This window comes from Muscardinus avellanarius, assembly GCF_963383645.1.
Source record: "Muscardinus avellanarius genome assembly, chromosome: 4".
In the NCBI taxonomy this organism is placed as follows: domain Eukaryota; kingdom Metazoa; phylum Chordata; class Mammalia; order Rodentia; family Gliridae; genus Muscardinus; species Muscardinus avellanarius.
The window spans coordinates 132,172,013-132,234,696 of NC_137789.1; the positions used below are offsets into that span (position 1 = coordinate 132,172,013).

General features: G+C 41.8%; 1 protein-coding gene across 1 annotated transcript; it reads left to right on the plus strand.

Moving 5' to 3' along the window:
• Positions 1-21,752: 21,752 nt before the first annotated feature.
• Positions 21,753-60,726, plus strand: ENTPD7 (ectonucleoside triphosphate diphosphohydrolase 7; the record flags this gene model as incomplete). Its single annotated transcript, XM_080694849.1, has 12 exons — positions 21,753-21,760; positions 24,222-24,404; positions 37,357-37,562; positions 37,823-37,973; positions 45,961-46,064; positions 48,303-48,359; positions 52,796-52,929; positions 53,056-53,222; positions 54,191-54,515; positions 56,571-56,656; positions 57,849-58,010; positions 60,495-60,726. 12 exons carry the CDS (start codon positions 21,753-21,755, stop codon positions 60,724-60,726), a joined length of 1,815 nt encoding a protein of 604 aa, XP_080550975.1.
• Between the last annotated feature and the right edge of the window lie 1,958 nt (positions 60,727-62,684).

The window sequence follows — 62,684 nt, forward strand, 5'->3', positions numbered from 1 at the left end:
ATGTGTATAAAAGTCTGTTCCGTGCTTTGTATTTCGGTGAATTTGTTCGAAACCCCCCCCCACGCCACTCTTGAATGGCATGGGGCTATAACTGTCTTCTGTATTTCTATAATTTTAATAAACTTTAAATCTTCAGCAAGAGTCCGGGCTAATGTGTATTTATCCTTAGCTCAGGACAAGAACCAACACTCTTTTTATCTTTTTCTGTTTTTGTGATTTTATTGGGAAATTATTCCCAGGGGTCTAACAAAGATCCCTGGGGGACAATCACCCCCAAACGGTAACCCTTACCCCCAAACCATAACTTAAATTGGTGCCCAACATTTTGGGGCAATGTGGGCCACGTGGCTTAGTCATTTTCACGGGACTTTTTGGCTAGTGGGTCAGTGGGCAGCAGCAGCTGCTGTTGAGCTTTAAAACAACTATAGAGCAGCCTTTGCATCACTGCATCTCTGAAAGTGAATTTCAGGGCATCTCGCCGGTGGTCCTGGTACCACTGCACCCCAAAATGTATATATCTTCCTGGAGTGATAAGGAGTTCCCCACAATGACCGTTGATTTTCCGGCATCTGGGAGGCAATTCTGGTTCGTGGAGACACCCCAGCCAAGGAACTAGCCCATGGTTGAATCTCCTCCAGGAAGTAAACCCTTTAAATAGCGTAGGCTTGATAGGCCCAATGAGTGCCCATCCATTCTGCCCACATTGAAGATGGGATACTCTTTTATAAGCCCTATACAAAGTTAAATCTAAAAAGAAAGGCCCATGGCCTACCTTCAGAAAGCTCCCCAAACAGGAGATGCCAGCCAGCACCCATTTCTAAAATGGTAGTGAGTTTGGGGTTTTGCTTGGTAGTTGGAAACAGGTTCTAGGGAGATAAGCTAGCTTGCTTTTAGCGGCAGTGTCTAGGAAGTGTTGCCATTAGCAACCGTGGCCACATGCACCCTCTGGGTCTGTAAAATATGGCAGTTCATAGGCCTCAGCAGTCCTGAACTCCCAGCAGCAATAGCCTGAATGGGTAAGCTTCTCCAAGAGCTCAAGAAAAAAACTTAGTCAAAAGTTTCAGCCCCATAACTGCCAGGCAGGCCTGTTAGGTGAATGGCTACACTCGGGAGGCATTGTCCGGCATTCAGCAGGGAGTTACAGCTCCATTTGCATAAGAAAGCCCTCAGAAGTAAACTCAGGAGGGAGCCATGCCTGACCATGTGGCAGCTCAGAATTCTTAGGCCCATCAAAATTGGAGAATATTTTCAGGGAAGCAAATTAATAAGATTTTTTAAAAAGCAATATTTTCAGCTAGAAAACCTCATTGAGAGAAAGGGACAGGAGAAGGGTCAGATGCAGGGCAGAAGGGAGGGTAGCTAAAACTTCAAGCCTGCACTGCCCTTCTGGTGGACTGTGAGACCACTCTCACTGCTCCATGCACACAGGCATCCCAACTGGACTACCCCGGCTGGGCCACTAGCTTTAGGGGATGCAGGGAACCTCATCTGGACAGAGAAGGGCCACGCAGCTCAATTGGCCAGTGGAACATGGAGCAAGGGGAAAGGGTGGCAAAGCCCCTTCCCATTTAATACCCTCCCGGTGGGGAGCAAACTGGTGGAAAATGAGGCTACCCTTAAGGTCCACACACAGGGTGCAGGGACAGGTGGACAACCCTCTGAGCACAAAATACCTCTCTCTGTCTTAGATGGTATTCCAGCAATATCCTAAATGCTAGGGTAATTGGTTTTAGATTGGAAAGCTCTGGGAAGGAGGAGGTGACCTTGCCCAGACAGGCCACTAAAACCCCACCCTTTCTCTCTCAGATGGGATCCCAGCAATCCAAAGTGGAAGCCAGATCTCCACTCGCATGTGTTCCCCAAAACTGGGAAAAGTTTGATCCCAAAACACTAAAGAAAGCTCTCATTTTTTTTTTCTGCACCCAATATGGCCACAGTATGAGCTGGGGGACAAAGACAGGTGGCCCCGTCAGGGAGGTTTAAATTATAACACTATTTGGCAATTAGATTTATTTTGTAAAAAAAGGAGAAAAGATAGATGGAAGTCGCTTATCTTCAGCTGTTCTTTAACCTCCAAGACCACCAAGATTAGCCTCCAATGGGGAGAAGGGAGTTTAAAGTTGGATTTATCCATAAGCAGTTTTTATGGGCTGAGTTTAAAGCTATATCACCAACTCAAACAATAGATGCTGGCATTCTTAGTTAATTCTTTACCTGGTAGAAAGGGAGGCCATCCTCAGACAAAGTCTACTACTGCAGTCTGCCAATTCTGTTTAACAGGGACTTGAAAAGGGAGAGACAGAAGGGCAAAAGCCATGAAAGAATTCTGGCTGAGCACAAAAGCCTAGGCTCAAGTCTGTTTTAGGGATGGAGAGCAAGGGCATCTCTGGTGTAAATGCCCTCAACCATGAGGCCAAAAAGAGCTTTCCAAGGCCTGGCTCATAGGACAAGGGGGACCATTAAATGGCTGAGCACCCCAGTTCCAGAGGGAACTGGGGTCCCCAGGCCTAGGTTCCCAGTGACCCTCCCAACTCCCACCACCTTAGATAAAGACACCTTAGATAAAGAGCCTTAGGCGGTCACAGTGAGATCTTGGAGACCAGATTTAAGGCATTACCCTTCTTTCCCAGCCAAGATCCAAAAGTTTAGTTAGGGTGAGGGGCATATCAGACCAGCCCTAAACCATCTCTCTACTCAAGATTCAGCCTGCTGCATCCAGCGTGACCTTCCATTCTCCCATTCATAGCCATACCAGAGGTTTCAGCTCCTCTGCTAACAAGGAAATATAATGTCAGGAAACCAAATGGTTTTTTTTTCCTTTTTTTGGCTGCATTAAAGTTATTGCTCAAATATTTTTTTTTATCTCAATCAGTCTTAGCTAAAATGGTAACTTCAGAAAAGCTGTCCAATTAGCTTGTGAGATCTGATTAAATAAAATTATTTTCTTCTTTGACAGAATTAATGTTTTAAGACACTCATGATGCTTATGTGATGTTGTGGATTTCTGTGATAATCTAACAAAATTAAGGCTTTAAGGTGCTAGTGATATTCACCTAATGTCTTAAAATTCAATTATTAAATTGGGGAAATGTAAAATGCAGTGCCTTAGAATGCTCTTTACTTTATAAGGTTTAAAGTAACACTTAAGTCTTTTAAATGAGTTTTCAAATTGCTGGTATCTAAACAACATTATAAAATGCTATGGTTTTTTTGGTTTGCTTGTATGTAACAACAATAGACAGATATAAAGAGTGTGCCAGTGTACAGTTTTCTTTTGTAACCAAAAGGAAAGTTTGTGAGATTAAGAAAGCATATTATAAGGTTTATTCTAAGATTGTCCCAAATGGAAAAAAAAACCAGGATAGAAAAATCAGAGGGTTAAAACAAGTTATAAAGCATTTGTGGAGTGTTTGTTTGCATATGTGATAAAGATGGGTTACTAGTTAAAAGGAAGTAGGTTTCTAATAAGCCTACCTCTTGTATATTCCCAAGAGGAAAGTGTTAAGTTCAGCAGCAGGGGTGTACTATGGATAAAAGAGGCTAAAGGATTACTTCTGACAATGAAATCAGGAGAACCCAAAGTCTATAATAATTCTTTAAAACTGGCTTCAAGACTGTTTACCCGAAAAAAAGTTATAGGAGACTGAATCGTATCATACAGGGATTTAAAATTTGCTTTAGAAATTAATTCCAAAAATAGCTTGTTAAGTCCACCAGGCAAGCAATCTAGGGCACATGTCCAGGTGAAGATTGGCAGCTTGGTTTTACTCATATGCCAGGGGAAACTTTTAGGTCTTTTCTGACTGGAACATAGTCCTAGATAACAATGTTACTCTACTGTCAGCATACCAGCAAATTTTAAGTAAACTCCAAACAGTTCCAGAGCAGAAGGGGGAACTTTTGTTTTGTCCAGGTGACATGGTACTAATCAAATCATCTGAAGTCTTTATTCAAATTACCCCAAAGCCTATTTCAAGTCTCCACAGTACTAATTTCTGGATTCACATGGTGCAAAATAAACTAAATACATCCCACTTTTGTGTGTTTCAGCCTAAGTCAGCAAAACAGGCTTTAACTTCATTTAAGTGCTATTTTTAGGTTTTCAGGGTTAACTTGTATTGTGAGTGTCGTCTCATTCATAGGCTTGAAGCTTTCAGACGTCAGATGGTGGTATGTGCACCCAAGAGGAACATCTATTGAAGCCCTTTGGTCACAGAGGCACACGGCACAGACCCATCTGATTCCCCCATGCCAACTACATGAATGAATGTTACCTTAAAGCTGGGGCCCCAACTTCATCCTTGTTTAGCTAGAAGCAGTTTATGACCAACTCAACGTCCTTATTCCTTTCCTAATGGGTACGTTCATGTGGTAAAAATAGGAAAAAAAATAGTGGAAATTGAGCTCATGTTAACTGTTAATAAGAACTGTAAAAGTCAAGATGTATTTTCTGCCAGGTGTGGTGGTGCATGCTTATAATCCCCGTGCTTGGGAGGCAGAGACAGGAGGATCACTCAGGTTCGAAGCCAGCCGCGTGCGCTGGCTTAAGAGACCCTATTTCCAAATTTTAAAAAGTATAAAAATAGGTCTGGGGGTGTAGCCCAGAGGTAGAAGGGTTTTCAGGATCCCCGGCACCACCAAAAAAAAAAAAAAAAAAATGTATTTTCTGTATTTACCTTTGGCCTGACAGGTGTCAGGAAGTTACGACAGAGGGGGGAATGTACCAGTATTGGGAATGGCCTAGGAAGACTTGAGAAAGCTCTAATTATTATATTTCAAAAATTGGTGAAAGGACTTGGTTTCTGCCAAAAAAGCAGGCAACTATTCCAATGTAAATTAACCTAGCTAAAGTCTATAGGGCGAGGGGAACTAGGACTTCCTTATTCTTATTCTAAAAACAGGTTTACATAATAATTGGATACTCTAGCTAGGATGTGAGGAGGGGGTCGACCTTCGACCATGACCTTCATGAAAAGAGACCTAGGTGGGAAACTACACCTTGGCCAGAAAGTAAGGGGAGGGTAAGGGGAGGTACCTTACAGGGACTTTTAGTATGTCAGAATTACGTGAACAAGATGGAAGTCATGTGTATAAAAGTCTGTTCCATGCTTTGTATTTCAGTGAATTAGTTCAACCCCCCCCCATGCCACTCTTGAATGGCATGGGGCTGTAATTGTCTTCTGTATGTCTATCTTTTTAATAAACTTCTTTAAATGTTCAGCAAGAGTCCAGGCTAATGTGTATTTATTCTTAGCTCAGGACAAGAACCTGTGCTCTTTTTATCTTTTTCTGTTTTTATCTTTTTGTGGTTTGAGGGAAATTGTGTCCAGGACCCTAACAGGGGTCCCCGGGACATTTTCCAAACCCTAACAGTTCCCCAAACTGTAACATAATTGACAAGCAAAAGCCAGTCAGAACAGACCTGATGAAGAGCATTCCAGCAAAGGAATAAAAAGAAAACTGAAGTGGCTTATTTAAGCAGTTGAAGTTGCTGTTAATCTGAATTTTTTTTTTTTTTTTTTTGAGGGAGCAGGTCTGGGGATGGAACCCAGGGACATTCGACCTCTGAGCTACAGCCCCTGCCCTTTTTTTTATTCTTTATTTTGAAACCAGGTCTCACTGAGTTGCAGAGGGCCTCACTAAGTAGCTGAGGCTGTCCGCGAACTGCGATCCTCCGGTCTCAGCCTCCCATGCACTGGGATTACAAGCATGCGCCACCATGCCCGGATATTCTTTAATTTTTGAAACACTAAGTTGCCAAGGGCCTCAGTAAGTAGCTGAGGCTGTCTGCGAACTGTGATCCTCCTGTCTCAGCCTCCTAAATGCCGGGATTACAAATGTGTGCCACCATGCCCAGCTATTCTGAGTCTTTTTTATAGCAGCTGACTTTATATCCTAATAGACACATACTGTTCCCTAGAATTCATTTTCCCCTTTTATTTTAAATCAAACTTTTCTTTCCTTTTCTTTCTTTCTTTTTTTTTTTTTTTTTTTTTTTTGGTGTATATGGTACTGTGGATTGAACCCAGGGACATTCTACCACTGAGCTACACTCCCAGGCCCCCCTTTTTTACTATTTTTCTTTCTTTATTTTTGCAGTACTAGGAATAGAACCCAGGGGCATTCTACCTCTGAGCTAAACCCCCATCCCTATTTTTATTCTTTATTTTGAAACAGAGTCTCACTAAGTTGCAGAGGGCCTCACTAAGTAGCTGGGACTGCCTGTGAACCAGCAATCCTCCTGTCTCAGCCTCCCAAGTGCTGGAATTACAAGTGTGTGCCACCACACCCAGCTCCCCTTTTTACATTTTGAAGCAGGTTCTCACCAAGTTACTGCATGCAGGCCTTGAGCCTCAAATTCTCTTTCTTTTTCTATTTTCTTTTCTTTCTTTTTTTTTTTTTTTTGTACTAAGGATTGAAACTGGGAGCATTCTACCTTTGAACTAAATCCCCAGCCCTATTTTATTTATTTTGAAACAGAGTCTGGCTAAGTTGCTGAAGGTCTCACTAAGTTGCTGAAGTCTGGCCTCAAACCTGTGATCATCCTGTCTCAGCCTCTTAAGTACTGAGATTACAGGCATGCCACCATGCCCATCTCTAAATTTCTTATTCTTAAAGGTCTAGAACTTACTGTCTCAGTCACTTAGAAGAAGGAGTATTTATTTGCTCACGGGTTTTTTTTTAATTCCAGAGTTCAGTCTATGTCAGGCCGGGTCTGCAGAGCTCAGGGCGTGGTGGCAGGAAGCAGAAAGAGGGAGAGGGCAAGGGCTCTGCTCTCACATCACGGGGGCCAGAAGCAAGAGAACAAGCAAGGGAGTCAAAGACAAGCTCAGTCCCTAATGCCACCCCCCACCCCCTAAGTTACCACCCAGTAGATCTGTGGATTGGTCCACTGATGAGCTTACAACCCTCATGACTTTCTGCATCAACCCTGAACATTATTAACACATGAGCTCTTCAGGGGATATTTTACATCTGACCATAACACATTACCCTCTTTCCCTGAACTACCATTGCACCTGGCAATAGTATAAAGTGAGACTGATTCCAGCAGCCACACATGGAAATTTCTTTAGTCTCTTCAAGAGAAAGCGATTCCTAAATGATGAAGACTAGACCATGGGCGCTATAGCTAATCGGGGATGGGCAGTCCCTGAGGAATGAGCTGTCATATGTTTCAGCAGTTCTCAGACTGGAGAATGTGTACAAGAAGGCTTTCCAAAGGTTATTATTGTATGTATCAGTGTATACTCTGTTCCCTTTTATGGGAAACTAAAAGTTTTGAGGGAATTGATTTGCTGTGTCTCATTTGCAAGTATGCGTTCCCAAAACTCATCTTCCTGAAAGAACAGCTGAGGCAGTTCTTGCCTTCTTCCTATTTTTCAATCTGTCATCCCTCCTTACAAAAGGAATAGGTGACCTCACTCATCCTTCATCTTACTAGGATTTGATCCCATATGCACAAAGACCTCCAGATTGTCAATACTTCCAGTGCTGGTAAGGCCTCTGCTGATCAAGGTACAACAGTAGGCTTCATGCCTTTCCTAACTTATGTATACTTCTGTTAAGGGCAAACCATGGCTTTCAGAGCAGACATTTTGGTCCTTTCGGGATATTCTGTGTACACATGTGTTATACAGAGGATCAACGGATTTTTGTTTTTGTGGTGCTGGGGATGGAACTCAGGGGTATTCTACCATTCTACACCTAGAGCCCTATTTTTTATTTTGAAACAGGATCTTTCTAGTTTGCTAAGAGTCTCGCTTAAATTGCTTAGGCTGGCCTCAAATCTGACCCTCCTGTTTCAGCTTCCCAAATGCATACCTGGAATTACAGGTGTGCACTACCAAGCCAGGCAAGCAATAAGTTTTTTAATTTATAACACTTATTCCAACTATTGACTATTATCAAAGAATACATTGCACTGGACACAGTAGCTTATCCCTGTATCCCCATCACATGGGAGGCTGAAACAAGAGGATCACAGGCTTAAGACTAACCTCAGCAACTTAGTGAGGCCCTCAACAACATGACCCTGTTTCAAAATAAAAACCTGGGCATGTAGTTCACAGGTAGAATTCCCCTAGGTTCAATTCCCTAGTTTTTGTTTTTGTTTTGTTTTGTTTGGTGGTACTAGGGATGGAACCCAGAGTATTCTACCTCCAGGTGACACCCCCAGCCCTTTTTTAAAATTATTTATTTTGAAACAAGGTCTTACTGAGTTGCAAAGGTCCTCACTAAGTAGCTGAGGCTGGCCTCAAACCACCATCCTCCTGTCTCAGCCTCTCAAATGCTGGGATTACAAGTGTACACTACCACACTCGGCTCTTGATATATTTTCTTAAAGGCATGTTGTTCTCTGAAAGCATATAAACATGTACTCTCAAAATAAAAAGGCACGCTTGTAACCCCATTACTTGGGAGGCTGAGACAGGAGGACTGCAGATTCAAAGCCAGTCTCAGTAATTTAGCAATATCGTGTTTGTAAATACAAATAAAAGTGGGCAGCCGGGCATGGTGGTGCAGGCTTGTAATCCCCACACTTGGGAGGCGGAGACAGGAGGATCACACAGGTTCAAAGCCAGCCTTGCTGGCTTAAGAGACCCTGTTTCCAAATAAAATATAAACTAGGTCTGGGAGTGTAGCCCAGAGGTAGAAGGGTTCCATCCCCAGTACCACCAAAAAAAAAAAAAAAAAAAAAAGTTGGCAGAGAGTGTTGCTCGGAGGTACAATGCCTCTGGGTTCAGTCTCTAGCAACACACACACACACACACACACACACACACACACACACACGTGACTCAGTGATAGAGGGTCCCTGAGTTCAATCCCCACTTGTTTTACTTTTAATAGAAACAGTCTAAATGTCCATCAACAGAAAAATGGGTAAATACATTGAGTTTATATTGTAATAAATATAATTTAGCCATAAAAGGTAAAATACTACACACTCATACATACTACGATGTGTTATCAACCTTAAAAACCTTAAGTGAAGGAAGCCAGAAGCAAAAGGTCACCCGTAATTCCCCTTTTGTGAACTATCCAGAATAGGCAGCTCCTAGATTGCAAGTTGCTGGTGCAGAGGCAGCAAGGAGAAGAGAATGAGAACTGCTTCATGGGCATGAGGTTCCTGCTGGAGCAATGACATGTGTTGAAACTAGGTAGAAGTAGCAGTTGCACCACACTGCTGATGTACTAACTGCTAATGGATTGTCTACTTTAAGATGGTTACTTTCATGCTATGTGAATTTTAACTCAATTAGAAAAACAAAAGACAGGCTAGCACGCAACATGTGAGCTGAACAAGCTGGTATCTTATTATCCTCTCAAGTGTTGATGCCTCTGTAACTCCAAAGAACAGCTCTAAACCAGTCATTATACAACTCCCAGGTTGCCTCACATCAACTTGAAGATCTGGCTTGCACAAAAGTGAAAGATCTGGGAAGAGATTGCTAATGGTTTTTTTTTTTTTGAGGGGGGGGCGTGCTACTGGGGTTCCTGGAAGCCCTTCTACCTCCGGGATACACTCCCAGACCTATTTTTATATTTTTATTTGGAAACAGGGTCTCTTAAGCCAGAGAGGCTGGCTTCAAGCCTGCACGATCCTCCTGTCTCTGCCTCCCAAGCGCGGGGATTACAAGCGTGCGCCACCACACCCGGCTTTTATTCTTTATTTTGAAACAGGGTCTCACTGAGTTGCAGAGGGCCTCACTAAGTAGCTGAGGCTGCCCGCAAACCGCGATCCTCTGATCACAGCCTCCCAAATGCTGGGATTACAAGCATGCACCACCATGTCTGGCTCTATGAATATATTTAAAACCATTGAATTTGGTGAATTTTATAGTGTCTGAATTTTATCTCAATAAAGCTTTTTTATTGAAGCAAAAGTCTCTTTGGGATACGTTGAAAGTATCTTCTCTTCAAACATTTGTTTCATCATCCTTTAAGCAATAAACTTTCCTTCTGCATATCTTTTTCCTTTTTGGAGGGGGTAGTTTCTGCAATCATATCACCCTCCCCCTACTCTTTTATTTTTTATTTTTTTGTAGTACTAGGGATGGAACTCCAGAGGCATTCTACCTCTGAGCTACACCCCCAGCCCTATTTTTTTTTTTTATTCTTTATTTTGAAACAGGGCCTCATTAAGTTCTGGAGGGCCTCACTTAGTAGCTGAAACCTGCGATCCTTCTGTTTCAGCCTCCTAAGTACTAGGATTACAAGTGTACACCACCATGCCCAGCCACCCTCCCGTTTTTGAAGTGTCTCCCAATTGATCTTATTTCAAAAGGAAAAAAGACCAACACGGAAATTATCAGTTTTGATAAACAAACCCGATGTTCTACGAAAAGCCAGTTGTGGTGGCACAAACTTGTAATCCCAGTACTTGGGAGACTGAGACAGGAAGGATCACAGTCTTGGCTACTTAGTGAGGACTTCCACAACTTAGAAAGACCCTGTTTCAAAATAATAAAAAATAGGGGTGGGTGTGTAGCTTGGAGGTAGAATGCCCCTGGATTCAATTCCCAGTACCACACACACACACACACACACAAATCTAGAAAAAAATTAATTACATTGATTGTTTAGTAAGAAGCTTTAGTTTATTCGTCAAGTTGAAACTGAGTTGGGGGGGATGATATAGTAAATTCGTATTTTTTTTAATAAATATCACTGCTGTTCAGTTTTGTTTGTTTATATTGAATCCTTATTTCCTTGACACAACTATATTATAAATTCTAGAAATGATAATCCCAATTATTTTATACATTTTTGTAAGTTCTACATCTATTAACCATATAATACTTTCTATTTTTTTCTGTTTATTTCCATAATGAAGACAAATTTGCTGTCTTAAAAGCATCTACTTAGCCAGGCGTGGTGGTGCTCACTTGTAACCCCAACATTTGGGAAGCTGAAACAGGAGGATCGCGGTTCACGGACAGCCTCAGCTACTTAATAAGGTCCTTTTCTTTTCTTTTTTTCCTTCCTTTCTTTCTTTCTTTCTTTCTTTCTTTCTTTCTTTCTTTCTTTCTTTCTTTCTTTCTTTCTTTCTTTCTTTCTTTTGGTGGACCTGGGGTTCCTGGAAACCCTTCTACCTCCGGGCTACACTCCCAGACACCTAATTTTTATATTTCTATTTGGAAACAGGGTCTCCTAAACCAGCGCGGCTGGCTTCGAACCTACGTAATCCTCCTGTCTCTGCCTCCCAAGCACAGGGATTACAAGCCTGTGTCACCATGCACGACTTAATGAGGTCCTTTTCAAAATAAAGAATAAAAAAATAGGGCTGGGGGTGTAGCTCCAAAGTAGAATGGCCCTGGGTTCCATCCCCAGTACAGAAAAAAAAAAAAAAAAAAAAAGCATTTACTTATTAAGACAAAGTGTTCCCAATACAATCCAGGATATAATGCCCTGAACTTTAGGAAACCATACTTTAAACTTATTATTTAATCTTGAAATTATAAACCTACATGTATTTTATCATACTAGTTTCTACTGTATCTGGGGTGTGTGGGTGTGGGTGTGTGTGTGTGTGTGTGTGTGTGTTTTACTGGGGATTGGAACTGCACTTGATAAATTTGGTTTTTTTTGTTTGTTTGTTTTTGGTTTTTTGGGGGGGTTTGGTGGTATTGGGGGTGGAATCCAGAGGCTTTCTACCTCTAGGCTATACTCCCAGACCTATTTTATACTTTATTTGGAAACAGGGTCTCACTAAGTTGCTGAGAACCTCACTAAGTAACTGAGGCTGGCTTCAAACCTGTGTGATCCTCCTGTCTCAGCCTCCCAAGATAAGTTTGTTTTATTTTTGTTTTGTTTGTGATGTTGGGGGAATCGAACCCAGGGGTATTCTACCTCCAAGTTATACTTCCTGCCCTATTTTTATTTTTTATTTGGAAACAGGGTCTCAGTAAGTGCTGAGGCTGACTTCGAACCCATGATCCTACTGTCCCAGCTTCTCAAGTACTATGATACAGGTGTGCACCATCATGCCCACCTTGGTAAGTTTTAATAGAGAAAGTAGCTGGCCGGGCGTGGCGGCGCACGCTTGTAATCCCTGCACTTGGGAGGCAGAGACAGGAGGATTGCGCAGCTTCGAAGCCAGCCGCGCGTGCTTGCTTAGGAGACCCTGTTTCCAAATAAAAATATAAAAATAGGTCTGGGAGTGTAGCCCGGAGATAGAAGGGCTTCCAGGAACCCCAGTACCACCAAAAAAAAAATAGAGAGAAAGTAGTTACTCTGACAAGTAACATATATTCTTTTGCATTGCGATGGTTTATAATCCTTCAAGAAAATATAAGGAGATGGAAAAACTGAGTGATAGATTTGACAAAGTGTATTTGTTCACTTATTGTATAAAAAGGCTCCTTGGCACTTGCATCCATAATAACAAAAAATAAGAACAATTGGTGATGAATTCTATCTAACATTAGCAAAATATGTCATCTACTAATCATGATATAATTTAAAATGTTGTAAAAGCTCCATCCATCTTTTATGAGTGTAGTCCATTATAATTTTACTTTTCATGTAATTATCAAAATCTGACATATCTTCATATCCTAATTTAATCACTATTTCCCTGATATTCCTGACTTGATCACTTCCTCTATCATGTGCCTCAAGTTTTCACTATAGAGCTTAGTTATAATTTTGCAAATGTTTAAGAATTGTTTTTATTAATGCCTATATCACCAGCAGGTGGTGACTTCCCCACTAGGGCAGGGAGCATGGCTTTCACTTTCTTTGTTCCTTCTCTACCACTACATCTTTAGAAAAACATAGTACCTGAAGCATTTTAAGTAAAATTTATCTGAATCAACAAATAATGAATGAGACACTCTCTAATCTTGGGCATTTCAAATTTGACATAAGTAGGCTGTGTCAGATGGAGGGGTGGCGGAAGGGGTAACACAAGAACTTTCTGGACAAAGAGAACACCACGTGGCTCAATGACTTGTGTAACGACTTTGAGTTTCTTTCCCCTCTCCCCCGAACCCAAAGCCTAATCCTCCTAAACATTCTACGGTTGTAGCCAGAAACACCACCCAGCAGAGATCTGGGAACAGTCCTAATATTTGCCTTAATTCTAGGAAGTTTTGGAAGCAACAGACCCAATAGTGAATGTAGGAGCTAGGACTGGAAACAGAACCCCTGCTACTACCTTGTAAGAGTTTACTGAGAGAGAGTAAGACTGCAGATAAGTTTCTTCCTTTCCTTTCTTTCCTTTCTTACCAGTGGTTCTCAAGTTACGCAGAGGAGCTTGTTATACATGTAAACATTTGGACCCTGTCCTAGACCTAACAAATCATATCTCTGGGCGTGAGGCATGGTAATCTACATTTATGAGCAGGTTATTTTGACATAGATGGTCCACAGACCATACTTTAAAAAATACTGCTTCATTATCCTCACATGGTGCTTGCTTCATGGGCAAAAAGCCGTGACTTGCAGGGGCAGCAAAGCTCAATTGTGCTAGCCGGTTCACTTATTCTTCGAACAGTATGTGCCAGGCTCTAAACTGGGTGCTGGGATACAAAAGTGAGAAATCATAGCCATAGTCTCTTTCCTGGTGGAGCTTAGGTCCCGCTGGGGTGCAATGAAGGCAGGACACGGGGGACATCGTTAGGCTATGTCAGATAGAGGGTTCGTGGAAGGGGAAAAGGAGGCAGAACTTTCTGGACAAAGAAGACAGCATGTGGCGAAAGTCCTGTGATGAGAGGATAGGCAAATATTTAGGGGCCAGGAGGAATTCAGTTTAAGATGATGGGAGGTCAGTAGGGGCCATACCAAGAAAATCTTCAAAAGTCATGTAACGAGGGGTCAGTTTATATCTTAGGAACAACGGGCTCCCACTACAGAATTTTACCTTGGAGTTGGGTAACTTGGTCACTTTTGCATTTTGAGAAGGTCACTTTGGTGACTGTGGAAGAAGATTGATGGCAGCAACCCTAGAAGATGGGCCATCATTTTTATTGGATAGATAAGGAATGAACTTTAAGATGCATAACTTCCTCAAGGTCAAACAGCTAATAGGTGGTAGAGCCAGGTCTCACACACTGGTCTGCCTGACTCCAGAGCGTGAACTCTTAAATACATAGTTCACTGCCTCTCTAGATCAAGTTTGTAATAAACTGCCAAAATAGCCGAAATGATAAGAATAAACAAAGCAAACCCAGAAAGCCTTATCTAACTCATTCCATCCTAGCTTGAGTCATGATTCTATCAGAAAATGAGACCATGGAGAACGGTGCAGGGTGGCTGAGATTCCCTCCTTTGACCGGACCTTCAGCCTCTTCACCTGGGGAAAATAGTAGTTACTTCACCAAATTATTTTAGGATTAAATCAGAAAAATAATATTAAGTGTTTGATATGCTATCAGGCATATAGTTAGAACTCAACAAATGTTGATCAGGATTAGTATTATTATTATTACTGCTTATTTTCTCTTTACAAATGTCTATCCACCATAGCAGAAGTCAGTGACCTCATATTACCTCACTCCCAAGCAAGAACTCAAAGTGACCATGACTAGTTACTGTCCTTTATTTACACAAGTATCTTGTTGCTAGACTTCAGCACCAAATTTGGAATAGCTTAGAAAGAAGTGGCTTTTTCTCCTAACAATAATATTCATGAACTTCAGGCCCATACCATGTGCAACCTTAAATGTTGTATGAACTTTATATGATAAAGAGTAGATGATATCCTTGAGTAAAGTGGCTAAAATTAAAAAGTTTTCCTAGCATGTTATCAAATAATTAAATGTTTTATTGTCCTTGACATAAAAAGAAGATAAGCTATCAGATGATGAAATGTGAGTTGGTTGTATTATTATTATTATTATACTGGGATTGAACACAGGATCCTTCTACCTATGAACTACACTCCACACCTTTTTAAAATTTTTCTACTTTGAAACAAGGTTTTACTAAATTGCTGGCTTTGGACCTGCTATCTTCCCCTTTCAGCCTCCCAAGTACTGGGATTATAAGTGTGCACCACCTCAACGCCCAGCTCTTATTCCTGTTTTATTTTTGCAGTGTCCGGGGCCACAGGCATGCTACACGAGAGCTGCACCACTGAGCCACACTCCCTATTTTTTGTTAATTTCAATTGCAAGCACACCCCTGTGCCCTTACTTGGCCTTCCATCTTATCTAATGCTCACTTCTTTATTGCCTCCTTTTAACCTGTGAACTCTTTCCTCATCACCCTTTAATCTTCCTTATCTTAATAGATTACTTATTACAAACTTGCAAATGAAAGTCCAGACATTTAAGTCAACTACATCAAAAGAGATTAATAAATACCTGAAGAAGTAAGAAGTTATCCTCACAGTGACAAGGTGACACAAAAAATCACCTTTGGATTTAATTCACCTAATTCAAGAGTTATCTATTGGGCTTCAGTTTCTATTAAAAATCTTGAAATCACAGGTGAAAAAAGGCAAGCATGTATTACACAACAATGGTAACTAACAGCTAATTATTATGAAGGGTTTCTATGTCCCAGCCAACATGTATACTACTTTGTTATCCTGTGTGGTTGTATATTAGGTATCTGTTGTTCCCTAACAAGTCACCCCAGAACCTAGTGACTTAGCAATGAACATTAACTTTTATTATCATTAACAGTGATAAACATTTATTATCATTTCTGTGGGTGAGGAATCTGAGGCAGTTGATTGGGGCTGTGAGTAGCTGAAGGTTTGATTGGGGCTGGGAGAAATACTTCCCGACTGAGTCCCATGATTGGCAGTTGATGCTGGCTGTTGGCAGGGGGCCTCAACTCCCCGCAAGTCTCTCCAGAGCACTCCTCACACGTCCTCACAACATGGTAGTGCACGGTCTGATATTCTTGGCAGTTATTGCCTTTTTGATGATAGCCATCCTACAGAATATGTAGTAATATTTCATTGTAGTTTTAATTTGCATTTTCTAATTACTAATGATGTTGAACATTTCATGTGCTTACTTGCCATTTGAGTATCTTTTTTGGGCAAAGTGTTCACATTTTTTGTTTATTGATATATGGGTTGTTTTCTTCTTTAGTTTTGAGAATTCTCTTCATATTCTGAATAAAAGTCCTTCATTAGACATGTGATTTGCAAATATTTTCTCCCAAAGTGTGTGGCTTATCTTTTCATTCTCCTAGTAGTGTACTGTTGTTGTTGTTGTTGATTTTGTACTGGGGATTGAACCCAGGGGCATTCTAACTCTGAACTACACTCTCAGCCCTTTTTACGTTTTATTTTGAAATAGGGTCTCTCTAAATTGCTGAGGCTGGCCTTCAACCTGCAGTCAAATGTTTCAGCCTCCTACATACTGGGATCACAGGTAGTGCTACCACGCCCAGCTTCCTACTAATATATTTTGAAGAATAGATATTTTAATCATTAAAATTACTTTTTTTTGGTGGTACTGGGGATAGAAGCCTGTACCTCCTGGCTACACTCCCAGACCTATTTTATATTTTTTTATTTGGAAACAGGATCTCTTAAGCTAGTGAGGCTGGCCTTGAGCCTGTGTGATCCTCCTGTCTCTGCCTCCCCAGTGCTGGGATTACAAGCGTGCACCACCACGCCCGGCTAAAATTACTTCTTAAATGTGTGTATGTGTGTGTGTAGGAGAGATAATTTTGCTTTTCCTGTTAAATCTAGGAAATCTTTGCAAAACCCAAGTCTACTAAAATTTTCTCCTATTTTTCTTTTTCCTTTAGAAGTTTTATCAAGGACTATAATCAATTTCAAATTCATTTTTATATGTAATGTTAGGCTTTTTTTTTTTTTCAAATTAGCTGTTAGTTTTTATTTAACAACAGTGTTCATCCTCCTTCTTCTTTTGTGGGTCTGGGGATTGAATCCAGAACATTCTACTTCCAAGCTACACCCTTGCCCTTTTTTGTTGTTTGTTTTTTTGAAACAGGATCTTGCTAGGTTGCTGAGTCTTGCTAAGTTTGCTGAGGCTGCCCTTGAACCTGCAATCCCTCCTGTATCAGCTTCCCAAGTACTGAGATTATAGGTGTGAGCCACTATTTCTGGTTAGCAATATTTCTTTGAGATCTTCTCATATGAGATCTTTTTTTTTTTTTTTTTTTTTTTTTTTGTGGTACTAGGGGTGGAACCCAGAGGCTTTCTACCTCTGGGCTATACTCCCAGACCTATTTTTATATTTTATTAGAAACAGGGTCTCACTGAGTTGCTGAGAGCCTCACTAAGTAGCTGAGGCTGGCTTCGAACCTGCGCGATCCTCCTGTCTCAGCCTCCCAAGCGCGGGGATTACAAGCATGCACCATCACACCCGGCCTATTGAAGGATTTTAAGTCAGAAAGTAGCATGATTAGATTTCACAATAATATCAGAATGGAGGGGCACTCAGGGGACATGAGTTGGAAGGCATTATCAGAAGATACTGGAAAGCTGGGTGTAGTGGCACTTGCTTGTAATCCCAGCATTCAGGAGGCGAGACCGGAGGATCACCGCCTCCTGAAAGCCTCAGCTGCTTATGCCCTTCGCAACTCAGTGGACTCTGAGACAGGAGGATGGCACAGGTTTAAAGCCAGCCTCAGCTACTTAGTGAGGCTCTCAGCAACTTAGTGAGACCTTTTTTCCAAATAAATTATAAAATAGGGCTGGGGGTGTAGCTTGGAGATAGAAAAGCCACTGGATTCCACACCCTAGTACCACAAAAACAAACAAAACAAAACAAAGCAATAGGACTGGGAGTGTAGCTCAGAGGTAGAATGCCCCTGGGTTCTATCCCCAGTACCACAAAAGAAGAAGGAGGAGAAGGAGGAGGAGGAGGAGGAGGAGGAGGAGGAGGAGGAGGAGGAGGAGGAGGAGGAGGAACTAGAGAGAATTGTTAGCACCTGAATTAAAATGACTAGTAATGAGCTGGGCGTGGTGGCTTATGCTTCCAGCGCTTGGGAAGCTGAGACAGGAGGGTTGCACAGGTTCAAAGCCAGCCTCAGCTACTGAGTGAGGCTCTCAGCAAATTAGTGAGACCCTGTTTTCAAATAAAGTCTAAAATAGGTCTGGAAGTGTAGCCTGGAGATAGAAAAGTCCTGGGTTCCTGTTTGGGTGAATCACGGGGTATTCCATTAAAGATGGGAATATGGATGGAAGAGATTTGAGTGGAAGGATAGTAAGTTTGGTTTTTAATAATTAAATGCCTTAAAGAAACAGGAAAAAAGATAAACTTGGAATAGTGAAGACCACATTATTTAAACTCCCTTAGACATGAAAGCAGGATAAAGTGTGAAAGGAAGGAAATTAAGGAATGCAGGCTACTGACAACTAGTATGAGTTGGCTGATTTTACTCAGGGTTGGGCGTCAAGGGCACCTTGAGAAAATTTTTAATTTAACTGTAGACAAGATTGAAAAAGCAATTAAAATATGTTTTGAAATATCAATTTCTATAATTTGTTTTAACATGTTGAGTTTTAGCAAATGAATAAAAAGAAATGGTCTCAATCCTTTTTTATTTGACCTGCTAATTGGAAACCACAAAACTCAGCTCTGTGTGCTATTAATCAGATAAGCATTGCAGGATTTTGTAAGGAATCATGCTTGACAAATGCCTGAGGGCATATGGGTTGATTAAAGGAAGCATTGTCCCAACCTAACTGTCAAAGTTTTGCAAAGAAAGTATAATGAGAAAGTCTTAGGATTAAAATCTAGTCTTATTTTCTGTTTTATTGACAGCAGTTTTTTGCATCCTCTAATTTTAGAGGATGTTTTAATGCACCTTGTAAGTTAATATAATTTATAAAGACCATGAGTTGAGTGTTGTTTAAATATCCATAGAAATTTTACTTACACTCAAAAATCAATTTTTATGGAAGACTGGAGTTTGAAACAAAGATTAGACTTAAAACTCTCAGAAGGCAACTTAAATTTTTTTGAAAAACTATTCCAAAACACTTGAGTTATTTTTATTTCTCCCTTCTTTTAAGCACAGAACTAGGCTCTAAAATAATAAAAGCACCTGCTATTTGTGGTTAATCTCAACTTTATGCAATTATTTTACTCAACGTGGTTTCTGGGGCCCAGAAAAACTAGAACACTTGAAGTAGTGTGGAGATTGTGAGAAAAGAAAACCGTGAAATGAGAACTGAAGGAAAAGGGACAAGTTAGGAAGGACAAGTCACCACGCTGAGTAGTAGAGGGAAAGAACAAGAGTCACGAGAGACTGAATATCTAAACCTGACAGTTGCCAGACTATGTATAATAATTAGAATGCTGATCCAATCAGAGAAACCTGGCACCAGTCAGCCCAGAACGGTCAGAACCCGGTCAATGACTGTCAGCTCCCCTCTTCTGTCCATCTCCCCTTCAGCTCAGGACCCGTTAGATAGAGCCAAATATACTACTCCAAACCAATTGCAAAGATGCCTTTCTTCTAGTTAGTCGGCCTCTAGCTTCCCCATGCTAACATCTTACTGTTAAACTTCCCCACTCCCCTGACAGCTGTTGGGTTTCTGCTAAATGCAAGTGACCATGAATGATCCCCTGGTTAAGCCCCTTTATTATCATTTTAGTGGTCTTAATTTTTCCTTCATGTCTTTCATTTATTTATTTACTATACATTACTTTGGGAATAGGTGGAAACAGAGAGTCCTGTCCTCAAGAATATTTTGACTAGTGGGGCAGACACATAAATAGAATTCCAATTCAAAATGGCAAGTGAAGCTGGGAGTTGTGGCACACACACTTGTAATCCCAGTCCTTGGGAGGCTGAGACAGGAGGATCACAGGTTCGTGGCCAATCTCAGCTAATTAGTGAGGCCCCCTGCAACTTAGTGAAACCCTATTTCAAAGTAAAGAATAAAAAAATAGGGCTGGGGGCCAGGCATGGTGACACATGCTTGTAATCCCAGTACTTAGAAGGCTGAGACAGGAGGATCACAGGTTTGTGGCCAGCCCCAGCTACTTAGTGAGGCCCCCTGCAACTTAGTGAGACCTTGACTCAAAATAAAGAATAAAAAATAGGGCAGGGGGTGTAACTCAGAGATAGAACGCCTGAGTTTCATCCTCAATACTGCAAAAGGGGGGGGGAGGCAAGTAAAGCAGTAGACATGTATTTAGGAGAAGTAGGTCAGGTAAGATTTTTGGAGGAAGATAACCCCTAGGTCAAATGGTAAGAGATGAGCCAGGAATTATGGCACATGTCTCTAATCCTAGGCTGAGACAGGAGGATCACAGTTTCAAGGCCAGCCTCAGCAAGTTAGTGAGACCCTATTTCAAAATTAAAAAAAAAAAATAGGGCTGGAGGTGTAGCTCAGAACTAAACCACCCCTGGGTTCAATCCCTAGTACCAAATAGAAAAAGAAAAAAAAGGTAAGGGATGAGGAGTTGATCTGGCTATGAGCGCAGGTTAGGGGTGGGGCTATTCAAGAAAGGTGCAGAGGCAGAATGAGCAAAGCCTAAGAGGCCGAGAGCCACAAGGCTGGGTTGCTGGAGCCTAGTAAGGGAGGTGAGTTGTGCAGAAGATGCAGCAGGGGCAGGTGGTAGATATGACACGATGACACGATGTTTTTATGCTATCCAAGCGGCTTCCTCCTAGAAATGAGAGGGGGGGGGCTGGTGTAAGCAAAGAATAAAAACATTCAGACTGTTGTCTTTGTCTGCATTACTGTAAGGTCTCGCAGGGCAGCGACACAGAAGTTCATAATGTCATAATGTTTGGCACATCGTAGACAATGTATGTTGTTGAATGAATGGCCATAAGCACTTTGAGATAAACATCGTTGTCTCCAATTTATGATTTTCTCGTGGGAGAAGAGAGTGGAGCCAGTTTGGGAGGCGATGGGGAAGGTTTGAGGTAGGAGAACTGCCATTCTAGCGGGGAAGGCTGGTGGGCATGACGTTTCCAATAGGTTGTGGGAAAGGATGCACCTTGGTCGCGAACACCCCCAGACCCTCCCACCAGAGCCTCTGGGTTTTAGAAACCGCTGCCCAAAAGGCGATCAGCGGAGAACTCGCGCCACCGCGAGGGTAGCGGGGGCAGCGCCCATCCGCACCTCTCACCTGTGCGCGCCCCGCCAGCCCTTCCAGGCGGAGCTTCAGCACAGCGCCTTTCCTATTGGGCGCCGTGGAAATCCTGGGGCGGGCATTGGAGACCGAGCGCTCTGAGGATTGGTTGCCCTGGCGGACGGACAAGCGGTCGGCGCACCGGGTTCGCGCGCGGCTCAGGCTGCGCGGGGGGCGGGCCGCTCTCGCGGGTCCCCTGTCAGTCATTGGCTCCGTGCGGTTTCCTTGGGGACGTGGCGCCGCCGCTGGCCCCGGCCCTCCTTCCGGCTGGGCTGGAGGCCGTGCGAGCAGCTGTGGACAGAGCCGAGAGGTGCAGAGGGATCCGTGGGCCGCTGGATCCCGTAAGTGGGAGTGCGGAACAGCTGCGGGACTGGGGAAGGAAGGGAGCAGGAAGCGGGGGCCCCGCCATTTGGGGATTGCACGTTCCTCCGAGACGTGGCTGGCCCACGAGAACGTCCAGCTCCCTGGACGCCCGGGTAGGGTCCGTTGGGCCTGAGGAACGAGGGCGGACGGACCCCGGGCGGGAATCTGGGGAGTGGATGGGAGATGTGGAATTCTCTTGGAGGTCTAGCCTCGTGGGCACTACTGGAGGTAAGCCTGAAACCCAGCCAACTCTTTCCAGGCTGCAGATTTAGGAGATGCCTGGGACAAGGAGGCCACCTTCTCATGGCAAAAGGAAAAGGAGGTGACAGATTTTGAAACCACTGAAGGGAACCCATGGCTAGGTAAGGCTGCGCACGTCCTTGACTGGGGGCTCAGTGGGAGATGGCAGGTAGAACGGGGGCTGTTGGGCAGGAGATGAGAGACTGTTTATTGCATGTGAGGTTTGCCCTGAGGCTGTACCTGGACTTTGCATCCTGGTCAGCTGTATGCAGAAATGGTCAAAGTTGTATTATTTTTTTTTGGGGGGGGGAGAGGGTAGTACTGAGGATTGAACTCCAAGCTACACCCCAGCACTTTTAAAATTTTTTGTTTTAAAATAGTCTCGCCAGGTTGCTGAGAGTATCCTTCAGTTGCTGAGGCTGATCTCAAACCTTTGATCCTCCTGTCTCAGCCTCCCAAGTACTGGTATTACAGTGTGCCCGCATGCCTGGCTAAATTGTATTCTTTGGAAGGCAGGTGCAGTAATATTTTCCAGTCCATAACCCCGGGGTCGTGGAGGGAGTCTGTTCACTCAGTTTTGCAAAGTGCTAAGTTGTAATGTTCTTTAAAATTTCCATCTAAGAGAAGCTAGATGCCTGTTGAGGAGGTTAAACAAAGAGAGATTTTTTTTCCCTCCGTAAAAGAAGATAGACTGAGGTACTTTTTCCCCTCCTCCTCCTCTTCCTCCATCCTAGGGGTGCTACCACTGAGCAACATCCCCAGCTCTTTTTATATTTTATTTTAAGACAGTCTGGCAAGTTGCCAATCCTCCTGCCTCAGCCTCCCTAGTCGCTGGGATTACAGGTGCACATCACGGGCCCTTTTTTGATTAAAAACATAAAAAGTCAACTTCGCCAGGTGTGGTGCTCACCTGTAATTAAGCATTTGGGAAGCTGAGACTGGAGTATCTCGATTAGGCGACAGCCTTAGCTACTTAGTCCCTTTGCAACTCAGACCCTGTTTCAAAATAAAGAATAAAAAATAGGGCTGAGGTGTCACTCAGAGGTAGAATGCCCCTGGGTTCCATCCTTGTATGGCAAAAAAAAAAAAAAAAAAAAAACAAAAAACACACACACACACAAAAAACAAAAAAAACCTTTACAATTGGATACACTTGTCTTCACATTATAATACTCTGAAGATTTTTAAAAAGATCATTGTGGATCCTTATGTCCCAACATGGGACAGTAGCAAAACAAGAGAGAAATAGTTGCAGAACAGTAGAAATGGTGTGCTACCATTTGTGTAAAAATAAGGGAATGGGGCCGGGCGTGGTGGCGCACGCTTGTAATCCCCACGCTTGGGAGGCAGAGACAGGAGGATCACACAGGTTCGAAGCCAGCCGCGCGCGCTGGCTTAGGAGACCCTGTTTCCAAATAAAAATGTAAAAATAGGTCTGGGAGTGTAGCCCGGAAGTAGAAGGGACTCCCAGGAACCCCAGTACCACCAAAAAAAAAAAAAAAAAAAAAAAAAAAAAAAGGAATGAAGCCAGGCGTGGTGGCGCACTTTATAATCCCCTCGCTTGGGAGGCTGAGACAGGAGGATTACGCAGGTTCAAAGCCAGCCACAGCTACTTAGTGAGGCTCTCAGCAACTTAGTGAGACCCTGTTTCCAAATAAAGTATAAAATAGGTCTGGGAGTATAGCTGGGAGGAAGAAAAGCCCCTGGGCTCCACCCATAGTACCACACACACACACACACACACACACACAATAATAATAATAATAATAATAATAATAATAATAATAGAAATACACACACAAAAAACACATTACTATATATATTGTTATGTATTTATACCTGTGTATAGATTGGAAATATAAATAGAAACTGAGTAGCAGTGGTAACTACTGAGAGAGAAGGGGTGGGGTCAGGGCAAAAAAATTTTTTTAACCAGGGGCACATATAGTCAATTAAAATATTTTAAAAGGCTGGGCATGGTGGTGCACGCTTGTAATCCCCATGCTTGGGAGGCGGAGACAGGAGGATCGCGCAGGTTCGAAGCCAGCCGTGCTGGCTTAAGAGACCCTGTTTCCAAGTAAAAAGCATAAAATAGGTCTGGGACTATAGCCTGGAGGTAGAAGGGTTTCCAGGACCCCCAGTACCACCAAAATAATAATAATAATAATAATAATAATAATAATAATAATAATTTAAAAAAATCAGTTGAATAACTTTTCTGACTATCCAGTTTCTTGACAGCACTCTTGATAGGAATGTTGTAGTTGCTCTGATTCATGGTGTTAAGAAATTTCTCCAGGAAATTGGTAATCTTTTCATTAACATGAGATTAATTCTTTGACTTGCGCTCAAAAGTGCAGAGTTTGAAAAAAAGAGGAGATAAGACTTTTCTGACTTGCGTAGTAGAAGTACCACTAACAATATAGGTACTTTATTAAAATTTGAAACTAAAAGAACCATTCAGGCTTTTCTTGGTGTGAATTTTTGCCTTTGTTAGAAGGGCTTTTATCCAACTGAAAAACCATTTTTCAACTCTCAATTATGGAGGCTTTTCAGACTTAACTACTATTTGTCTCGTTTCAGGATCAGTTTTTCCTACATCTGCCCAGCCTCCTGGTACTTCACTGTGCCCACAGTGAGCCCATTCCTCCGCCAGCGGGTGGCATTCCTGGGGCTCTTCTTCATATCCTGTGTCCTTTTACTTATGTTAATCATGGACTTTCGACATTGGGGTGCTTCATTACCAAGAGACAGGCAGTATGAAAGGTGAGTCAGCTTTAGCTCCCTGATCAGCTTTGTCACTGAAGTCATAAATGTTTTGATTAACTGTGTAACATACTATACCTTTGGCCCTTTGGGGGAGTACTGTACATGTATTAGTAGAAATGCGTGCTGTTATTACATTACGAAGACCTAAAGACCCATTCTGGCCATGTTCAGTTTTTGTTCAGGAATGCTGATATTTGCTCTTTAACCATGAAAAGCATCTTTCTATTTTCTTGTTTTGGTGGGCTGAGACTTTCCGGGTGCATAAATGTGTAGGATTATTATATACTTTTGATGAATTGATCCCTTTATCATTATTAAATGTTTCTCTTTGTCTTTGTGGTTTTTTCCCCCCTCAGTAATCTATTAGTCTGGTATTAATGTAGCTATTCCAACTTTCTTTGGCTTAATATTCTCATGATAGAGCTTTATTCTATACTTTTAGTTTTGGCCTGTTGTTGTCTTATATTTAAAGCAGGCTTTTTTGTAGGCAGTGTTTAGTTCAGCCTTACTTTTTATCCAGTCTGATAATCTCTGCCTCTTAATTGGGGTGTTCGTGCCATGCACACTGATTATTGATTATGCTTACGTTTTGTCTACAGTCTTGATATCTGTTTTTGGTTTGTCACATTTGTTCTTGTTCATTTTTCTTATTTTATTTTCTTTTTCTTATTATTTTTTATTTTTATTTTTTTGTGGTACTCAGGATGGAACCAAGGAACATTCTACTTCCGAACTACACTCCAAACCCTATTTTTTTATTCTTTATTTTGAAACAGGGTCTCACTAAGTTGTAAAGGGCCTGAGTTGTAAAGGGCTGTCTGCGAACAGTGATCCTCCTGTCTCAGCCTCCCACATGCTGGGATTACAAGCGTGCGCTTCCATGCCTGACTCATTTTTCTTCTTTTAAAATGAGTATATTTTTATGAATCAATTTTATCTTTCATTAGATATAACTTTTAATTTCTTTTTTATGGTTGCTTTAGGGTTTATAGTATACATTTTTAGATATCACAGTTTACCTTCAAATTATAAGAACCTACTAACAATGTACTTTCCTCCTGTCCCCCTGGGTCTTTGTGCTGTTATTGTCATACATTTTATTTCTTACATATGTTATAAACACCACAATGCATTGTTATTATTTTTGCTTTAAATAGGGATCTTTAAAATAAGAAAAAAGACTTCTATATTTACCCCTCTATTTACCACTTTTGGGTTCTTCATTCTTCTATGTAGATGTATACTTCCACTTGGTATGATTTTCATTTCACTTTTCCAGTAGAGTAAGTCTTCAGGTGATGGATTTTTTTCAACTTTTATGTTGCTGAAAAAGTGTTTATTTTGCTTTCCTTTTATAGAACTCTAGGTTGATCTTTTTTTTTTCTTTCATTATTAAAGATGATACTCAGCCGGGTATGGTGGTACACTTATAATCCCAGTACTTGGGAGGCAGACACAGGAGAATTGCAGATTGGAGGCCAACCCCAGCAACTTAGTGAGGCCCTGCTTCAAACTTAAACAAACAAAAAACAAAAAACAAAGCCAAAAACCCTGGGGATTCTAGATCAGAGGTAGAATGCTACTGGGTTCAATCCCCAGTACTAAAAAAAGAAAAAAAGATACTCCACTATCTTTTGGCCTGCATGCTTTCTGAAAAGCCTGCTGTCATTTTTAACTTTGTTTTCTCTGTGCATAATGTGTATTTTTCCTCTGCCTGCTTTTAAGATTTTCTCTTGCTGAGAGAGGTGTCATCCCAGATATTCAGAAGGCTGAGGCAGGAGAATTGCAAATTTGAGACTAGCCTGGACAGCTTATTGAGAACCTGTCTCAAAATAAAAAGGGCTGAGGATGTTGCCCAGTGATAAGGCTCCTGGGTTTAATCCCCAGAACTGTAACAACAACCAAAATTCTCTTTATTACTGGTTTTAAGCAATTCAACTGTAATGTGCTTTGTTGTAGTTTTCTATATAATTTGTTATTCTTGTTTGAGAGCAAACATTTGCTGAGAGCTTGCTGTGTGCATGATATTATGACAGGCGCTGGGGTACAAAGATGAATAAGATATGGTCCTTGGATTCTTGGGTCTATGCATTTGTAGCTTTTAATCAAATTTGGAAAAATTTTGATCTTTTTTTTTCATATATTTCTGTCCTCTTCCACATCTCCTTTGGGGGCCAATTACATATATATGGAGCCATGTGACATTTTCCCACAGCTCACTGATCCTCCGTTTGTTTTTTACCCAGTTCTCCCCACCCCGTGTTTTCAAGTTCATTAGTGTTTTCTTCTGTAGTATCTAATCTATTATTCTATAAGTGAAAGCTACATACCTTTCTTTTTTTTTTTTACAGAAAATGCATTTAAGTTACCTGACATACTTTCAATGTCATACCAATTGCATAGGAAATCTATATTTTGTAGTAGTGATTCATCTTGCTATTTTCTTTCTTTTTTTTTTTTGGTGGTACTGGGGTTCCTGGAAACCCTTCTACCTCCAGGCTACACTCCCAGACACCTATTTTTTATATTTTTATTTGGAAACATGGTCTCTTAAGCCAGCAAGGCTGGCTTCGAACCTATGCGATCCTCCTGTCTCTGCCTCCCAAGCGCGGGGATTACAAGCGTACACCACTACGCCCAGCTCATCTTGCTATTTTCTAGATTAATTTCTTCTGAGGTTACAAATTAAAAGATAACATGTTATGTTTATCATCTTCAACATAATTTTCTAATTTTCAATTCTGTATTGCTTCTCAGATGTAGATATATCTGAGAAGCTATGTAGATAGATAGATAGATAGATAGATGATAGATAGATATTGTTTAGAAGACTTCAGGCTGCAAGTAACAGCATAAACTGACTTTAATAAAAAAAAAAAGTAGCTGGGCGTAGTGGTGCACACTTGTAATCCCAGCATTCGGGAGGCTGAGACAGGAGGATTGCGGTTCGCGGACAGCCTCAGCTACTTAGTGAGGCCCTTCACAACTTAGTGAGACCTGGTTTCAAAATAAAGAATAAAAAATAGGGCAGGGGATGTAGCTCAGAGGTCGAATGCCCCTGGGTTCCATCCCTAGACCCGCAAAATAATAATAATAATAATAATAATAATAATAATAAAGTTTATTGGCTTTATTTATTTAGAAATCCAGGGATTCCACAAGTTGAACGTTGGCTCTCAGGATGAGACTGTTTGTGTCTCCTCTCTGTTGTTCACAGTGCTCACTTACTTAATGGTTGCACAGTAGCTGCCAGTAGCAACCAGAGCAACATGCATCCTCATGCATGTCCTGCAGGAGAGAGGAACAGGTGCTCCGTGGCCTCTTCTAAGAATGTGTAACCTTTCTAGCAGCCTTCTTGGTCAGAACCAGGACACATGCCTATTCTTTTTTTATTTTGGGGTGGTTCTCTCTCCAGAATTCTTTTTTTCCTATTCATTTTTGTCATTAATTAAAAGTTTATTGAGCAGCCGGTATGTGCAGGCTAGAGTAGGCATGAGAACAGGAGGACTAGGACCATTTCTCGAGAAGCTTGTTTTCAACCTTTCCTTCTATAGCAGCCCTGTTCACTTGTATTTTTGGATTTTCCTTTCCAGTAGAAGAAACACTATTGTGTGACTACATTAGACCACAGCTGGCCTTAAGAAACTTGTTAATTTTGAAGACCTGAATCCATAAATTGACTTTCTGTGATGCTTATTGGAATTTTCCTGACAGACTTGACCACAGTTTCCCCCTGGAAACTGGATAATTATGGCAGTCTAATTATGGAATTTCATGTAGATGAGTTATTAATGTCTAGAGTAGACACTGAGGGATGAGATGGGAGCTGTATGGCTGAGAGCTAGATCAGGCTGGGCCTGGTAAGCCACCTCAGGGGGTTGGATATCATCCTAAGGGCAGAGGGGAGGCTTTGAAGGTTTTGAAGAGTGATATGAGTTGACTTGCCTTTGGAAGAAAGCTTGCTTTGGAAGTATTGTGGAGAATGAAAATTACTGGAGGGGAGTAAGAAAAGAAAGCAGGGTCACTAATTGGAATATTTCAGTTGAGATGATAGTGGCTTGAACTTGGGTGGTAGCAACACGGATGGAGAGAAGTAAAAGCATTTGAGTAATAAGTGGGAGGCGGAGTGATTGGTTAGGTATTTTTGTTGTTGTTATTGTTGTTGGTTTTTGCAATACTGGGGATGGAACCAGGGCCTTGCATATGTTAGGCAAACATTCTCTTATCATTGAGCTATACCCCTGGCCCAGAGAGAGTTGTTATTTACCACTGTACCTCAAGTAACCAGATTCAATAAATGCTTGTAAGGTTTAATTAACTGAAACAACTGCAGGGCTGAGGAACACCCCTGCTTGTGCCTCGCTGATGACATTACCAAAGTCCTAAAGCCTTGTGAAGCTCTGTAGAGCAGGTAGCTGCCACGTAACTTAGAACTCATTGTTACTGAAGGAAAGGTTATGTACAGATTGCCACACATCACCATACCTCATTAAGCTTCACTCGTGGAAGCCTCCATGAGTCATGTAGGAGGCAGATATTTGCTGAGAGATTGCCATACGCATGGCGCTGTGTTGGGCACTGGGTGCAAAGATGAACACAACGTGGCTTCTGAACTCATAGTTAGGGAGGCAGACTTGAAGGGGTAATTATTTCCCAGGGAGATAATAGTTTATGAACAGCTGTGTAGATGCAGGAACAAAGAGTTGGGAACTGTACAAAGGTAAGAATCAGAAATTAATCAAAAGAGGACAATGAGTAACCAAATTTGATATCACTAAGTTCATGTCTTTAAACTGCATGTACTTTTCTGATAAGCGAGGCCATCACATAAAACCTGCTTGCTTTTCATTTACATACTGTCTTAATTTGCATGGTTCTCTCTTAAGGGCAGATAAATAGCAAATTAGAATGGTGAGGGTGGGGTGGGTGTGTCAACAGATGCAGGCATACTGCTGAAATATCTGGCACTTGACACTGAGGCCATAGAGAGGAGATTTATTAAGAACAGACTCAATTCAGCTGGGCATGGTGGTGCACACCTGTTGAGAGGCAGAGATAGGAGGATTGCAGGTTCAAGGCCAGCCTCAACAGCTTAGACCGTTTCCAAATAAAAACTAAAATAGGGCTTGGGGTATATCTTGGAGGTAGAATGCCCCTGGGTTTAATCTTCAGCACCACACACACACACACACACACACACACACACACACGACTCACACAAGAATATAGACTCAACTCAGTATTCCTACAGATGGTTTCTATAGTGCTAACTACTTCTATGTATTTTGTTAAAGTCATTTTATTTTACTTACTTACTTACTTAATTAATTTTGTGGTACTGGGGATGGAACCCAGGACATTCTACCTCCGAGCTACACCCTCAGCCCTATTTTTTATTCTTTGTTTGGAAACAGGGTCTCGCTGAATTGCAAAGGGCCTCACTAAGTAGCTGAGGCTATATCCATGAACCATGATCCTCCTGTCTCAGCCTCCCGAATGCTGAGATTACAAGCGTGCGCCACCATGCCCAGCTAAGCTATTTTATTTTAATTATATAGTCTAATAATAATTTATGTTAATATTGATCTTAAATAATGGGTTTTTAGTCTTTGCCTATCTAAATCACTTAGAGACCTTTAACAAATGCAAGTAGTAGGACTTCTTGAGGGGATTCTAGAATCTTCATTTTCTTGCTTTTTTCTTGTCTTATTATTATTAATTTTTTTTTGGTACTGGAAATTGAACCCAGGAGCATTCTACCTTCAAGCTAATCCACAGCCCCTTTTTTATTTTAAAAAATTTAGCAATTTAAGCCGGGCGTGGTGGCACACGCTTGTAATCCCCGCGCTTGGGAGGCTGAGACAGGAGGATCGCGCAGGTTTGAAGCCAGCTTTCTCTGGCTTAAGAGACCCTGTTTCCAAATAAAAAGTATAAAAAATAGGTCTGGGAGTGTAGCAATAGGGCTGGGGTGTGGTTCAGAGGTAGTACATTCCTGGGTTCGATCCCCAGTACCCCCAAATAAATAAATATATAACTTTATATATATGTATGTTATAGATATATAACTTTAAATATGTATAGCTATATATTGTATAATATAAGTGCTAAGCTGTTCTAACTTAATGTTCTGCTTACTTAGTACATTTCTTTTTTGGGGGAGGAATTGAACCCAGAGGCATTCTACCTCAGAGTTATACCTCCAGTCCTTTTTTCTGTGTGTGTATGGTACTAGGGATGGAACCCAGGGGCATTGTACCTTTGAGCTATACCCCCAGCCCTATTTTTTATTAATTTTGAAACAAGGTCTCACTAAGTTGCAGAGGGCCTCACTGAGTAGCTGAGGCTGGCTGTGAACCTCCATCCTCCTGTCTCAGCTTCCCAAGTACTGGGATTACAAGTGTGCCATGCCCAGCTTCCAGTCCTATTTTTTATTTTGAAACAAGGTCTCACTAAGTTGTGTAGGGCCTAAGTAGCCAAGGCTGGCCGTGAACCTGCAATTCTCCTGTTTCAGCCTCCCAAGTACAGGGATTACAAGTGTGCCCACCACGCCTGGCTCAGTCCATTTCTTTTTTAATCTTACTGTTTCATACTATTCACTTTTAGTAGCCCGTTACTGTCTTCCTTAGGGTACATTTTGCCCGGCTGGACTGTCACCCTGAAGCTGCTTTTGTGGCTCTTGGAAGGCTGTGCCGTTACCCTGCCCTTTGGGAATGACTGATGAGAGGCTCTGGGTCAGCAGTTGGCTCAGGACTCAATTGGAGTAGGAGTATTGAGTTTCAGTTTTGTTAAAGCAAGGAAAAAAGAGTCATTACTTTTTTTTTTTTTTTTGGTGGTACTGGGGATGGAACCCTTCTACCTCTGGGCTACACTCCCAGACCTATTTTATATTTTATTTGGAAACAGGGTCTCTTAAGCCAGTGAGGCTGGCTTCGAACCTGCGCGATCCTCCCAGCATGCACCACCATGCCCGGCTGAGTCGTTACTTTTGATTAGAATAAAAACTAGGAGTTTTAGGATATGCAGATCAAATGAAGAATTCTTATATAGAGAATATCAAAGATTTTTGCTGGAGAAACTGGCGTTTATAAGGTTTATAAGCAGGGTTTTAAATTCTAAATGTCCTTGCCTGCTCTCATTACTCTTGTTAGGAGGTAAGCAATAACCTTCAAAATGTTTTCCTGGACATGCATTTCTAGCATCATTCATGCATAGTTATTTTATAATGTCATTATATTTGATTGTGAGTCATGAATAGCAGTTGAAAAGATGATGACATTCAGCAAAAAAGCTGGTAGGACCATACTGGTGTGGGCGCCATTTATTGACTTTCGGCACATCACCGAGTTCAGTTTGAACCCTGAGAGTGGTGTGATTGGTGTTGATTTTGTAAGGTTGGTAATCATTGGTCAGTAATAGCTGTAATGCTGTTGGAGTTTTTCAGATAATAGTAGTGAGAAGCGTTGTCTCCCAGTTCTACCTGGGTGATGTGTTTGTGGCTGCCTTTCTTTTCATTGACTCAGCAGTGACTAGAAGGAAGTCTTGTTTCTCAGAGAGAGAGGGAATGTGTAGGATATGAGGGAGAGTGAGGAGGTGCGATGGAGACTCAGACCTCTCTTGGCAGGAGGATGTGAGGAATTCCAAAGCTTTTGGAACTTTTCTCTTGGGCCTTAGGTCCTCTTTAGAGGTTGCTGAGTGCTGCATTAGCAAAGCAGGCAGGTTCTTTAGTGCAAATAATTGACCATAATGACCAAAGCCAGACTGCAGGTCATTAAAAAAAAAACCCAGAAGCCGGGCGTGGTGGCGCACGCTTGTAATCCCTGCGCTTGGGAGGCGGAGACAGGAGGATCGCGCAGGTTTGAAGCCAGCCATGTTGGCTTAAGAGACCCTGTTTCCAAATAAAATATAAAATGGGTCTGGGAGTGTAGCCCACAGGTAGAAGAAGGTTTCCATCCCCAGTACCACCAAAAAAAAAAAAAAAAAAAAAAATCCAGAAAAGGATGCATGATCTGTTGATACTAGGAGCCGAGAGAGGAAGACTTTCAGGTGATAGAAAAATATAAGAAGCCTGATGAGGTCCTAAGAGGCCAAAGTTCCAGTAAGAGGTAATTTTGCTACTTCCAGAGGTGAAAGCTAGTCCTCGTTTAGTCATCTGTATACAAAATTTAAGAAATGGAGACTTTCTGTGCCTGTGGTGATTGATCAAGACTCAGCTGGGAAGCGGAACATGAATGCCACCCCGTCCTTTCTTTCTGCCTTGTAATCTAATGTCAGCTGACTTTTTTTTTTTTTTTTTTGGCCACCTTGCACACTGGAAGACTTCTAAAGGAAGAGAAAGAAAAGTTGAGTTCACTAAATTAGAGATGTAAAGTTGCTTATTTTGGCAGGAATCAGAAAAGATAATAGGATACTTTGTTGTTGTTGTTGTTGTTTTTTTTTTTTTTTTGGTGGTACTGGGGTTCCTGGAAGCCCTTCTTCCTCCGGGCTACACTCCCAGACCTATTTTATATTTTTGAAACAGGGTCTCTTACGCCAGCACGGCTGGCTTCGAACCTGCGCGATCCTCCTGTCTCCGCCTCCCAAGCGCGGGGATTACAAGCGTGCGCCACCACGCCCGGCGTAATAGGATACTTTGGAGGGACATTAAATTTTGTTAAAAATCTGTTGATTTTGGCCGGGCGTGGTGGCGCACGCTTGTAATCCCAGCGCTTGGGAGGCTGAGACGGGATGATCACACAGGTTCGAGTCAGCCTCAGCTACTTAGTGAGGCTCTCAGCAACTCAGTGAGACCCTGTTTCCAAGTAAAATAGAAAGTAGGTCTGGGAGGATAGCCCGGAGGTAGAGAGCCCCTGGGTTCCACCCCCAGCACCACACACACACAAAATCTGTCGGTTTTAGACACAGCATCTGTACAAAGACATGGAGGAGATAGTGAGCTTAGGACCAAACTAATGAGTATTGATTGATACATGTTTGGAGCAGAGAAATGTGAGAACCGCTGGGATGACATCCACTTACTGCCAATCTTGGGCTACTGAGAAACTGAAGTCTAAATGGAGATGTGAAACAGACAAATGTGAAAGGAACTTTGGGGACTCATACTGAAACGTAAAGAAACCACTCAAAGGGAATAATAGCACTGTCTTTTTTTTTTTTTTTTTTTTTCTTTTCTGTGATACTGGCGATGGAACCCAGGGGCATTCTACCTCTGAGCTACACTCTCGCCCTATTTTATTTATTTTGAAACAGGATCTCACTACGTTGTGTAGGGCCTTGATAAGTTGCTGAGGCTGACCTCAAACCTGTGATCCTCCTGCCTCAGCCTCTGAGTCCTGGGATTACATGCCTGTGCCACCACGCCCAGTGATATACCTTTTAGCCTTTTAGAACAGAAGGGAAGGCCTTTTCATTCTTTTTTTTTTTTTAAGTACTGAGGATTGAACTCAGGGGCATTCTACCTCTGAGCTACACCCAGCCCTATTTTTTATTCTTTATTTTGAAAGAGGGTCTCACTAATATATATCATGTATATGATATATGTGAGACCCTCTTTCTATACATATATATATATATATGTATATATATATATATATATATATATATATATATAATTACAGCCAAGCTGTGTATGAAACAAAAGCTCTTGGGTATTCAATAATTTTTAAGAATATAAAGGAGTCCTGAGGCCCAAAAGCTTGGGAATCAATGCCTTAGAGAAAGGTAAACCAGTAAGCAGGGGAGGATGGGATCTAGATTCTTGTCAAAGAGAAGTAGAGGATATGATTTTCAGAGAAGGAAAGCAGAGAAAGACCCCTGAGGCATGTGAAGTAGGAAGATGGCTGTGGTAGGAAATGAAAAGCCTCTTTGGGCCGCGAGTGGATTATTTTGACTGTTTTTCATTTTGTTTTGTTTTAATCTGTGGTTTCTGGTGTGGACAGTATTATAAGAGTTCTGGAGCTTGAACCTAAACTTCTGCCGCTGTCATGTGATAGAAGCTGTTATGAATTGATTTCGTGGATCATGAGCCCAAGACCAGCCCAGATATTTGATAAGATTTGGAAAGTACATGGTGAACCGGAATCAGTGGGGTTATAAACTTCCTAGTGTTTTAACAGATTTTTACCATCTGCTCCATTTCTCACAACTCACTCCCATTTCAGATCCAGAAAAAAATGTCTACCTTTCTCTGCCTTATGCAATAATTGATGCAATTGTATTGAAGCACAAATGTGTGTTCTCTCTCTCTCTCTTTTTTTTTTTTTTTTTTTTTACAAACTACGTTTTGCATTGTACAGTAGGCTAGGTACTCAGTTCTTCTTTTATATGTTGGAACTATTTCTGGATGCTCTTCTCTTAAATTTGTCTTACTTCCCAGACAAGTGAGGTCTTCATAAACACAGGCTCGATTGGTCTGAGCGGTGTGACATGTGAATTCTAAAGCTAATGAAACTTGTGCTTCAAACCTGTTCCCTTTTTATTTGTAACATTATTTCCCTCTTTTTCCTTTTTTTTTTTTTTTAAAGAAGCCCTTCAGATTGTATTAGCTTTGGACTTCCCCTTCTCATTGTTGGGGCTCCAGATCATGCTCTTGGGGATCTAGGAGTTAACTCGAAGCCAGTGTTGGATGAGCAGGGCATGCGTAAGGAAAGGAGGTTCGCTGCAGCACTTGAAAAAATTCAGGGCACAGCAGTAAGGGGAGTCATCTGTTGGCTCAATCTATAGCAATATTTATTTGAACCTCAAAGAACTTAGAAGACAAAATTATAATCTGTACCACACCGTGTGTTGTGTCCTCTGTCATTTGAAGCCTTTGAAAATCAGTGATGCATGTACTTTTCTGACTTTCAGGTTATGAGGGAATTTTAATATTAATGAAAGTCTCAGGGCTGAGAAGTATTTTACCAACTCTTAGCCTTCTTTTCCCCCTGGACTTCTCAGCCATTTTCTCCAGAGAATCTCATACTCCTTACCCTCCCAGTATTTATCCTGTTAACCATCATGGCAGCACAGCACCGCCTGGCATACGTTCTCTCTCCAGTGGGAGTTACTTCTTTTTTCTTCTTTTCTTTTTTCTTTTTTCCCCCCCAGTACTGAGGATTGAATTAAGAGCCTCACACATGCTGAGTACACACTGTACCACTGAGCTACTCTCCCAGCTCCTAGAAGAGACTCTGAATTCTCCTCTTACAGACGAGGAAACTGAAAGAAGATTGGTAGCTTTAAAGGTCACACAGCATAGAGAGTGGTAGGGCTCAGGCTCAGAACTTGGTGTTTGATGGTGACACCCTTTCTTTGTTCCATCTTCCTGCTGGCACCAGATAACGTGACACAAGAAACTAGAACATAGACACACACACGCACACACACTCACGCACGCACGCATGCACGCACCCCTAATGTCCAAGAGCCTAGAAGTACTCTCTACTTTTAAAAATAGTATAATGTTTAGCCGGGCGTGGTGGCGCACGCTTGTAATCCCTGTGCTTGGGAGGCTGAGACAGGAGGATCACACAGGTTCGAAGCCAGCCTCAGCTACTTAGTGAGGCTCTCAGCAATTTAGTGAGACCCTGTTTCCAAATAAAATATAAACTAGGTCTGGGAGTATAGCCCGGAGGTAGAAAGCCTCTGGGTTCCACCAAAATAAATAAATAAATAAAATATATATATTATGTTTTATCTTTTAAAGTAGTTACTGGACACACAGGCATTTGCTTTATTGTTATTCATTATGTCCCATGTAAGAATTCATTTTATTCTTTTAAAATCATTTTATAAAATGACTAAAAGAGTGTAGAAAGTATATTGTTTATATGAAATTCTTTTTTTTTTTCTTGATATTGGAGATTGAACCCAGCAGCATTTTTTTTTTTTTTTCAGTACTGGGGATAGAACCCAGGGGCATTCTATTTCTAAGCTATACCCTCAGCCCTATTTTTTATTCTTTTGAAACAGGTTCTCACTGAGTTGCAAGGGGCCTCAGTAAGTAGCTGAGGCTGGCGATGAACCATGATCCTCCTTTATCATCCTCCCAAATGCTGGGATTACAAGCGTGCGTCATCACATCTGGCTTCTACCCAGCAGCATTCTACCTCTGAGTTATGCCCCCATCCGTATTTTATTTTTTATTTGGAAACAGGATCTTACTAAGTTGCTGAGGACGACTTAAAACCTACAATCCTTTTATCTCAGCCTCCCAAGTCCTGGAATTACAGGCGTGCGCCATCATGCTTAATTTATGGAATACTTTTTGTATGTGTTATGTGTGGCACTAGGAATTAAACCCAGGAGTGTTTTACCTTTGAGCTATGCCCCTATCCCTATTTTATTTTTTATTTGGAAATAGTGTCTTGCTAAATTGTTGCTGAGGCTATCCTCGAACCTTTTGTCCTCCTCCCTCAGCCTCCCAAATCATGGGATTACAGGCGTGTGTCACTATACCTAGCATGGAATATATTTTTTATTAGTACAAAGCAAAGGACAAAAAAACAAAAAGCCAAGTAAAAAAATATCATGCGCGGTAATTATCCTACAGTATTCTTTATGCTTGTATATAGAGAGAATAAATAGAAATGATTAAGATTATTACAGTTATTTAATGTGTATAACAAATCACCCCAAAACTTAGTAGCTCAGAACAATAAAACCCAGTGGTTTATTGAGGCCTACAAGCTCTTTAGTGTTTCGTAAAAGATTTGTCCTCCCTACTGGTCTCAGAACTGTCGGAAACATGGGGGAGTTATTTGGTTACCTAATTTCATTGGTCTTTATGCAAGTCAACCATCTCTTGCCTTCTATATGTCAGGGAATATGGCCAGGACTCGCCCATTGCTCCTTTAGGACGTGTCGGCCCATGTGCTTAGCAGGAGCAGGCAGGCAGTGAGGACTCAGGACAGTGAAGCAAGCCGTGCTGCCGTTCACCGACCTGGCTGATTTCTCCTTTCACCTGGTTTAGGTATTTGGCCCGGGTTGGGGAGCTGGAAGCTACTGACACTGAAGACCCAAATCTGAGTTACGGACTGGTGGTGGACTGTGGTAGCAGTGGCTCCCGGATTTTTGTTTATTTCTGGCCAAGACATAATGGGAACCCCCATGACTTGTTGGACATCAAACAGATGAGAGACCGAAACAGCCAGCCTGTGGTTAAAAAAATCAAGCCAGGTACTCATCAGAATTTATTTTGTTGTTGATTTCTTTTACCTGCTGTAGGCATGAGAGAGAAGAGAAGAAGAGGTGGAAAGGAAAGCTACCCTTTTCTTTGTGGGAGACTAGGGGTGGGAGAGCTATCTCATTCATTGTTGCCCAACTCCTCTCAAATAAAATGAATGTTTTATTTCATTCATTAAGAACCGTATGGGGGTATCAGTTGTCTGAGCCTTATGTGGCCTGCTTTTTAAAGAACTTCTTTTATTTTACTTAAGGAATCTCTGCAATGGCAGACACTCCAGAACATGCCAGCGATTACCTTCGTCCTCTGCTGAGCTTTGCGGCTGCTCACGTGCCGGTGAAGAAGCACAAGGAGACCCCCCTTTACATCCTCTGCACCGCGGGCATGAGACTTCTCCCTGAGAGGTGCGACGCTGGGTGTGGGAGGTCACAGGAAAGTGGGCCACAGGGCTGATCCATGCTGACCCCCTGGTGGCATGAAGAGAGCCCCGGCGCAGAGGGAGCAGCCTCCTGGACCCAGTCATGGCCTCACCACTTCTCAAATCTTCATGCCATTTGCTTCTCCGGGGTCAGCATCTGTCTGAGATGGCCAGAGTGGTTCCTGGTCTGGATTGAGGATGGGGAGTCTTTGAGTCATGAAGCCTGGAGGGAGAAGTAAATTCCAGAAGGGTGGTAGGAGGCTCACCTGAGGAGCTGGGCACCTACCAGTGGCTAGCCAGAGAGCTCCAGGAGGGATGCCACCTTGCCTGTCACTCTGCCTGGGTCCTGGTGGTGACTAGTGAGACCCTTCTCTGGCTGCTACTCAAAAACTCAGCCTCCATTGGTGTAGATCAGCTTTCTCAGCCCCAGCAGGTTGAGTCTTTTCCACTTGACCTCAGCGGTGCAGCCTGACATCTTGCCACCTGCTCCTCCTTCCTGCATTAAAGAGGAGGGCCGGGGTGGGGTGGTGGCACATGCCTGCAGTCCCAGGGATTGGGAGGCTGAGACAGGAGGATCACAGATTCTGCCAGCACATAGTAACTTACTGAGACACTGTTTTAAAATAAGAAAGTAACATAGGGCCGGTGGTATACCTCAGAGGTAGAGCACCCCTGGTCCAACCCTCAGTACCACAAAAAGGGGGGACAAAAGGGGAGAAAGATGAAGAGTAGGAAAAAGAGGTCAAATCCCTCCTTGTTTGTGATTTCTCCTCTTTGACACCTCCTGGTTTCTCCCTATCCTTGCCGATGCGTGTGGACTTTTTTTTTAAAAGCATGAATAGCCATCCTGCCAGGTGTGAGTGACATCTCTATCTTGTTGGTTTGCATTTCCCTGATGACTAATGACCTTAAGCAATTTTTTTCATGTACCAGTAGGTGGTTCATTGTCTTTGGAGAAAAGTCCTTACCACTTTAAAATTAGGTATATATAGTTTGCCACTGAGTTGTAATAGTTGTCTTGAAGATGAACTCCTTACTAGGTTACTAGGTTTGCACGTATTTCTTTCTCTCCTGTATTGCACCTTTCCCTCCCTCCGTCGGCCATCCCCTTGCTATGCAGAGCTCTGCAGTGTGCTGCAGTCCCACGTGTTATCTGGTTTTGTTGTCTGCACTTTGGTGTAATATTAATGAGATCATTGCCAGCCTTAACTTTAGAACCCAGCTTCAGGAGTGTTCATAATAGTCTCGGGTATTGGGCATTTCTTACTAGCTTAAATATTTCCCATATCTAGGCGTGGTGGTGCATGCCTGTAATCCTAGTACTTGGGGAAACTGAAACAGGAGGATTGCAGATTTGAGGCCAGCCTCAGCAACTTAGTGCAACCCTCCACAAATTAGTGAGACCCTGTTTCAAAATAAAAAGGCTTGGGGTAAAGCTCATAGGTAGAATGCCCCTGGGTGTAATCTCTAGTCACACATACATACACACACACACACACACACACACACACGAATGAATGAATGAATGAATGAATGAATAAATAAATATTTTTCCTTGGTCAATAGCAGTTTCCTTTTCTACAAATCTCAATTTTTATACTTGGCCTTCCTTTTCTTAAAACAACAAGAAAAACCTCCGTGGTTCACACAGGGCTCATGCTGCTTGTGCTACACACTCCAGACAATATACCATCTGTCAACACTTCTTTTGGTGGACTTTTTTCTGCGTTTGGATTCACAGTTGGTAGTTTATTGTTGAGAAGATTGTTTATATAACAATTTCTCAATGTGACAGACCTTCTGTTTCCTTGTTTATTTCGCCATATATATCTTGGTCTTTTTTTTTTTTTTTTTGCAGTACTGGGGATTGAACTGATAGGCATTATACCTCAGAGCTACACCCCCAGCCCTAGTTTTTAATCTTTACTTTAAAATAGGGTCTCACTAAGTTTCGGAGGGCCTAAGTAGCTGAGGCTGGCCAGGAACCTGCCATCTTCCTGTCTCAGCCTCCCAAGTACTAGAATTACAAGCATGTGCCACTATGCCCAGTTTATCTTGGTCTTTTAAATTTTTGTTTTGTTTTTACTTAATTTTATATTTATTTATTTATTTATTTATTTATTTATTTATTGCAGGTCTGGGGATGGAACCTAGGGGAATTTGACCTCTGAGCTATACCCCCTGCCCTATTTGTTATTCTTTATTTTGAAACAGGGTCTCACTAAGTTATGGAGGGCCTCACTAAGTAGCTGAGGCTGTCTGTGAACCGCGATCCTCTGGTCTCAGCCTCCCAAATGTTGGGATTACAAGTATGTGCCACCACGCTTGGCGTTTTTACTTAATTTTAAAAGTAAACATTAAATATTATAGCTGTAACCGAATGTCATTAAAGGAAATCTTAAAAGTAAATAGAACCAAACAAAAAACTTTACAATTGGACGGCCCTATCAAAACTCTTGCATTTTGTCCCAGTTTCTTCTCTCTGTCCAGCTACAAATAATTTCTATGAAATTGTAATCATACTGTGCATAGAATTTAGGATTTTTTTCCTTTGACAAGTAATATTCACATTGTTTAAATATTTTAGGAACCCTGGGAAGAGTATAGGTGACACAGTCTGAGTGGCCAGAGGTCTCACAACCAAAGAAGAAGTGGGAGGAAGGCCCGAGAAAAAGCGGACTTAGTTTAAAAAGGTGGACCCAGCCGGTAGGGGGCACTGGAGTGTGGTTGCTGGTGCAGAGGAAAGAATATCTTAGCTCCTGGTGTGTTGCTACTTTTTCTCAAAGAAGTTTCCATTGAAATGGAACCCAGTGTGCAGCTCCACTGTGTTTGTCTGTGGTGTTAGCTATCAGTGTAGAAGTGTAGAATAACAATATTTATCTTTTGTTTTTTTTTTTTTTTGGTGGTACTGAGGTTCCTGGAAGCCCTTCTACCTCCGGGCTACACTCCCAGACCTATTTTTACATTTTTATTTGGAAACAGGGTCTCCCAAGCCAGCATGCGCGGCTGGCTTCGAAGCTGCGCGATCCTCTTGTCTCTGCCTCCCAAGCGCGGGGATGACAAGCGTGCACCACCACGCCCGGCTAATATTTATCTTAAGAGATTCGCCTTCTTTTTTTTTTTTTTTTCCAGTACTGGGGATGGAACCCAGGAGCATTCTACCTCCAAGCTATACCCCAGCCCTATTTTTATTCTTTATTTTGAAACAGGGTTTCACTAAGTAGGGGAGGTTGGCCTAAAACCTGCCATCCTCCTCTGTCTCAGCCTCCCAAGGACTGGGATTACAAGCGTTTGCCACCATGCCAGGCTTAGCTTGTTTTCTGATGGCTTCTCCCAGTGCTACATCTGCTCTGGGCTTAAGGAAACCATTGCTGCCTTCAGAGCCCAGCTTGTTGTTGACATAGTGGCTGTCACTGCAAGAACCTGTTTTGCATGAGTAATGCTTTGCTACTTTGTGTGTGTGTGTGTGTGTGTATGTGTGTGAATCAGTATGTGGTTTAATCACCCAGATTGTATTTGGAATTTATTAGCACTTTGGATTTATTTCTTTGCCAAGGACATAACAATTTTTCCTATTTTCTTTTTATTTTGTAGTGGAAATACCCTTAAAAAATTACAAAGTTTGCTGGGCGTGGTGGCGCACACTTGTAATCCCCGCGCTTGGGAGGCTGAGACAGGAGGATCCTTGGGAGGCTGAGACAGGAGGATCGCACAGGTTCAAAGCCAGCCTCGGCTACTTAGTGAGGCTCTGTCTCTAAATAAAATATAAAATAGGTCTGGGAGTATAGCCCAGAGGTAGAAAGCCCATGGGTTCCAACCCCATTACCATCCCCCCCCCAAAAAAAATTACAAAGTTAATACAGAATGGTATTTAATAAAAAATTATTAGAGGTAGCTGGGCATGGTGGTACATGCTTGTAATCCCAGCATTCGGGAGGCTGAGACCAGAGGATTGCGGTTCGCGGACAGCCTCAGTTACTTAGTGAGGCTCTCTGCAACTCAGTGAGACCCTGTTTCAAAATAAAAAATAGGCAGAGCAGAGGGTGGAGCTCGGAGGTCGAATGTCCTTGGGTTTCATCCCCAGACCTGCAAAAAAAAAAAAAAAAAAAAATTCAAATTTATATAAAAGTAGAGGGAACAGTACAATGGATCCCTGTTTTTGCCCACCACCAGCTTCAACAGTTATCAACAGTTGCCATTAATTTTTTTTTTTTTAAATAGCCAGGTGTGGTGGAGTAAATCTGTAATCTCAGTACTTGGGAGGCTGAGACAGGAGGTTTGAGGCCAGTCTCAGCAATTTAGCAAGGTCCTCAGCAACTTAGACCCTGTTTCAAAATCAAAATTAAAATAGGGCTGGGGCTGTAACTCAAAGGTAGAATGCCTCTGGGTTCAGTCCTCACTGCCATACACACAAAGGAAGTTTTAAAAATAAAGGAACACTGGATTTTAGAAAATGAAAGTTCTAGCCTATTCCTATATATGAAGGGTTTTTGTTTTACCTTTAACACAAAGGAGATTATATTATATGTATTGTTTTGTAACCTTTAAAACCCAAAATATGTTGAACATCTTTTCACTCAAAACATGTAGATATAAGTTGACTTCATTTCTTCTAACAATTGTATCGTATCGCAGCGTGTGTGTGTAATTAATCAACCTCTGTGTTAAGTCATATATGTTAGTTATATAATTAATCAACGTCTATGTTAAGTAATTTTCAATTCATCGTTGTTATAAATAAATAATACTGCAGTATTCCTTTCTTTATTCCTTGGAATGAATTTCTAAAAGTATAATAGCTATATAAAAGGTTAGCACATTTAAAATTTAAACCAGTCCTGGATTGTTCCTTAAAAAGGTGGCACCTGATCATTTACATTCCAAGCACAATGTAAATTGATGTCTGTTTTTACATATCAATACCAAACCCATCAAGACAACCCCATAGACACTAAGTTTCTGTATCATACCCAAATTGGAAATGTTTGACCTTTGGGTTTTGTACTTGATCTGGGTTTTTCAATGATAAGATTTATGTAAAGGAAAAAACCAGAGATTAAGAAGTTAATCGTTAGCTTATGTTAAGGATTATATAAAAACTTGTGAGCCGGGCATGGTGGCACACACTTGTAATCCCCATGCTTGGGAGGCGGAGACAGGAGGATCACACAGGTCCGCAGCCAGCCTCGCTGGCTTAAGAGACCCTGTTTCCAAAAAATATATATATAAAATAGGTCTGGGAGTGTAGCCCGGAGGTAGAAGGGTTTCCAGAAACCCCAGTACCACCAAAAAACAAACAAACAAACAAACAAACAAACAAATTTGTGGAACTAATATTACCTTTTGGGTGGCACTAGGAGGCATTGCTTCTGTATTGTGTAAGACCTGAGGCTGAGATGGTGTTTCCTAATTTACATGTTTCTCTCTCAGTCGTTAGGAACAATGTAATTACATGTATTTTAGAGATTGAGAAACTATGCTGTAATTTCCTGTAGCTTATTCCTGCTCACTGAAAGGTGTAGAGCCATAGTCCCATCTTTTACTGCTCTTTGAGTTACAACATTGTTTAAGGGAAAGTATTTTTTAAGGCTTTTTACTGGTGCGTTGTAGTCTCACACAGGACTTGGTGGGCTCTCCTGAGCTCCCTCCTCCATACAGGGTACTGAGATTGGCGTTGGTATTCTTGCATATGTACTGAAAGCTAAGGAAGTGATTCCTTCATTGGTCCTCCCTCCCCGCCTTCCCCGAGCCCACCTCCCTGGCTCCACTGGAGTGTCTCCTCCGTTATCTGGAGTCCCTCTGGTATCCCTACTACTCCTTAGCTTCTGCATATTAGAGAAAATATGTGACCCTTTACTTGTTGTGACTGGCTAATCTCACTTAACAATGTTCTCCAGCTCCATCCATTTTCCTGCAAAAGACATAATTTTGTTTTTCTTTATTGCTGAGTAGAATTCCTTTGTGTATATATCCTACGATTTTGTAATCCATTCATCTGTTCACCTAGGTTGGTTCCATATTTGGCTTTTGTGAATTGTGCGGCTATTAACATGAGTATGCATATATTAACGTAATTATCTGACTTCAGTCCCTTGGGAAAGATACCCAGGAGTGGTATAGCCATGTACCACTATCCATTCCCAGTTTTCTGAAGAATCTCCACAGTCGTCTCCACAGTGACTGAACTAATTTGCAATCCCACCAGCAGTATAGAAGAGCTCCTATTTCCCCACATCCTCACCACATTTATTGTTATTTCACTTTTATTGTTATTTGACTTCTTGGTGATTGCCATTTGTTATTTGACTTCTTGATGATTGCCATGCTGACTGAGGTTAGATGAAATATCTGTGTAGTTTTGATTTGCATCTTCCTGATTGCTAATGATGTTGAATATTTCTTGTGTATTTATTGGCCATTTGTATATTTTCTAATTGTGAAGTGTCTATTTAGTTTAATTGACCATTTCTTGGTTGAGTTATTTTGCTTTTGTCTTTTTGTTGGAACCTAGGGGTCTTCTACTTCTGAGCTACACCCCCAAACCCTCCTTTTTTGTAGTACTAAGGCTTGAACCCAGAGGCATTCTTCCTCCAAGTTATACCCCCAGCCTGATTTTTAATTTTCTATTCAAACAGGGTCTTGCTAAGCTGCTGAGGCTGGCTTCAAACCTGCAATCCTCCTATCTCAGCCTCCCAAGTACTGGGATTACAAGGGTTGCATCACAACCAGCTCCCCAGCCCTTTCTTTTTTTTTGAAATAGGGGTCTCACTAGGTTGACCAGAGTCTCACTACTTGCTGACTGTCCTTGAATTATAATCCTCCTGTGTCAGCCTCCTAAGTACTGGGATTACAAGCATGTGCCACCATGCCCATCTGAGTTACATTTTTTTTTTTTTTTGTGGTACTGGGGATGGAACCCTTCTACCTCTGGGCTACACTCTCAGACTTATTTTATATTTTTATTTGGAAACAGGGTCTCTTAAGCCAGTGAGGCTGGCTTCGAACCTGTGTGATCCTCCTGTCTCCGCCTCCCAAGTGCGGGGATTACAAGCATGCACCACCACGCCTGGCTGAGTTACGTTTTTTTAAAGCATAAAGTCTTTTAAGTTTTTTCTATATTCTAGATATTAGTCAGTTGTCTATCAGAGGGATAGCTGGCAAATATCTCTCATTGCATAGGCTTTCTCTTTAGACTTTTGATGGTTCCCTTAGATGAGCAGAACCTTTTTAGTTTAATGCCATCCTTTATTCTTGTTTTAATTTTCTGAACTCTGGAAGTCTTATTGAGGAAGTTTCTACCTGTGCTGTGTTTCTATGTTGGAGTGTTGGACCTATATACTCCTGGTAGCTTAACAGTCTCTGGTCTAATTTCCAGGACTTTTGCATATTACCTTGCCATATGGCCTTTAATGGCTGTACTTTGAAGGCAGTTTAAATCTCTGAAATCAAACGAGAGTCCAAGGAGCAGCTGGAGCTGGGTGTGGTGGTTCACACTTGTAATCCCAGCTTTCTGGAGGCTGAGACTTGAGGATCATGGTTAGTGGACAACCTCAGCTACTTCTTTGGCCCTCTGCAATTTAGTGAGACCCTGTTTCAAAATAAAGAAAAAAAAAAAAAACAGGACAGGGGGTGTAGCTCAGAGGTCATATGCCCCTGGGCTCTATACCCAGACCCACCTGCGGGGGAAAAAAAAAAACCCAAGAAGCAGCAGGCCTGGACAAGTGGGCGAAGCAGGTAAATAGTGACATCAGAATAAGACGTAATAATAGAAGGACAAGTTGAGGCACTTGGTGAGAAGAGAGGCTTTCTTCTTTAAGAGCTGGTGGGGCGGGGATCTCCCTCTGTCGCCCAGGCTGGCCTAGGCTCAAGTGATTCTCCTGCCTCAGCTTCTTGTAGCAGGGCTACAGGTGTGTGACACTGCACCAGGTGAGAAGGCGGTTAATCAACATTTGGTTTTTTTCTTCTTTTTGCAGGAAGCAGCTGGCCATCTTGGCTGATCTAGTCAAAGATTTACCGCTGGAGTTTGACTTTCTCTTCTCGCAGTCTCAGGCAGAAGTGATCTCTGGGAAGCAGGAAGGTATGGGGCAGCTGGGCCCCTCTCAGCCGGCCTGGCCTAGCGTCTTTAGCCGATGTGTAGGGTTATTTCATATATCTGGTTTTTATTTTTCTTTCAGGCATATTCTTGATTCTGCTCTACAGTTGATTCTGCTCTACTTTCACATTCTGCACTGGTGTTTTAGACTGCTGCTTCTAGAAATCATCACTTTATATCTGGTTTTTCCTTAGTACTAAGCACTGTTTAGAATGTATTAGTATTTAATGATGATTCCAAATGAATCTTTGGTTAGCTAACTACTTTTGGAAAACATATATAGTTCCAAGAGTTGTATTGAGTATGCCAAACTCAGGTGGAAAGCTAATTACTAAAGTAAGGAAAAACTTTAATTTCAGGAAATTTATCAGGATGAGTTACTTTCATTTTGTTACAGGCTGTCTCTTTATTACAACTACTAAACAATTTTGATACTGCTCTAAATGCTTAAACTACTAGATTTATACTTTGGGAAAGAGTTAAATATATATTCTTATCCAGCCCAAATGTGGCCATATTCATATAGTGAATTGGTTTCCATTTCTTAAGAAGGACAAGATCCTAGCCAGGCATCATGGGGCATGCCCATAATCCCAGTACTTGGGAGGCTAAGATAGGAGGACACAAGTTTGAGGCTAGCCTCATCAACTTAGTGAGAACCTATTTCAAGGTAAAAAATAATAAAATAGGGCTGGGGGTGTAGCTCAGAAGTAAAATGCCCCTGGGTTCAATCCCCAGTACCATTAAAAAAAAATAAGAAAAAAGATTGTTTATTCTTCTAGTTATAGTCCAGTGAAGGGGAAATATTTACTTTTTTAAATTCCAGTGTCTTATTTTTCAGTATTAAAATTTCCAATGTCTTTGTCTTAATATTTTATTTCTTTGCCAAAACTTGCCATTTTCCTGTTCACTTGAAGACTTCTCATATTTATTGGTTATATAGCTTCCTTAATATTTTGTCTGATGACCCCAGTGTGTGTCTCATCTCAAGGTCTCCATCTTTTGACTGTCCTTTCCCTTGTAAATTGAGATTTTCCTGGTTCTCTGTATGTAAAGTAATTCAATATTGTATCTTGAACATGTTGAATATTATGGTCTGAGATGCTGGATCTTATTAAATCGTAAGGAAAGCACTGATTTTTGTTTCAGCAGGTGCCTGGGTAGTTTCAAGCGCAAGTCCCAACCACCATTGGTGGCTGTGATTCTGTGAGTTCACTCTTCAGAGCGTTGACATTGCTATTTGGGTTTGCCCCATATGTATCAGCCAGTGGCCATTCTGGAGCCGGGGCAGAGGCCTCCCTCACGGTGCAGCTCTCAGAGCCTTTGATACATTTCTTAGCACCCGATCCAGGATTTCACAGGCAACTTTATACACTATTTTCCATTTTCCCAGACACTCTCTGGTTCCTTGGAGCTCACTTTCGTGATCCTCTGGTCAGAAAACCAGGCTTACAGTTTTCCCACTCTGCCAAGCGTTTCCAGTGATTGCATCTGCATCCATAGCCAAGTGGTGGGAGACAGAGAGGCAGTGTGCATTTCCTCCTGGGCCGAGGCTGCAGCGCGGCTGTGCAGGAAGGAGAATGCCCATCCTTTGGCGTCACAGGCACCTGCTGAGAAGAAAAGCAGGGGTTCCCCCCATTCTTTCTGAACCTTTGGAGTCGCTTTTTTTTCCTCCTTGGACCAGAAAGCAAGATCTTGAAGTTCTTTCTCTACACACCTGGTGCATATTTGCATGTTTCAAGCTGCTTTGGAGTCCAGGCCAAAGCAGTATCTGAGGGGGAAAAATGGGAGACTCAAGCTGGTCTGGGGGTGCTTTGAACTCTGGTCTTTTTCTCAGTGTGCCCACTGTCTTCTCCCTCAAGTTCTTACAAAGCTATTCCACAGACTCCATCCAGAATTTGTATTTGCTTCCAAGGGGGAAATAGGGTGAAGTATGCTGACTCTGGTTTGCCCAGGATAGAACCTCAGGATTTATATTTTTATAACATTTGCTTTTTTTATAATTAATTAATTCCTGTTTGTTATGGGAAATATGGAAGATGCAAATAATTTTAGAAGGAGGGGGTCATAAGATAAATGATTTAAAATATATACACTGAGAATATGGAACAAAATACTATGATTATTTCTTTTCCCCAAGACACTGAGGAAAGATCAACCCTAGGAGAGGTATACACATAGTAGAGCATTAGAGAATTAAACAGTGCCTTTTGTCTTTCTTAGGGGTTTATGCATGGATTGGAATCAACTTTGTTTTGGGAAGATTTGATCATGAAGATGGTGCGTAATAACTGTCTTACAGTAACTCTTTAAAGGCTGTAGTTAAGTTTTAACATTCAGTTGTGTGTACATGCACATTTCCAGCTGTATTTATTTCCTTTTTCTTTTTAAAACTTAAGGTGCTTTATTTTTTGTCTTTTTATGGTGTGTGGTACTGGGGGTGGAACCCAGGGGCTTTTCTACCTCCAGACTATACTCCCAGACCTATTTTATATTTTTTTTATTTGGAAACAGGGTCTCACTAAGTTGCTGAGAGCCTCACAGACTAAGTAGCTGAGGCTGGCCTCAAACCTGTGCGATCCTCCTGTCTCAGCCTCCCAAGCTCAGGGATTACATGTGTGCGCCACCACGCCTGGCTTTTTTCCATCTTAATTTGCTTCTGTGGAAAATTTCAAACATTCATAAAAGTAGAGTAAATAATAAAGTGAACTTCCATGGATTCATTACCCAGATTTAACACTGGTAGCTAATTCCATTTTTGTTGCTATAAAACATGTATATTCCTCCACATATATGTTTTCCCCCACATTGGGTCTTTAAACTGAACCCCAGATGTGTGATTTTCTCTTCATGTACACCAGAATGTATCTCTAGCAGATAAGGAGTTTTTGTTTTGTTTTGTTTTTGTGGTACTGAGGGTGGAACCCAGGGACTTTCTACCTCTGGGCTACACTCCCAGACCTATTTTTAAAATATTTTATTTGGAAACAGGATCTCACTGAGTAGCTGGGGCTGGCTTCGAACCTGCGTGATCCTCCTGTCTCAGCCTCCCAAGTGCAGGGATTACAAGCGTGCGCCAACACGCCCGGCTTAGATAAGGAGTTTTAAAACAAGCCCAGCAGAGTGACACATGCCTGTAATCCCAGTATTTGGGAGGCTGAAATAGGAGGATCACATTTTTGAGGTGGTAGCTTAACGAGACCCTATTTCAAAATAAAAAAATCAAAAGAGTGTAGCTCAGAGGCAGAATGCCCCTAGGTTCAATCTCTAGTACTGCCCTCCTCCACAAAAGAGTTTCAAAACAAAACAGACATATTCACGATGCTTTTTTTTTTTTTTTTTAGTATTGTGGATTGAACCCAGTGACATTCTATCTCTGAACTATACTCCCAGCTCCCCCCCCCTTTTTTTTTCGAATCTGGGGATGGAACCCAGGGGCATTTGACCTCCGAGCTACACCCCCTGTCCTATTTTTTATTCTTTATTTTGAAACAGGGGCTCACTGAATTGCAAAGAGCCTCACTAAGTAGCTGAGGCTGTCAGCGAACCATGATCCTCCAATCTCAGCCTCCCAAATGCTGGGAATACAAGTGTGCCACCATGCCCGGCTTCCTTTTGATATTTTGTTTCAAAACAGAGTTGTGCTAGGTTGCTGACAGTCTCACTATGTTGCTGAGGCTGTCTTCAACCTGTGATCTTCCTGTCTCAGCATCCCAAATACTAGAATTACAGCTGTGTGCCACCATGCCCTGCTACAATGCCTTTTTAAAATGGAACAGAATTATACATTCCTGATATTGTACAATATCCTCATAATGCCCTCAGGTAGAGATTTTACTGATCTCACAGATGTGCATTTGTAGTTGGCTTGTTCAAATCAGAATCTGAATAAGGGTAATATTTTACATTTGATTTATATGCCTCTTTAATGTGTCTGTCTGTCTGTCTGTCTGTTTCTCTTTCTGTACTAGGGATTGAACCCAGGGACAGTTATCTCCAAGTTATACCTTAAGCTTATTTATTTGTTAATTTATATATTTTTGTGGTCCTGCGGTTTGAACCCAGGGAATTCTATCTCCAAGCTATACCTTCAGATTATTTATTATTTACTTATTTATTTACTTTTGCAGTACTGGGGATTGAACCCAGGGGCATTCTACTTTTGAGCTACACCCCCATCCTTATTTTTTATTCTTTATTTTGAAGCAGGATCTTGCTAAGTTGTTGAGGGCCTCACTAAATAGCTGAGACTGGCCACAAACCTGTAATCCTCCTGTCTCGGCCTCCCAAATACTGCGATTACAAGCATGTGCTATCATGCCCAGCTTTATTTTTTATTTTGAAACAGGAGCTCACTAAGTTTCTGAGGGTCTTGCTAAGTTGCCTTGAATCTGTGATCTTCCTGTCTCAGCCTCCCAAGTATGGGGATTGCAGGCATGGGCTACCACATCTAGTTCTCGTTAGCTCTCGCTCTCTCTCTCTCTCTCTCTCTCTCTCTCTCTCTCTCTCTCTCTCTCTCTCTCTCTCCTCTCTTCTCTTCTCTTCTCTTCTCTCTTCTCTCTCTTCTTTCTCCCTTCTCTCTCTCTCTCTCTCTCTCTCTCTCCTCTCCTCTCCTCTCCTCTCCTCTCCTCTCCTCTCCTCTCTTCTCTTCTCTTCTCTTCTCTTCTCTTCTCTTCTCTTCTCTCTTCTCTCTCTTCTTTCTCCCTTCTCTCTCTCTCTCTCTCTCTCTCTCTCTCTCTCTCTCTCTCTCTCTCTCTTTCTCTCTACTGCGGGTGGAACCCAGAGGCTTTCTACTCCGGGCTATACTCCCAGACCTATTTTTTTAAATTTGGAAACAGGGTCTTACTAAGTTGCTGAGAGCTTCACTAAGTAGCTTTAGTTGTGTTAACTGGTGAGATAGCCTGAACTATCTATTATAAAAATGCTTCATCCATCTTTTACCTAATTGTTGTAGTACCCATTTATGATTATCACTTAGATATGTGGTTTCATTAGTGGTTGAAAAATAGATTTTTCTGTCATTCCTTCTGCATTTAGCAGCTGGGATTTATGCATAACTAGATTTTCTTCATCAGCTCTTTTGGTTATCTTGAAACACAGTTCTATGAAAAGACAGACTAAATCTTTGATCTTTTCCTCCTTTTTTTGGTCAAGTTTTTGAATAATGAATTGGTCCCAGCAACTTCCAAAGGTAACAATAAAATTATTTTTAACTTTCACAAACTTAGAGATTTTAGTATATTTGATGCATTAATCTATCATATTAGGGCTAGGGGCGTAGCTCAGTGGGAAAGCATGTTCAACGCCCCGGGTTCAATCCGTAGCATCACTCACAAACAAACAAAAGAGCCGCACCTTTAGGTTGTCTCTTGTGCTCTTTAACATGGTCCCAGTACCTTTTTGTATTTCTCTTGCTACCTGAAATACCAAGGTATTCCATGTTCATCTTGAGTACCTTCTACCTTTGACCTGGCATCAGCCATTTCATTTATTTATTTAGTTTTTATTTAACTATTAACTAATTAATTTACTTAGGGTACTTGGGATTGAACCCAGGGGCATTCTATCTCTGTTCTAGCAGCCCTATCTTATTTTTTATTTTGAAACAGGGTCTTGCTAAGTTGCTGAGGGCCTCACTAAGTTCCTGAGGCTGGCCGTGAATCTGAGATCCTCCTGTCTGTGATTATAGGTGTGCAACACTATGTCCAGCCTTTTGTTTCTTTTCATGGAAAATTTAAAGTTCTTGGCTTAGATATCAGGGGTGATTTTCACTCCTGGGTTATCACTGATTCTAAGTTTTTCAGTGACTAGTGATAATACCTATTTTTAAGAAAAAATAAATCATGAGTTCATAGCAATATTTTCTTTCTTTTTTTTTTTCAGTACTAGGGATGGAACCCAGGGGCATTCTACCTCTGAGCTACACCCTCAGCCCTATTTTTTATTCTTTATTTTGAAACAGGGTCTCACTGAGTTGCAAAGGGCCTTACTAAGTAGCTGAGGGTGGCTTCAAACCACAATCCTCCAATCTCAGCCTCCCGAATGCTGGGATTACAAGTGTGTGCCACCACACCCAGCTAATATTTTCAACTCATATTAAGGATTATTTAATTTCTTTAATTTTATGCCTATATCCTTTTTCTCATATATTAAATCTTTGATCCCAAGGTATTAGCATATTGCTTCATTCTATAACATATGTTTAATAGTTTTTAAATAATACCAATATATCATTAATAATACTACTAGAATGCAGTTTAGATATTTATTACTTCTTTTCTTTAGGATATTTTTCAGTATGGATATAGTCAGTGTCATGTTGTTTAAGTTTCGTTTGTTTTTGTTTTTGTGGTACTGGGGATGAAACCCAGTGATATTCTACCTGCAATCTACATCCCAGCTCGATTTTTTATTTTTTAGTTTGAATCTGGTTCTCACTAAGTTGCGGAGGGCCTCACTAAGTAGCTGAGGCTGGCCACAAACCTGTGATCCTCCTGTCTTAGCCTCCCAAATGTTGGGATTACAAGCGTGCGCCACCACACCCAGCTGTGTTTAAATTATTTGAAGAAATTCTTTTCTGGTTAATATATAGTTGATGCAGTTAAGTTTATTTAGTTTGTTTTCAAAATTTTAAGGAATTGCTATTTTTTCTTCTCTCTTTTGGTTTAACTTTGTTTTTTAATTATTAGAGCCCTTCTGTTCCCTTATCACTTCAGAATCAGATGCTGGCGCTGTCCAGGAATCTGCAGCAGGACGCAGGAGGACAGTAGGGATACTGGATATGGGAGGCGCGTCTCTCCAGATCGCTTATGAAGTTCCTACCTCAACCTCTGTCCTTCCTCCAAAACAGGTATTTTTGCCTTTTATGAAAATCCAGTTAGAAAGGACAGTATTTGAAGCCTGGTGTATTAGCAAGTCATAGCTTTCTAGTAACCAATGAAAATTAAAACTTTTTTCTTTTAATATTGCATTATAGGAAGAAGCTGCCAAGATCCTGTTGGCCGAGTTCAACCTGGGCTGTGACGTGCAACACACTGAACATGTCTACAGGGTTTATGTCACAACCTTCCTGGGTTTTGGAGGCAACTTTGCCCGGCAGCGCTATGAAGACCTCGTGCTGAATGAAACTCTTAACAAAAATAGGTATATTTCACATGGTATCCAAGTTTCTAGAATAGAATTTCAGCCGGGCATGGTGGCGCACGCTTGCAATCCCAGCATTGGGGAGGCTGAGACTGAAGGATGGTGGTTCGCAGCCAGCCTCAGCTACTTAGTGAGGCTCTTTACAACTCAGTGAGACCCTGTTTCAAAATAAAGAATAAAAAATAGGGCTGAGGTTGTAGCTTAGAGGTAGGTGTAGCCCCTGGGTTCCATCCCCAGTGCCAAAAAAGAAAAAAATAGAATGTTATCAAACTGCAGATATTAGGATGAAACATTCACATCCTACTGAGGTAGATAAGTCCTTGCTCCCTCTTTTCCACCCACCCCTGCTGAGTGGGCTACATCTCCCCTTAGATCCCCTGTGCCAGCCGCCCGCCCGTCCTGGGTGCATGCGCGGTGCTCATTGCGCCTGCCGGCACTGTCATGTTTCAGGAGTATTTGTTCATATCAGTTGTTGTTTGTTTCTACTTAAGTAACCACAGTGCTTCATTTTCAGTTTTTTCATTCACTGTCCTGTTGCTCTTGTTTATCTGGCTTTCTCTCCAGCCTCAGAACTTCTTGCCAGGCTGAATCTTCCTCTTCCCGTGTATTGCTGTTCTCTGACAAAGTGTCTAAATTGCCTACATGAGATTGATGGGTCCAAGGTATATCTTCTGTAGCTGTCAATTTGCCAAAGAAACCTGTGCCCCACAGGATGAAAAAACTTCATGTTCTCTCTGCCTCTCCTTTTTTTTTTTTTTTTTTTTTTTTTGTGGCACTAGGGATGGAACCCAGGGGCATTCTACCTCTGAGCTACACCCCCAGCCCTGTATTTTATTCTTTATTTTGAAACAGCGCCTCATTTTGTTTCTGGGGATGTCATGAAAAAAAAGATACCTGTGAAACACCTTGCGTTTCTTAGACAGTACTGTGTCCGGTACCCTTGTGCTTTGCTTCTGTTGTTGCCACAGATTGCTGGGCCAGAAGACAGGCTTGAGTCCTGACAGTCCGTTCCTAGATCCCTGCCTGCCTGTCGGACTCACTGATGTGGTGGAGAGGAATGGGCAGGTCCTGCACATCCGAGGAAGAGGAGACTGGGCCGCGTGCGGGGCCATGGTGAGCCCGCTGCTGGCTCGTTCCAACACCAGCCAGGCCTCGCTGAACGGCATTTACCAGTCACCCATCGACTTTAACAACAGCGAGTTCTACGGCTTCTCCGAGTTCTTTTACTGCACAGAAGATGTATTGCGCATCGGTGGCCGCTACCATGGGCCAACGTTCGCCAAGGCTGCCCAGGTAAGTTATTATTATTATTATTAATTAATTAATTTATTTATTTTGCAGTACCAGAGATGGAAACCAGGGGCATTCTACCTCGGAGCTATACCCTCAGCCCTATTTTTTTATTCTTTATCTTGAAACAAGGTCTCAGTGAGTTGCAAAGGGTCTCACTAAGTAGCTGAGACTATCTGAGAACCACAATCCTCCTGTCTCAGCCTCCCAAATGCTGGTATTATAAGCGTGCACCACCACGCCTGGCTGCCCAGGTAAATTATTAATAATCAAGATCGTTCATAATGGTAGCAGCCAGTGACTGGATGTCTAGCTTTGTGCCAGGCTCTGGGAAAGGGCTGTGCATGCCTGGTCTCACTTCATTCTTTGCTGGGGCCTCCTGAGTCCTCATTTTACATAGAAGAAAGTAGGTGCAGAGAAGTTAAGGACCCTGCTGTGCTTAACTGCCTTCTAATGCTTGCCTAGCATGAAAATTTGTGGTCCTAGGTTTAATTCCCAGCACAGCAAAATTAAGTTTAGATTTCCATGGGCGTTGTATTACCCAGGTGTAAAATTGCTGTGGTTGCTAATGGTTTCTCTTCCAACTTTTCAATAGTCGTTTTTGATGTTTGTGGCCAAAAAGTATCATTTCATTTCTTTTTCCCTTTGCTGGATGTCTTAGTTGTAATGTTATTTTGTAGATAATATTATATAAAGCCGGGCGTGGTGGTGCACGCTTGTAATCCCCGCGCTTGGGAGGCGGAGACAGGAGAATCGCACAGGTTTGTAGTCAGCCTCGCTGGCTTAAGAGAGCCTGTTTCCAAATAAATAAATAATATAAAATAGGTCTGGGAGTGTAGCCCAGAGGTAGAAGGGCTTCCAGGAACCCCAGTACCACAAATAAAAATAATAATAAATAAGTAGATAATGTTATATCAGTGGGCAAGCCTATTTTCTTTCTTTTGGTTTGAGCTATTAAGAGGCCCAGTTGGTCCTGGGCATGGTGGTACATGCTTGTAATCCAGTACTTAGGATGCTAAAACAGGAGGATTGCTGGTTCTCAGCCAGCCGTAGCTACTTAGACTTTGTTTCAAAGTAAAGAATAAAAAATAGGGCTGGGAATGCCTCTGCGTTCTATTCCCAGTTCCACATACACACACACACACACACACAAATAATTTTTAAAAAGGCCTAATTGGTAGGGAGATACTGAGAATATTAGAAAGATATAAAAAGCAATGATGGTAGAAGTATTATTCAAATTTTAAATGGACTAGCATGATTTATTTTGCACATATATAGGGTATAAGCATCTTATAGGCTCAAATCATTAGTTACCTGGACATGTAGAGAATCATCCAGTTTCTGTAGCTCCCTGCCCTAGAGTCTGTGTTAATCAACTTTCTGTCATTACCACAAAATGTTGGAGATGATTAAGTTATGAAAAGATTTATTTTGGCTCATAGTTTATAGGTCCAGTTCATGATCAGTGGGCTCCTTTGCTCCAGGCCTGTGGTGAAGTAGTACATCATGGTGAGAATGTGTGCCAGAGCCAGCGTTCACATCATGTGGCTTCCCTTCCCTTTCCTCTATCCTCTTTTTTTTTTTTTTTTTGTAGTAGTAGTAATAGTAGGGATCAAACCCAGGGCTTCGCACATGCTAGGGGCTCTACCACTGATCTACAACTCCTGCCATTTTTATTTTATTTATTTTGAGATAAAGTCTCTAAGTTGCTCAGCCTGGCCTTGAACTTGCAATCTTCTTGCCTCAGTCTTCTGATTATGGGATTATGCACAAGTGCTCCTACTCCTGGCTTTTCTTTGGCTTTCCATTGCTGTTCCTAGTCCTGACGTTAGACCTCCTTGAAGCCTGCAGCTTGGCTGTCTCCACTAGACTTGGAGGCAGTGGGAATCTAGAGAGGGGATGGCACAGTGCTCAGTGAATGAATATGCCATTTCTGTTTTCCTTTGTCAGTAAGTAGCCCACAAGTAATTTTAGAAGTAGAGCAGTTATAACTCCGGGGAAATTAAGAGTTTGCCTCCAATTTCATGTTGCGCGGTTTTTCTTTCTTTGTTCCAGGATTACTGTGGCATGGCTTGGTCAGTTCTAACTCAGAGATTCAAAAATGGCCTCTTTTCTTCACATGCGGATGAGCATCGGCTCAAGTAAGTAACTTCCTTTTCCACCTTAGATATGGCCTTACAATGTGGATGGCAGATTACAGTGGAGACTGGTCAGACAATGGAACAGATTGGATTCTATGTTGAAGGAGAATTTTTTTTTTTTTTTAATGTGGTACTTGGGACAGGGGTATTCAACCTCCGAGCTATACCCCCAGCCCTATTTCTTATTCTTTCCTTTGAAACAAGGTCTCACTGAGTTGCAAAGGGCCTCACTAAGTAGCTGAGGCTGTCTGTGAACCATGGTTCTTCTGTCTCAGCCTCTCAAATGCTGGGATTACAAGCGTGCACCACCACACCTGGCTGGAGGAGAATTTTATTATTTCAGATTTTGATTTTTTGGGGGATCAGGGCCAAAATAACTAATTTTAGTGAAGCCAAGAGAAACCAGTGGTTACCAGAGAGCATGCTCTTCAAATGAGTTGACATTAAAAATGATAGTCTTTTTAGTTTTTTTTTTTTTTTTTTTTTGTATATGTGTGATGCTGGGGATTGAACCCAGGGGCACACTACCACTGATTTATATTCCCAGTCTTTTTTATTTTGATACAGGGTCTTGTGAAATTGCTGAGGGTTTTTCTAAGTTGTTGAGGCTGACCTTGAACCTGTGATCCTCTTGTCTCATCCTCTCAAGTATTTGATTAGGCGTGTACCACTGCAGCTGGCTCTTTTTAATTTTAAAAACATTTTATTACAAAAAATATCAAACATGCAGAAAAGTAGAAAGAATAATAACATGAAAAGTATGGAACTATCATCCAGCTTCAACAATTATCCATATTTTGCTAGCTTGGTTCACTGGCCTCCCTATTTTCTAAATGTTTAAAAATTTTCAGATATATACAAAAGCCAGGCATGGTGGTGCATACCTATAATCCCAGTACTTGAGAGCTGGAAACAGTAAGATCACCCTGAGCAAGTAGTGAGACTCTCATCAACCTAGTGAAACTGTTTCAAAATAAAAAAGGGCTGGAAGAATGCCCCTGGATTCAATCCCCAGTACCAAAATAGAAATACATACACACACAAATAGAATAAATAATATAATGAACTCCTATTCACCTGCCACCCAGATTCTTTTGGCATCTAGTGGGAATATGTGGCTTACTGTAAAGGAAAGCATTAGAATTGTTTTTTTTTTTTCTTTAAAAAAATTTTTTTTTTGGTCATAAAACAGGTATCAGTGTTTTAAATCAGCTTGGATGTACCAAGTCCTACATGAAGGATTCCACTTTCCCTACGACTACCCAAATCTGCGGACAGCCCAGCTGGTATATGATCGAGAGGTTCAGTGGACACTGGGAGCCATTCTGTATAAAACCCGCTTTTTACCACTCAGGTAAAATGAGATTGACCAAGCTGGGACCTTGAACTCTGAATGTTAGTCAGTACTTCTGAATAGCCTTAAGTGACACTCTCTCCACTCCTACCGAACAAATAGACTCCCATTATTACTTCTGTGGGAGCCACTATTCTAATAAGTCATGTTGAAACAGAAAGGAGGTTGGGAACCATTGGTCTGGAATCTTTTCCTCAGCTGTTGCGTTTCAGAAAGTTAGCTTTAAGCCAGGCGTGGTGGCACACGCTTGTTATCCCAACATTCAGGAGGCTGAGACAGGAGGATTGTGGTTTACGGACAGCCTCAGATACTTGGTGAGGTCCTTTGCAACTCAGTGAGACCCTGTTTCAAAAATAAAGAATAAAAAATAGGGCTGGGGGTGTAGCTCGGAGGTAGAATGCCCCTGGGTTCCATCCCCAATACCGCCAAAAAAGGAAGAAAAAAAAAGAAAGTTAGCTTTAAACCAGGTGTAGTGGTACAATCTTGTAATCCCAGTACTTGGGAGGCTGAGATGGGAAGATCACAGGTTCGTGGCCAGCCTCAGCTACTTAAGTGAGGCCCTTCACAACTTTGTGAGACTCTGTTTCAAAAATAAAGTATAAAAAATAGGGCTGGGTGTGTAACTCAGAGGTAGAATGCCCCTGGGTTCAATCCCCAGTACTGAAAAAAAAAGTTAGCTTTATTTGTTGGCCAGCAACAAATCAGTCTTTAGGATCAAGCTCTCAAAAGCCACTTCTAAGAAGCTGACTGATGAACTGAAATGTCATTCTTAAGATATCCCGAAAAACATATGTGACTAGGGACAAGGGGGTGCAGAAGGCTGTCTGGATAGAGCAAATTTTCCTAATAAGTAGCAGCACTCCAGAGATTGTGTCACTAGCCTAGAAGGGATTTTGGTGGCAAAAATTAGAACAAAAGTCATGAGATGGTTTGGGGAGGGATTTTTTCATCGAGCTATGGTAGGCTAATGTCTCACCTTTATGGCCTGTTAAATGCTGGGGATAAAGTCGGGTGTGGTGGCGCACGTTTGTAATCCCAGTGCATGGGAGGCTGAGATGGGAGGATCGCGGTTCGAGGACAGCCTCAGCTACTTAGTGAAGCCCTTTGCAACTCAGTGAGACCCTGTTTCAAAATAAAGAATAAAAAAATAGGGCAGGGGGTGTAGCTTGGAGGTAGAATGCCCCTGGGTTCCATCCCTAGCCCCACAACCCCCCCCCCCAAATAAATATAAATAAATACTGGGGATAATCTTAAGTACTTTTTCCCTGAGACTATTTCAGATAAATTAAGATGAATTCTTAATCTCTGGTGTCTTTTCCTCTAAACTTGGTGCCTCCAGGAGCCAGGCAGGTGACAGAAGGAAGGGAAGTGGGCTATGTGAGGATTGTGGGGAACCAGAAAGTGTGCCCCAACTAAAGACTAGTGACTGTTATGCATGAGTTAGTCAGCTTTTTTGTTGCTGTGACCAAAAGAACTGACAAGAACAACTTAGAGGAGGAAAGGATTTATTTGGACTCATAGTTTTAGGAGATTTAGTCCATGATTATCTGGCTTTGAGGCAGAAACATCATGGCACAACATGTGGCAGAGGAAAGCTGTTCAGCTTAGGGCAGCTGGGAAGCAAGGAGAGAGGAGAGGCCAGGGAAGACAAGCCCTTCCCAGCATGCCTCCAACCATGAAGCGGGTAATCCCTGAGGAGGGCAGAGCCCTCAGGACCCAGTCGTTGCCTAAAAGCCCCTCCTGAGCCCTGCCACGTGGGACCAGGCTTGGAACACATGAGCGTTGGGGGACATTCCAGATCTAAACTGTAACCATGCTGAGTGGGGCTCCCAGCATTTTCCAGTTCTTACATTTCAGGTGAAATATTTTCAGTTTGGAAGGTCACACTTAAAAGAAGTACTGCAGGTTGAACAAAACAAAAAACTGGATTTAGTATCTAGATAACCATAGAATGGCTTCCTTCTAGCCAAGTCACTATAGACCACTATACTTTGGTTTACATCTCTGTTTTTTCCTGGTTATAATACAATCAATCGGGCAACAGCTTTCTTTAGACATGGTACTAGATCCTAAGAGAATGTAGCAACTTTTAAAAAAATATATAGACACATTCTAAGTTTCTTGGTTGGATCCAGGGAACACTCTATTCTCATTAGTACCATACTTATAAACTATATTTTAAGATTTATATTATAGATGATCAGTCTTATCTTTCTGTTCATCTTTTTTACTTCATTTTCAAAAACCTTCTAATGTTGTCCCTAGATTCTGAGGGGCATGAGCCTGTAAGGCCCCTTCAGTAGGTATTGGAAGTATAGGAGGAAATACATATCAGCCCTGGGGTGTGGGGGCATTCTTCAGCTTTTCTTGCTTTGTGGTGCTGGTGTTTTAGAACGTTTGCATGGATGGAATAATTGGGATAACACTTTCAGAGCAGAATAAATGTTTCTTTCTGAAACTAACATTTCTTTCCACTTTTCCTAGGGATCTCCGGCAAGAAGGTGTCCGACAAGCCCATGGTAGCTGGTTCCGTCTCTCCTTTGTCTACAACCACTATCTGTTCTTTGCCTGTATCTTGGTGGTGCTACTGGCCATCATCCTGTACCTTCTGAGGCTCCGGCGCATTCACCACCGACACACTCGAGCCTCAGCTCCATTGGACTTGCTGTGGATCGAAAACGTGGTGCCAATGATTGGGGTGCAGGTGGGGCCCTGAGGCGGGCCAGGACTGGAGAGGCTCAAGTACCCCAGAGCTGCTGCTCAGTGAATTCCTCCACTCGTTAGTACTCACCTCAGATGCTGCTTTGGCCTTGGAATTTGTACTTTAATTTCCACTTTAATTCCTTCTTATTACCCAGGTCCTCTTCTCCAAGAGAAGCTGTAAGGAGGAACTAAATGAGATTGGTGCTAATACATGGGACCAAGCTTAGTCCAATTGAAGCTTCTACTCCTTGATCTTAGAGGTCTGGTATGTTCCTTGGATCTAGTCATTTTTCTCCCCCCCCACCCCCAACCCTGCTAAAGCATGGAGTTTGGCATTGGGCACACAAGAAGCCTGATTGAAACCAAACTTGGAGCATCTGACACAAAGCTGGAGACGTTCTAGCAAGTGCAGCAGCCCCTTCTTTCTCTGTAACAGAGATATCATTTATGTGGAGATCCACAGCCTTTAATAGGGATCCAAGATCTTTGCAGTTCAATGGACACATGAATTTCCAGGCAACCAAAATGACACAACTTCCTTGCTTACTTGATAAAGAAGCCGTCATGGGTATGATGCGAGATCCCTGACAGTGTTACTGACGTTAAAATATGATTTTAAATGGTTAGACCCTCTTCCAAATGAATGGTCTTTGGAGATTTTATAATATTTTATCTGATTCCTGGTCTGACCAGAATAGAAAATGTTTCCATGTCTATGTGCCTCACAGGCTGGTTGGGCATTAATTTTGCTTTTTGAGCCTTAAGTGTGTTTCTAGGATGTAGGAACTGTTGGGGATCGGGGACCTGGATTTGACTGGTTTCATGAGGCCACTCTTCCCGAGACATAATTACGTGTACAGGAAGATTCACAGAGAGTTCCTTCATTTTACTGCTCAGATCAATACGTAGTTTGGGAGGGATGTATTTGAACTGTTTTTAAAGAAAGGAATAATATTATCAGGAGAGTAGGTAAAGCCAATAAAATCAAAGTTATTATTTTTCAAGAAGTAGACATTTTCTCAATTTGGAATAAATAGGTAAATCTGCTCAGAAGCCACCTGGCAACTTTCAGAACCTCTGTTAAGAGATTGCTCGGTCGCAAACAGTACGTCCACCAGTGAGGAGAGAGGACAAGCCGGACGCGTGTCCTGTCCTCCACTGCCTGCTTCAGGAGCGCTCCTCCTCACATTCGCCTTTCAGTTCACCAAGCTCTGCCTTCCCCCAGGTGGTCTTCGTACTTTACCTTTCCTTGTATTTGGCCACTAAATATAGGTGTCCTGCCTGCACATATGTTCCTGGGACTGAAGTAGCTTTCTTTTGTTGCCTTTGATTTCTAGGATTAGATGAATACAAAAAAAGGTCTCTGATTTTAAAGAATAAAAGTGGAACTCTTCAGAAATAAATTCCTCACTGGGAGCAGAGAGAAATGTTTTGTAAAACAGAATATGAAATTAAGATCTTTCAAAAAATAAGCTGGGATGAGTATACTGTTGGTTGGTAGGTGAAAGGGTGGTGATCTCAAATTGTTTTCATATTAGATACACATGTATCTAACAAAGAAAGTTTCCTCTGGAAATATTTTTTACTTTTTACTGGGGTTTATGTCACAGCCATTTTCTTTTCTTTTTTCTTTTTTTATGGCTCTTAATTGCCTTGACTTTCTCTTGTCTTTGTGTCCTGTGACTGCAGGCCTTTTGAATGCTGCTTAAAAATCGTGTTAAGTATGTTCCCGCTAGCCATTGCCTACTCAGGTAACTTTTTTTTTTCACTTCACCTTGGTTTCCAAGTACTATTTTTGGTTTTCTTGGGAGATCTAGCCAAAAACTCTATTTAACAGTAATTATATGTATGCTCAGACTGAAATCAAAGCAGAGAGGTAACTAGTCCAACACTTTTAAAGCTCTTAGTAAGTTATTCTTCATTCTGGTTGTTATAATATATAGGTGATATTTGCTAAGCACTTATGTACAG